The following is a 72,089-nucleotide window of genomic DNA, read 5'->3' on the forward strand; positions in this document are numbered from 1 at the left end:
GAAATGCTAATAAGTAAAAATTCTCACAGAGTCATGACTTTAAATGAGCTACAGCTTTATGAAATGCATCACAAAATCATGACATTTGCAATGGAATGGCACAAGCTTTTAGCTCTGCATTTAGTCCATTATGAAGCTGGTTTACTTTCCACATTTTATTTGAGACAGAGCAACTAAACAGAGCAGTTATGTTTTTTTAACGTGTATCTTTTGTTTCCCTTTACTAAACTAACATACCTTTCAATGTCGTTTTACCAACAACTTCCCAACCTTTTCCCAAAGAATTATACCCTATATATCCAAAGCAGCACCGAATTTGGGAATAAATTTTTTCAATCTTTTGGGAAAGAATGAAGAACTTCTTCTGAAATTATTAGCAAGAAATATTTGCTGGCTTCTAGTCCTTTATCTGGTGGCTTATCACAAAGCCTGGGAGTTTAATACAGAGTAAAAATACTGATTTATAATTTGAAAGATTACAAAGCTTTGAAAAGCTTCTGGCCATGTTTAAAATTTGGCTGAGGGATCAGCTGAAAATGCACTTTATTTAATGCGCATCACATAAATTTTAAATATTTCTGATTCTTTCCTAAAGAGAAGCTTGTCTCCAAGTGGTAGCTGGGGAAAAGATCACAACCTTCCGGCTCTCTCAAAAGCTTCTGATATTTTCTACTGCCCCTCTTGCTCCTTAAGTATTACATCTTCTCTGAAATGTGGTTATGTCCTCCAGAGCCTTTCCTCTGAAGGTTATTCACCATCTCTGCTGTCCTCCCTCACCCCCTCCAAGCATGTCTCATTAGATTGCATCACGCCTGGTATCTCTGATATCTGATTCCCAAGTACTGACTGCCAACTTCAAACACTATTCTGGCTCCCCACATTATTAATTGCTTTTGATCCTATAAAACAAACAAACAAACAAACAAACAAACCAACAAAAAAACCCCAAGCCAACCCACAAAACAAAACAGCAGTACATGTCATTTGTCTTCCAAGAAGGTCAAATCCTCTGGGATCCTGTTTTCCATCCATGCATATTGCTATGACAGCTCACTTCTCAGTGTACCTCAGGTCTCAGGTTGCAACACCAGATCCAAACACACTCGACCTAGAGGTTTTGTCTCTGCATCTGGGCTGTGCAAGGAAAGCCCAGCTTATCTCTGAGTGAATGGGCAACATCTCCAACTACTTGCAGCCACCCAACCTCAAAGCATGCTAACAGGCTAACATTACTCTGGTGCTGACCTCACATGTAATACCTTGGTCATCCATGTGCCAATCCTGCCCCTGCAGGCAGAAGAAACCTCTTGAACATTTGGCTCCTGCCCTTCCACTCTCAATTCTACCCTGAGTCCAAAACACTGCTCACCCAAAACAGCCATGCAGAGACCTGGGCTCCAAGCAGAAAAACACTTTGGGGAGGGACTAGGTAACTCTTCCCAAGTAAGACCAAAGGGTCTTATCTAGGGTGAGCAGCTAAATAATTTGGCTTTATAATGATCTTTGACAGTACAGACTACACTGAAAGTTTGGGTTTGCCTTGAAACAGTTCAGTCAACTGGTCTGAGACCAAAGTTCTTTGGCAAAAACCTGTGTTTAAGTATGAGGTGCCAGACTTGGTGCACTTACCTGGTAAAAACAGTGCACAAAGTCCATGTGCCATCAAACACATGATGACTGAGCTTGGATGTACACAGTGAAGTCACAGAGCTGCACAGATTCCTCTGTTGTGGATCCTGCTCTGGACAGTGCCCCAGAGAGCACAGTGCTGCGGTACAGACACTGCTCCATGCTCCACGCAGGACTCAATGCCCCCAGGCTGCCCCCACTCCTCATTTTCCCCTTCCCACCAAGATTTTAACAAAAGAGACAGCAGGCTGTAGTAGCTGCACAAAGCTCTGATTTTTCAGTCTTACACTTGAGGTTCCCGAGACCACATCTCGCCTCAAGCTAAGGAATTTTCAAGACAAGTAACAAAATGAAGCAATACTATTATAAGCAGCCTTTGGGTGGGTTACAAGTCATGCTGCTGATGACTGAGTAACTTTAATCACCTTCAGAGCCCTGCAACTTCCCTGAAATAACGCAAAATGTTATTCTGAAATTGAATTTGTATGCAGAAAGCAAGAAAAACAGACTTTCTAATTCACCAGGCTTACAACTATGATTAGGACTATAATGGTGGGTCAGAATGTTCTCATTACATCAGTGGGTCTATAATTAGACCCTAACTCTGTTTTTGAGGGAGTAAGAACACCTTTTTGCTTGCCAGTAGTGGTTATATGAATTTGAATGCAAGTGCCCCCTCTCTAGCTGTCAGCATTATGCCACCATTTCACCTACATTTGTTTGAGGCTTCTAAGAAAATAATAGTTAAAAGCATACTACTGAACTTTTTGACATCATCTGTACTACTATCCAGGAGAAGCAGATCCTCAGATGACATGGGGTCAAGTCCCCAGTAACTCCACTCATGTAAGCACATTGTCTGATGTATTTTGGCACAGTTCAACTGGTCCTAAATGAGCTCTACCAATTTACAGAAGGAACTGGCACAGACAACTCTGCTCTGCCCTGTATAGCATTAACACATCCTCCTAATTATTTATTGAAAGAACATTTTATTTTCCTGCTGCTGTCCTAAAACCAAGTCCCTCCAAGGTGGTCTCCATCCAGTGCCTGGCGCTGGATATTAAGCTGCTTTTGAATGCCTTGAAGTTCTGCGTGCCACCATCAGCTAACCTGACCAGGTCTGGCCAGCCAGCCAGAAGCTAAATGTGTTCAAAGCTCTGGAGATTATGATGGGCACAAATCTAGGCACAATTTGTGCCATTTAGTTCTCTCAATAAGCCAAAACACAGTTTTGACTACAAGAGACATCGGCACGTGCAGATGTCCAAGTAAATCATTATAACACACTCACTTGTGGTTGTAGCACTGGAGGGAATTTGACAAAGTCAAATGAAGCCCATCTTTCTTAGCACCATTTCGGCATCTGATTAAGTATAAAGGGAAGGTTTTAAAGAAAGTGCAGTGAGTTAAATTTATATTACTTGAGGTAATTACAGTAATTTTTAAAACTACTTTAATAGTGACTACTATGGAGAAACACTGTACTAAGCTTTGACACATGAGTTTCACTACAAGAAGGGAATGACACTGATTTCAAATATGACTACATTCAGCAAGCAAAGCAAGTACACACAATAGCAAGATCATAGATGAGGACCTATGCTACAACTTCTGCTGTAAGTATAATGTAACCCATTGTGGAAGCCCACTAAAGTCCTGTGGTTAAAAATATGATGTCTGAAGCAGCTTTGTCAATACCACTTCCTGTTAAAGAACCAGACTATCACAACTAAAAAAAAAGAGCCAGTATTTTCTGAAAAAATAACTTTTCCAAAATACATATATTCCTAAAGTAATAATTTTAATTATTGTAAAGATGCAAAGACAAGAATATTTACCCGTATTACTCTGTCTTCCATTTATCTCCCCTTATATCACTTTTCCCTGTAAAAGGGAAGAACTAGAAGAGAAATGAAGACAAGAATCCCCAAAGGAATCAAGAACCTTTGTGGCTTTTGAAGATAAAATAAAACTTTTCCACAGTGAAAGGAAGGTTTTTGGGAGGGAGTGAGAGAAGAAAAACTTTAGTGAAACAAATTTAAAAAAAACACCTCAAACTGACAAAACAGAAATTATTGCACCATTAGCTGCATTTCAAACCTCATATAATAAGGGCAGCCAGCCTGCAAATCTGGAAGAGAATTCGGCCCATGTTATTGGTGGATGATTTCAACACAGCCCCAAGGGAAATGCATTTAAGATCCATATGTTTGCTTGGCACCAAACCAAATTCCATTAAATAACACTGTATTCAGCTACACAACAAATTTACTTACCATACATTTCATATGAGAACTAATTTGTTTGATAGCAATATTGCTGATGTTTATATTGGTTTACTGTAATGAAAACAGTATTTTCCAAACTATGAACAAATGCATACCAGTAGTTTTACAGTGGCTTAACCAAAGTACTGGTAGTACTTCAAGAAGGGAATTTATACAATATGTACATTTCTCAGTGCTTCTCATGCCAAACATAGGAAGGGGTTTCCACTATTAAGATGGAACTTGCTTTTGTCACCAGCAGAGCTGATCTAAGTCCCTTTGTGAGCCATGCGGGGAGCATGAGGCCAGCAGGACTACGGGCAATTCCAGGTTTGACAGCTTGCTGGATCCAAAAATGACTTCCAAATATTGGAAAACCAAATATTCAGAGCTGGTGGAGTGGAGCATGACACAAGGTTCTCACTTCTCATGACATTACAGAACTTATGAAGGCAATCACTTAACCGCTGTTTCAACTGAATGTTAAACCCCTAACTGCAAATATGAAACCAAGGGCCTTTATATAAAATGTGAAATTCACATACCATCATCTATCTGGTCAACAAAGCTGCCAAATATTTTCATATACACAAAAACATTGACAACCGAGTTGTGCTATAAAAACACTAAAACATCTTGAGGATTTCACTCAGTAATTCCAGTGGTCTGGCATTAATCAGTTGGACATCTTCAGAAAAAATATATTTCCTCAGTGAGGAAAAAATCTAGTTCTTCCAATAAAGTCACCTTCAGTGCTTCACATGTTTATATTTTTGCTTAGAGAAGCATCATTACAAAAAAAAAAAAAAAAAACAACAACTGAGAAGGAGCCAAGGATAATTTAATGATGTACTTACTGAAACCTCTGCAAATTGTCGTTTTTGTCAGCTTTTGATATACAAAATCTGCCCTGGCACTTCCAAAATTAATATTCATTCTTTTCACCAGCACAGTTCTGACTTCTGGTTATGATTCATGCTAAATTATAAATACAAACAGAAGCAGAGGCCACATTGTTTCCAAAAAAACATATTAATATATTATTATAAATACTGTCAGCACTATTTGCCATCCAGTTCATTTCTCAGGAAATTATGTTAAATTAGCATGTAGCACTCCACGCCACCTCTGTACATGCTGGAGCTGGCCACATTACAAAAATCTGTATGGTTCCAAGTGTAAATCTGATGTGATGTGTCATGAAATGAAATGTTTCTCCACAGGCTGACTGCCTGAAAGGAGAGGGAACCTACTTCTAAACAAGCTTCCTCTCCCTTCCCAAACCAGTGGGGAAGGGAAGGGGGCAGTCAGACCTCTGTCTTACAGTAAACTGAAAGTCCTAACTGAAAAATACTCTGCTGCAAACCAAAGAAAAGTTTAATTCCATTTCTGAACCCCTGAGTTCCTCACTGACCATTTATTTAGCCAAGTTAGAGTGTAATCGGTTCAGTGGAAACAATGAAAAATATTAATTTCTCTGAGAAAAGCAGGCTCAAGGCTTAAGTCAAAATAGGTCTATGGGTAAACCTGACTTCAATTACCGGGTATTTGGAAAAATCCTAGTGATGAAAATGCCATAGTTCTTGCCCAGAAGGTCATCAGTCAGCCATTACTATTTCTGCATGCAAAAACAGAAGGGAAGCTCTGTTTTAAGAGTAGATGAAGTTAGTTGCCTAAATCATGCATTGCATTAACCTGTATGTTATTCCAACTTCCATTTCATAAAAAGGAAAACACAAAAGAGAGTCTCTCCTCTGATACATAAACATACCTTATGTGGACTAGAGATTAGCAATGGAAACTATGGAACAGGAGCATGGTTAGCACTCGACCATTCTTATTAGTCTGGAAGCATTAAATCACTGCCTTGGCAATTTTGGCACATTAGTGTGACTAAGATTCATAATCATTTTGACTACTCCTCACAACACCGTGGCTACATTGAGAACTTCACCCCAAATTGTCCAAATTCAAACTAAATAAACTCCATATTTGAAGCTAGGCTTTCTACATAGATCCATCAGTGGGAACCATAGGCTCTAAGGCAGCAGAGTTCACATTCACATGCTTGAATATCAGTATTTGGCTGGAATGTGCCCCAGAAAGCATTTTTTCTACTAAGATCAACTATGACAGCAGATAACGCTTGCAGTCTGATTCATTTCTGCATATTTTAAAAGTCAAGAAGCAGCAGAAGTCATATTTTTATAATTTTTTTACTGTATGCATGACATAAGATCTTGATGGCTTGCTTGATTCAAACTATGATTTGACATACTTGATGCCTATCACTGTACATTGTGGTGAAAAACACCTTTAACCAACCAAGAGAGCACAAGCAAGCAATTAATTCTTCTATGCTCTCATTAGGAGTTGCAGATTATTAGACTATTACTGCTTCATGTTGCATTTAATTTTACACAGTAACTACTTTTAAGAAGCAGGGTAAAATATTCACCAACCACAAAATACTGGCCCTTAGAAGTGGTTGAAGGTTCTAAGTACACTCTCTTGGTCTATTTTGACCATCTCCACTGTGTATTAAGACATAGGTTGGAAAGCCTTGTTGGCTTTGTTGTCTGGAATCATGACAAATGACAAATTCCTTGTCATTAGCAATTAATGGTTCAAGAGTAATGTTTAATACTTGTTGTGGTGTGTTTTATGTCTGTTCAGTTTTCCCCCCATTGTTCTCTCAGAAGGTCCTGCCCTGTTACCAGTTTGTGTCAATCCCCAAACCCCTCCCCAGTTGTCTTGGTTACTAAATGTATCTTTCTTGTTCCCCACCCCTGGCTGCCTGCCTGTCACTCAACACCCCTGCCTCTTTTTCTAGAAAGTTCGGGCCAGGGTGTCGGGTGATTGGGTTAGGGGCCAGGGTCCCTCCCACAACTGTGTTTGATTGGTTGTCCGATTATGCCAATCCTTAGTGTATCCTTCTCTGATTTGCTATCTTTTACCCCCCCCACCCTCTGTAAAACTCGGGGTTTTCTTGCCTCGGGGCTCTCAGCTCGTTCTCCACGTTTTCCCTACCAATAAAACCACCCTCCCTGAAGAAACTGAGAGTCGCCTCTTCATTTCATCCTGCGACTTCGGAGCTCACTACTGCGGCCACTCGTCCGTAAGCCTGTCATCGCTAGGCACCGGGCCCTGACTTCGTGTTGGGGAAGTGCCTTACTGGCTGGAGGTTGGCTGGACTCTCATCTAGCCTGGGCGTTTTACTTTCCACCGGCCACCGCTCCAAATACTCATTACACAACTTTTTTTAAGCACTTAATAAGGAGATACCAACTTCTTGCATTTTTAAAGGATCCTACATATTTACACAGTGAACCTACTGAAGATTTTAGGTGCCTCCTCACCAGAACAGTGCCTACAGCTCTCACATACATAACAGAAGAGTGGGATTTCTGTCCTTCAAGCTCACAAAACTTATCTTGATGACAGCAGGTTTGGTATGGTACTCAGGCTCAATGCCATGCCATGGGGAATATGAGGCCTTTCTGGATTGACGCCACTGGCTCTTCTAAATTATGATTTTTTTAATCTAACTGTTCAGTAAACACAGAACTCACCCAAGGCATGGCTGGGTGCTAAGTCCCAGTGCAGTGTGCTGAGAAATATTTGACCAGATGTGATATTGAAAATAGAACTGCTAGTTTCTCTTCTGAGTAGTGATATCAGGTTCACACAGTGGAAGAGGATTTGGAAAACAAACAGAAGTAGGAAACTGAATTGGTAATTATTATTTCCTTTCTCCAGAGCACCCTTAACCAGCTGCATTTAAAATGAAGGTTGAGTCAAAATGGAAAACTTAAGAAACAGATTTCTCTTCTATGATCTCCCAAAGAATCTTCACAGCTGTTCTAGAACATGTGTCAACTGCAAAGTAAACTCATATCCACTTTCCTCCATCTATGTCTTAACAGATTTTGTTCTAACATTGTCCACTAGGTTTCCATTTCCATGTTTTGCCATCTGGATCTTGTTATAAATACAAGTTACTTTCACCCACTTGGCTCACTTCATATGCAGAGCCTTTTTAAATGGCTTTAAAGATGATTTACTAAAAAAGCAGTGAAAGATCTAACATGAGAAGAGATTAACTTAAGTAGAGAATTTCTTGCTTTAATGTCAAAATTATGTTACCAATGACTTCTGGCTTCCCACATTGTTCAGCCAGTTTCTGCCTTATTCATATTTGTTCTTTGACTTTATATGTCTATGCAAGCACATTAATTACTCAGAAGGCATCCACATTCACAGCAATGATCTACTCACAAATTTTAAACATCTGAAATATAAATGTGAAGTATCAGAAAAGTAGAAAGAAGAAAAGGTCCAAACAATACTGCTTTGTTTCTGAAGCACTATGAAACACAGTAACTGAGCCCAAGAGTTAAAGACTTTATTAAATGAGTTTTCTTTTGCCTACTGAATTGTGTATTTCACCAAAACAGAACCAAGCTCCAAGAAAATAGTATCAATTTGAAAGGACTTAGTTACTCCAGTTACACTTTAAATGGTTTTAAAAGTTTCTGCTTTAAAGCCAAACTCTTATCCAAGTATGAAAGGAAAGAAAAAAGTACCTCAAAAAGACTTACAGTAAGAACATAAACCAGCATTGCCAACTAATTGCTCCTGCCTTCTTCCTGGAGCAGGACAGAACCACCCTCTTTCTAGTTTATGTTCTCGTACCTTCAGTAGGTCAAGTGGTACAGATCCTGGCATGGCTATTAAATTTTGCAGTATCTTCCTCAAAGTGCTGTTCAGGACTGTATCTTTAAACAGGACAAAAACAGAAAGGAAAAAAAAACCCACAAAAACAAACAAACAAACAAACAAACAAAACCCCACAACAAAAAACCCCCAAAAACAAACCAAAGGAAAGCACCTCAAATTGATTCCTCCCAAAAGTGAACGGCATCTTTTGCCTTAAGATTTTTGTATGATCAGGAGTGAAACATTATGGATGAACCAGAAATGTTGCATTCTTTATCATTCTCCTCATCTAAATCTAAATTCAGCTGGTAAGACATACCAGTTCAGGGTTCTGTATGCCCTGGCAGCTGGTACAGAAGTCTGTCCCAATAACAGGCAACCATTCAGGCAAAAGTGAAGTCTTTGATTCTTACCGTCTCTAAGAAGGACTTTAAACTCTATCCAGAAATTAACAGGCAGCTCCTGGAGCTGCAGTGCCATAAGCATTGCAGAGATGCCATTTTGGCAAATAAACCCCCACCCTATTTCCAGTATTAAATAAAAAAATAATTTTTAAAAGTGTAGTAAGAAAGGGCCAGGTTAAAAAAAAAGGGCCAATCAGTCAAAAAGCTGTCTGAATTACTTCTGAAACATGCTGTCAAACAGCTGGGCTAATTTTTGACTATTAAGGTTTTCATTTGACTAGAGATCTAACAGCAGGCCCACTGTCTTCAAGGACTAATATTGCCTCTGGATGCTTCTCAATACCAACCAATAACCCAAATTTTTCTGGGCTAAGCTTCAATCTGTTTGTCCAGTATGAGCTTGGCACCATCTGGAACACACAGCCACACCTTCTTCAGCTAAAGGGACAGGCGAGTCCCACTGTGCTCACTTCCCGCAGACTGAAGGAAATCTATTGAGTTCTCCAACATCCCAGAAGTGACCTCAAAACCTCTGAGATTTGAGACTCTGTTACAGCATATACCTGATGGATTTCTGTTATGTCACAATGCATCTCCTGATTGGTTGGTGTTTCACTCACAAGCCAAGAAGATGGAAGAAAATAGATGCAAACTGGGAACTTACTGTTTTCTAAAGGATGTCATGACATTTGTAATTCCTTCTCAACCTATAACAGGGGAACTAAGCCAAACCCTGTATCCACTGTATTTGCAATTATTCACATTGCAAAAGCAATCAAAAGAGCTGGGTTTGGCTTGGTAATGTTTTCTATTTTCTCCATGGTATTCCTTCAACTGTTTTATGCTATTCTCTGACCCTGTTAAAAGCCACCTTGCCAGAAACCTGCCACTTTACTATGTGAATGCACTTGTCACCAAAATTAATTGCCACCTTGTATTAGTGGTTCAAAGACCCTCTTGATAGGAGCTCAGGAAGAACAGAAAATGGGGCAAAAGTGATGCATTATCCCTAAAATGCCGCTACTTCACTTGTCAGGGATTGCAATTAGAGTTGGGCCAAGGCAATGTTAGCTCAGCTGCATCTGAACACACCTGTTTCAATTTAATTTGCAGTAATCAGGAAGCCTAGGGCACCAGGAAAAACTGCTGGTCACTCACTCTTTCAAATAGCTGAGTTTTCATGTGCCATTTAAAATGCTGTTTTTCAGAACAGACTGCTGACTTGCTAATGCTAGGAAAATGAAATACAGCAAAATATTTTTAGCAGCAGGAAGTTGTTACTTGCTACTGCCAATTACATGGCTTGTACTTGAACAGTGACATTTTTTTCCCCTTGCTTACTCTTCAAGATAGGTAAAAGCTGGCTGAGGTCTCAGGGCATGAGGATTTGAATAAAACTTAGTCCCTGGGAGCTGGCTGATATTTCTGGAGTCATAGTCAGTACTGGCAGCAATCTGCTGTGACAGAGCAAACAACAGTGTCCCAGATCCACTCCTCAAAAACGGGAAAATGAGAGGATTAAGCAAGAGACTTGGATCTATTGGCTTTGGCAAAAGGCTGAATAACTTGTCATGCTAAAAAAATTACTGAAATTGGGGAGTAGAAAATGGGGCAGAGGGGGGAGAATAAAAAAAGCATTACAATTACATAAGAATAGATATTTATACTCTGAGTTAATTTATCAAACTGACAGAGAGATGAATCATCCACCATTAAAATAAGGGGATACAAGTTTTCTTTATATCACAATCATTATTTACAACTTTTAAAGATTCACGGAGGAGTCAAGTATCCTCATCTTTTAATTTAAAATGTGGCCATGCAGGCCAAAAGAAAACTCTTGGCAAAAATAAGTTTCTACAGGAACAGGGCCCAAAGAATGATTTTTTCAAAAACAGGATAGATCTTAGCAATCATGATGGTACTTCTTTTTTATTTTTAAACCTACACTGCAAACCACAGAAGGCTCAATAAACTCACACAAACCTAGAGCTCTGTAACAAAACAATGAGAAAGGACAATAACAAGACCCTGTGGTATAGCTAGACACAGCTACATAGGACTTTTTAAAATATAACACAAATCTGATTTTTTTTCAGGGGACATACAACTCTGCTTTGAGGCAAGTTCATTCCCACATGCTGAGAATCCAATTGAAGCCAATGCAGTCTCTCTCACTAAACTAACTTGAATAGATGCATGCATTTCATGCATTTGTACAAGTAAAACTGTATTATTTTAGTAGTTGGCCTTTTTGTTGCTACAATGACATTAGAAACTACCATGCCGCTGCATATTTTTCCATCTTAGAACACTTTCCTGCCCAATCCTCCTCACCCAAAAAAAGAAAAAAAAAAAAAAAAAAGAAAAAAAGGAAAAAAAAATCCTGGGAGATTCACAGTACTGCTCCCTGAATATTGCTTTGACTATTTTGGAATGCTTTTAATATTATCAGTCAGTATTTTTTGTAGACTGGCATGTGCTTAAAAACTGGACAAGAAAACAGAAAAAGAAATCCATATAATAAAGTGAGGTTTAGTGGTCAGCCCCTTTTTTCACCTCTTAGGTGAACTTTATAGAATATAAAAGTGTTTGCCTGAAGCTATGCTTATATAAGGATATGGGACACCCACATATATGTCACACATGATTTTAAAACTATGAAAAATCAGAAAGTATGAGGCTGGATCTTCATTTATTCATTAGCCTTTGGTGCTTCAACAGGCAATTTCTTTACAATCCAGGATTTTAATTTTTCTATTTCAGTTCTGTTCAGCTCATGATTGAGGTTCGGAAAAGTGTGAAGTGATGTTGACACTCCCAGAGACTTTAACATCTTGTTGGTCTCTTCACCCCATGAGTAGAGAACTAGATCGTCAGCAGTTCCATGGCATTGAAATAATTCTGGAAGAGCACTTTCATTTCTTTTCAAAGCCTAGATGGAAAGGAGACACTGTCAGACATACTGCCAAAAATTTAAAAGGAATATTTACAATTACATGGTGACAATTACTGCACTTACTGATCTACATTTTAGGGGTCATACTGTACTATCTCTATAGAAGTAAATAAGGAAATACTGGAAAAAACTGCCCTTCAAGTTTCAATACAGTAACTCTTGACAAATGGTAGTGTTTACTTTAAGGTCTATATCCCCCTCCAAATAAGAGAAAGAGAAAAAACTCATGACAGCAAATGGAGCTCGTATTATAATGCATCACGCATTTTAAAAGAATACTTATGCTTACACAGTCTCTTTAACAATTAAGGACAACTAGTAAAGCATTTAATTTGTTAATCTCTTTCTAGACTTTAATATTGTACTGTCTGTGCAAAAAAGTGCAATAAAACATTATTTAAAGAGAGCTTAAAGCCTCACTTTCCTAATATTCTGCTTATCTATTTCCTGGAAATCATATAAGTTTAGAATGTGAATCAACTGCCTCAGACATATAAACATGTATATTGAATTTTAATCACCATGTTTTCCATGTAGCTAAACATGTTTTCTATAATATCTACTACACACTCACCTGGTAAACAGCAGAGTCTTTATTCAGAAAACTGGACAAGGCAAAGACTCCTGCCAGATCCTGATGAAACCTAAAGGCCAAATGCATTGCCATTCCACCTCCCATTGAAAAGCCTCCTAAAATGCACCAAAAGAAAAAAAGATTTTTCTATAAGCCTTTGTAACCCAATGTACAATTTATTATCTTCAGACTTGTTTCTTTTATACATAATACAAAAAAAACCACCCATCTTGAGTATCATAAAGGTTACAAAGATTTTAGAATTACAGAGTCACTTAGGTTGGAAAGGATCTCTAAGATCATAAAGCCCAACCTATGATTCAACACCACCTTGTCAAGTAGCCCATTGCGTCAAGTTCCACATTCAGTCATTTCTTGAGCACCTCCAGGGACAGTGCCTCCAGCACCTCCCTGGGCAGACCATCCCAAAAGTTTAACAACCTTTTTGTGAAGAAATTCCTTCTGACATCCAATCTGAACCTGATGTGGCATAGCTTGAGGTTTAAATCAAAGCACGATGCAATTAAGATAATGGATAGCTAAAGCAGTGCTGAAGATTAATTACTGAGAGAGGACAAAAAATGCCATCATGTCATTACTTCAGAAGCCATTTGCATATGGTCCCTATCAGGTAGCTGAACACTGTGGCCATGCATACTCTGACATAAACAAAGTAAAACTCTGTGAACAGGTAATTCTCACTGCTTTTTGTATTCAGGTTATTTCTCCCCTAGGCTAGCAGCATTCACACATGAAAGATCTCTATTTTACATAATCAATGAGCACTCACATTCAACTAGCATTGAGGATATTTTTGTTGTTATACCTTGGGATATATCATAAATAGGGAACAAATGCAATGTACACCCCTGAGCTCTAACAGGAGGTCTGAATTAATGGCCCTCTGTGGTCCATATGTCTCTTCAACTACACTAATTCCTTACCAAAGATAATTCTTCAGGGATGATTTTTATATGACAAATGCTTGTTCAGTAGGAAAGAAATCCAGACTACTACATTACTTCACAAGGACACAGTACACAGGCCATTATATTGACTGTATCCAGATAATGAATAAAGCGAAGCTTTCTTTATTTTCTTATGCACAATATGGTCAGTTATTTAATTTCCTTTTGATCATTCTGAAGAATGTTGTCATCTCCAAACCCCAAAAGAAGCACTTGTACTCTAAGAGACCATTTTGCATTTGCTTACAAATAAATACAGACAATGCTTGACCAACAAATAAAATGAAGTCCATTTAAAGCATTTCAGATTACAGGAAGAAAAGCTGCATTGAAAAGTCATTACTAGTTTGTAAATGATTTAATCTTAAAATTTTGTACCCAGTTAGTCACAATCTGGCACACTGTCTGCAATTACTCACCAACAGTCTTTGACAATGCAGTCACCTTCTGTTTAGAAGAATATTAGGTAATGGTTCTTTTATGTGGCTCATACTACTACAAGAAAATGCAATACAAAGAACTAGCTCTTTGAATTTGATTTGCATGGAAATACCTGAAGTTTATCACCTGATACCACAACAATCTCTGAATAAATGCCATATGCTAAATGCTTCAAAAACAACAATTTGAATAAGCATTTATAGATGCAGACTATTTTTTCAATTAAAAGAACCATTTCAGTATATGTGCATGTTTGACATAAGACATAAAAGACACTCTTAGTCAAGAACTTCTAAAAGAATTCAAATTTTGGATGAAGGAAAAATAAAAGGGAGGTATAGATATTACACAAAGCCAATGTATGAAATGACAGAGTGTAAACAAAACACAAAAGTACATGTATACAGATGATCTCACCATGAAGAATACATAAACTGTACAGCATTGTTAAGCAGATCGTGTCAGGAGTGTTAGATAAAATCAAAATGACACAGCAACATTTCATCCCTAGGTGGGCAGAACACTGCAAGGTCTTCACCAATCTACTTCTCTACTTGAGACCAATCTACCTTCAAGAAACACAAAGACTGTGCACAGAAGTTCAGAATTTGCCAGAAGGTCTTAAATTTAGAAGTATGCTCACTTTCAGTTTTCCCCTCATGCCTATTTTAATGAGAACTGTGATTAATGCTTCACAACAGCTAAACAGGGTTAGCTCAACAATGCTCAGGATGCCAGTTCAGGAAAGCACCTAACTCTTTGTGTTAACTTCCCTGACTCACAAAGGAGATTTATGTGTAGACTAATAGGGGAGCACACACAAAAGACTCAGTTATGTAAAACACTTCCAGTTGCAGAGAAAGTTCACTCAAGGATGCATTTATGACCTCAAACCTGCTTCAGTGTAGTGCTGATTTTTAGGTAGCACCCCTATGCAATAAGAAGAAAGCTGCTTGTGACTCACCTTGACAGCTGAGAAAGATCTGCTGAAATCAGACAATCACCACACTTCCAAATTAAAGAATTTGAATCAGAAGGAAACTCCCATGCAATACTTTACTAAAACTAAAACATTCTTTTCTGGAATATAATCTGTAACTAAATTCGGGTGATCTCAGGCACAGGATGATGCAACACAATGTGAACAGAAACAGAATTTCTCAAATGGGATTTATTCCCGATTGAATGAGACAGAAATCCTCACCACAGTTGCCATTTTTCAGTGATAAAATATTCCTTGTAAATGGCCTTAGGAGCCTTTTAAACAAAACTCCAATTCATTTTTGTAAAAGATCTTGATTTGTATTAATTTGCTTCCCATTTGTATTTGCCTAAAATGACAATGTGGTCCATGATGACACTTGAACGTTATACAGGGTTCAGGAAACCAAGTATTTACCTACTGTCAAACTTTAGCTTTATTTGTTTCTTTATACTTTGTCTAACAATGTCTGTGTTTGCATCTCAGAAAAGACAAACTTTATTATCCAACACAAAGATTTATTTTGTATTTCCTGTCCTGTATATATAAGAGAATGCTAAAAACTGCCTTCTCCCCTATGCATCACTTTAGTGGCTGCAATGAGCTATTCCTGAATTCAGGAAGTTCTTTAGGTGTTCAGTCTTCTTCACAGAAAAAACAGCTCTCTAGCACACACAGTTTTGACATTTCCAAGTGCATCCTGAATCATACAAACCTGACTGTAAAACGCCTTAGTCCATTTGTTATAATGATTATGGAAACATCACTTTTTCATGCTTTTCAGTAAAACTTTAACATGTGCTCAAAGCTGCTTGCCATACTAGAAACCACAGCCATGGGGAAAAAAAACAGTTATGAATTATATCTAGTGCACAAATTTTGAAGAGCAAAAGAACAGGAGAAGCTAAACCCCAGATTTTGATGACATTAGGATTTGGACTTGGGTGTAGGGGTGCAGTTTGGGGTGTTTGTTTTAAGCAATATTTCTTCACTAGTTTCTCTGTATTAGTAGTTTTTCATCTTTCCTGTATTTCTTCCCATTTGTCAGTACAGCTTTGGTAACAAAGTGGCAAGAAATGAATCCTCCAGCACACAGTGCCTGTGTCAGCACTGCACAAGACAAACACTCTTCTGTTATATAAGGCTACACCAGCACAGTCAGAAATTGTCTTAGCCTGTTCTGATATTATTACAATACATTACATACTCTTGCCTCCTTTTCATTCCATTCTCACAGCATTTTTCATCCTCAATTTCTCCTTTTTTAGTATTTCAAGTTAGAGTTGCTTTAATCAGTTTATTATCAAGAATTTCTCCCTAAAGTTACATTCCAGTTTACTTTCCCTCTCCCTAGGGACTAAGTAATTTACCATATATTAATGGTAACAGCACAACCTTGTTCTACATATCATCTGCAAAGAAGCTGACTTTCTGTTTTGACCTTCCATTTTCATCAATGAATGGAAGTATTATATACATTTAACAGTGTTCACAAATGAATATCAGCAAAGAGTACAAATGCCAGTGGAAAAGCAAACTCCCTTCTCCACAGAACTCCCTGAACACTGCTCCTGTGTTAAGTATTCAAACACTTTGTCTCAAGTGAATTTCCTCACAGCAGTGATTTTCTCCTTTTAATCTCTTCATGAAACTTCATCAAACCCAAACCTTGCACAGCAGCAGAACTGCAATGAATGATTTCCACCTTTGATAGCCTTGTTATTCTGGTTGTTACTTAGTCTTTACAAGAGCAACAAGCTTGAGAGTCTTTACAAGAACAAAGGAAACTTCCCTTGAGTGGCTCAGCCACTTGCTCTTGTTAGGAACGTGAATTAACTTGCTCCACAACTTTCTCACCAGTCAAAACACATTTTGAAATGCATATTTAAGTGGTATGACTTTTACCACTTTCTTGTAAAAACAAGTGTACTATTGTTTCTAACATATCAACTCGCAGTAAAGCCAGAACCAGTTACATTTTATTTTCAACTATTACAGGTAATAGAGGGGAACCCAACATGTGTACCTAAGGGGTCGTAATTTTTAGCACTGGAAGGAAAATAAAATCCATTAAAAGTCTTGAATCAATTTTTATTAAGATGTTACTCTGCCAATCTATGGCTTGCTTAATTTACCCAGTGTGTGTTGTCTTGGTTGTTTCTAGAGAGGACAGCAGTGTCCTGCTGCAACACTTACCTGTCATTTTTACAGTCAGCATAACTGCAAACATGGGAAAAAGGAAGAGAAAAACCTGTCCTTTATGCTCACAGTATTTGTGACTCTAAACTGAATCATAAGAAGGAAAGCAGAAAGTAGCTCTCTAAAGCAAAGAGTAGCAATGCACAGAAACAAGCTGCTGTTGTGCAGAGCTGTGAACCTTCTGTTAGCAGAGGGCTTTTAGAATTCAGAAAAGCAGTGATAAGGATTTGCCTAAATAGAGCTGAGCCTGCACTGGCACATGACAACGGAATAGCAAATGTTGTGAAGTCTCACTTTTCTATGACTGTTGGCACAACTGTGAAGAAAGTACAGGTTAATTTGTACCCCGGGGCATGTCTGTGAAACTCTCAAGCATTCTAAAAGCCCATCCACCCATCCATCCATCCATCCATCCATCCATCCATCCATCCATCCATCCATCCATCCATCCATCCATTAAATTTTGCACTGTATTCAGGTATTTATTAAAGATGAGTAAGGACATATCTTCAACAGAGTTCTTAGTTAGGTTTAAAAGATCAGAACTTGATTATATATAATTATTTTCTTACCGAAGTCATAATCTTATATGCAACAACACTATCATGATTGAATTATTTTTGAATGATTTTATTAGTTTACTTCTGTGAGTCTCATTTACTCCTAATCTTCACTATCATTTGCTAAACTGTCATTCACCATACTGGGAATGTGTCATCATTCAGAGTCTTTAGATACATTAATATTGACACCATCACATGTTGGGAAACAAAGTAACAAGTAATGGTCTAGTCTTGGTTAAAATGAGCATTGTACCTCCTACCAAAAGACTTACAAAGGAAACAAAGATTAATTTGTTAATGTCTCTTTTTACTTCCTGATGTGTGAGCAAGACTAGCAGAGATCCAAAAGAGACATATGGTCAGTTCAGATACAAAAAACCCCCCCAAAACTAAGAGGACCAAAATTTACCCCAAAGTATAAATGCAAGGCAAATTTACACTGATGCACTGAAAATTAATAAAATGTTGCAGGTATTATGGGGCTGATGGACTAATAGTACTGCTTTCAGCCCAGCATCTCAGGCACAATTTAGAGAAACCACAAAGCCATGTAATGGGAGGTACAGAAAGAGAAATCTCATTTGAATTGCAGAGAAATAGCAAAATAAACCCATAAATTTCCTCTGTAAGAACAAGGCAGTAAGTACCTCTGAATGGAAGACAATGTCCTCCTAATAAAGACAGAAGACACAAGATAGGATTAGTGACAGCAAAAGGCTCAGAAGCCAAAAGCATAAAGTGCCAAGATTGTGGGTGAAATAGATGGCCCAACACTTCAACAACTTATTGTTGGAAGTTTTTATCTCCACATATTTATAGAATCTGTTCTCTGGGGCGTCAAAGCCAAGATATTTCCCCCCCATCCCATTCTCACACACACTGAGAGAGAAGGAAATGCTAATATTTACAAGAAGCACAGAGCTTTCATGTTTCTTCCACCGTGGTTCAGTAGCTATGTAAGAAGTCTAGCAATAAACAAAAAGTGGTTGTGTGTCTTGTGTTATTGTTACAGCACAAGGGGTCAGGAATCATGCATGTGTTTTTTGGCATTTAGTCAAATTTACAGGACTGTTATGGAAAGTTTATTTTCACTGGCTGCTTACATGAGTGACTACAGGTGGCAGAGACCAACGTGCTTGGATCAGCACTTCTGCACTACACAAAAAGTGACCTGTGAAAGCAGGAAAGCAGTGCTAAATTAAGAACAAAAAAAGAGCAAAAGGACTGCCTTTCACCCAAGTGTAGTTGACTACAGTAAGCCCTATCAAAATGCTCAAAAAACAAGAGTGCCATTTCTTTCAAGAGCTTCTAACATATTCTCGAATAATATTGTTGAAATCTCAAACAGTTTTCACTGAAGTGGACTTATTTTACAGGGCACTGTCACTACGGAAGCAGTTAAAAAAACCCAAAACAAAGGAACAACCAGAAAAAAAACAAAAAACAAAAGCAAGACCACCTGAAAAACCAACTTAGCTTTAGATAGAAAAAGAAATTATTGTCCCACATTTTAAATTGTGGCTTGTTTGGCCAAGTTAGGAATGAATTCAGGCATTTATAAAGAAGAAATACATCCTGTTTTTAAAGAAAGGATAATATCAAAGCTCCAAGTGTCAAAATTTGACTAAATTTATAACACTCTTTTATCTCCAAAGTCAATACAAACCTACTTACAGGACTATTTACAAAAAGTGCTTTAGCCAGGAAGATCAGTAAGAGTAACTCAATAAGAATGTCTGGCTAAAAACTAAGTGCCATTAACAAATTCTGGGGATGATATAATTATTTTTTGGAATAATTATGTATTGCTGCTAGTCTCACTTCCTTCCTCCTCCAAGGTCAGGGGAAATAAAACTTAATCAGAAGTCTACTTTCTTCAAAAGACTTGTGTTAAAAGGAAAGCAACTAATGAAACCGTTAGGAGATAAGAATGGGTAGATAAGCCATGTCACAAAATTAATACGGATGTTTTAAAAATAAGATTTCCTTTAGATCCAGCAATCTAAGTAATTTATTTCTTTAGAAGTAGATTCATAGAGCAGCTGTTAAAAGCAAGGCTGCACCAGCATTTTCCTTGATAAGGAAGAGAGGAGTCGCACTGTACAACCTGGACTCCATCCTCAGCTTTAGAGTTCTGATCTGCAAGCAGTCACTTGAGAATTTCAGAGGTACCGAAGCAAACAATGCAGGCTACAATTTCTTTCAGAGAAAATGCTCATACTGTCCCACTATCTTGAGCTTTGTGGAAAGTCTGAATGGCTCAAGAAGGGGAATCATCCTCCAGAACACCAGGTGCTGGGTTTCTCATTTTCCATGTTTGAGAGCCCACTGCTGCTCCCCGTCTCTTCCCACTCGCTCACCTTTGCACAGTGCTCTCTCAGATCTTGCCTTCTTATCCCACACCTCTGAGCTGTCAGCCTCTGCTCACCTTCCTGCTTGCCTAACACCTCGCTCACCCTCATCCAACAATATCTGACACTCACCCTCAGCCTGTAATTTCTAGTCCTCTATTCCATATAAAACCATAACCTTCAATCTTGTTATGCTCCTCATACTCATTTTGTTTTCTTTCCAGTCATTAAAACTCCCACTTACTACAAAATGATCACTTAACCCAATTCTCCTTAACCCTTTAAGGAGCATTTAATTCCCTGTGAATACCTTCATATGACTGCTCTGCTCTTTGGTTTCTGTGACTCTACCCAAAAAGGCCCCCACTGTTCTTCACAGACTCCCAGGTTCTCCAGTTGCTTCTCTCAACTATTTTATCTCTGCTTTCCATAAAAAGATATGTACCATTATGGATCTCCAATATGACTCAACAACACTGAATGCACTATGAATTCATAGCAAAATTTCACCCTGTTTCACCCAGGCTTCCTCTGCTATAAATGCCTTATTTTTTCCCTTTACCTCACAAAGGCTGCCTCCTCCAACTCCATGGTACCAGCAGTGACAAATCCATCTGTTACCTTAGGCCTCATCTTATTGTACCAACCAATACAGATGGATATTCCTGACATTTTCCAAGAGAAATCTAAAAAGATCTGACAGAACTTAGTTATCTGACATTCTAAGCAAGTAACCAAATCTTCCCTTATCACCTGTACACCCATCTTCTAAACTCAGAAAAATTTCAGGCTGCACATTTCTCCTTTTTGAGTGGACATTACACTATGGTGCAGACATACTGACTTGGCCTCATATTTTCTTTTGATCAAAAAATCACAGAATGGTTTGGGTTGGAAGAAATTCTAAAGATCATTTGGTTCAAACCCCCTGCCATGGGCAGGAAGTCCTTCCATTAGACCAGGTTCCTCAGGGCCCCATCCAACCTGGCCTTCAACACTTCCAGGGATGGACATCCCCAGCTTCTCTGGGAAATATATTCCAGTGTGTTACCACCCTCAAAGTAACAAATTTCTTTTTAATACCTAATCTAAACCTACCTTCTTTCAGTCTAAAGCCATTTCATCCTGTCCTATCATTACATGGCCTTGTAAAAACTCCCTCCTCAGCTTTCATATGGGACCCTTTAGGTATTAGCAAGTGCTACAAAATCTCCCCAGAGCCTTCTATTCTTCAGGCTGAATACTATAAATCTATACTATAAATCAGAGGACCTTTACAAAAGTCCTAGTTTCCTGTGAGAAAGAATGCCAGAAGATGGGCAATTATTTGCACAAAGTCCTAGGACATTTAATGTCACCTTGATGCATAGGACCTTAGAGGATCTCTTAAGTTTCACTCTTCGCTGCATCACACACTGGTTAATCAAAAATAGCACAGAAAAGGCACAAAGTTCTTGTGGAAGAACACTTAATCTTGTACAGCCACAAGTGATACAACTTTCCACTACCAAGTTCCTTATGCATCTGCATGAGTCCCCTTCTGTACTTCGGACGAAGTAACTCAGGGCTTCCTTATTTTGCTTCTTGCATAAATATTGGACTGAACCACGAGGATGTAGGCTTGTAGTCTCTGTCAGGTGGGGAAGCAAAGCTCTCCAGAGTGACAAAACAAGTACAGTTATTTCTGATTTATATGTGAGGAATGCAAACACACAGAGACGGGGACTTCCAAAGAATCTACGGGATGAAACACTCAGTGCATGCCAACTTCCTTACTCTGCTTATGACTTGGAAAACAACATTCATACTTTGCAGTCTGGCTATTTCCAATTTTGAAGGCCACAGAGGAAAGGAAAACAGCCTAGTAGCACACTGGATCAGTACATAGAGCATCTCTCAGCTCACTCAACAGCAAAGCACCTGCACTTCTCCAGCTGCTTCCAAGCCAGCAGGTATAACAACACAGGAAAGACACATCATAAGGACTCTGCTGACAGCCATCCAAAACAATGCAGCCAGTGCAATGAGCCAGGAAGGGAAAGGAATCACAGGCCTTCACAGAGCAACATGGGGCTAGACCAGGAAAACACACCAGGCTGAATGGTAGTGGCTTGACCACACAAGATTTTGATGGCATGACTTAGCTGGACATAAGATCCCACTTTAAGAGTTTTTTCCTCAACCCGAAATAGTTTGTGGTCTAGAGATGGGACAAGGATCCATGGACTTGTGAATTCTCATTCCCTCTCTGCCACAGGCTATTTCATCACCCTCAACTCCTGTGCCTCAATATCTCACCATCTATTTCACTGAAGTACTGTGAAAGTCACTGGAAATTTGTGGACAGAGAAATAAAGATAGACACATATGAACTATTACAGCTAATACTTCATTTGTTATCAAGTGTCAACCTTTAGTGCTATGTAACATACACATTTTTCCTGCATGAATTAATTTATCCCAAAATTATTAGAGCAGTAAGGAAAAGTTCATGATTATTTATATGCTACAACTCCATTCTCCAAAATGCACGTCATTTTTGGAAAGTGTACTTTTCCATCCTTGAAAAGGGCTTAAAGGAAATAGTAAAACTATCTACTTCTCAAAGTAAATCACTGCCCACTCTATTTTAAATAATGATTACAAATGACTGCTGCAAATAAAAACAGTTTTACATTTTGAGGATACTGCTTACAGTTAGCCCCATTCTCCACCTGATATGGGTTTAAATACGGATTCAATATTGCTGAGGATAGGCTACTGAAAAGGCTGTTCAGCAGTTTCAAGCCATGATCATGACCCTTCAGGATAGAGCAAATTCAAAGCAGTTAATCTCTTAACCATTAAAAAACTATTAGAATACACACATTATAAATATATCTCTTACCTATGAGGATCCTGCTCTTGGCAATGCCATTCTTAACCTCATCATTGATCAGGTCTGTAAGGCCCCGGCACATGGAATCAATGCTTTCAATGTGTTCAGGACAGTCATTACAGATCTTATACCTGTCAAACCACACATTGGAAAAGGCTCCTTTCATGGGTGTATATGGCCTAGAGTGGTGGAACAAAAGAAAACAAAGATTAACCAAGCACAGGATCAAATGCCTTGTCATATGTATTAAATAAAAAAAAATCAGTGTATCTCCAGCAAAGGAGAGAATAAACCTCTTTGAGGTCTAACTCCATTTACATCCAGCCACATTGCATTTCCTTGCATTGAATTCATGGTCCTTCAAGAATGAAGCCAACATTTGGAAGCTATGTAAATGCAATTTTCAGCCAGTTCAGTATTAAGGTTGGTTAGGTCAGCTAAACATTTTAAATCTTAAACCTGTCAAGAAATTCTTAATCCTAAACAAAGTTAGGGTTGAAATCCATGCTGGAATACGATAAACTGAAGTAACTTCTAAAGAAGACAGCTTTGCAAGAGCTAACTTTATGTAATTCAATTGCCTAATTCTTGACAAAACTGACAGGGGATGGGTATTATGAACCTCTAGGTATTAAAAAAAACCTGCCAATTTTTCTTTCTGTCAAATAAATACAGCCATCCTCATCTTAATGGGGCAGGTATCTCATAAACATAACTGAAAGAAATGCCATGTGCTTACTGGACTGGTGCACAAGCAAGAGTTATGATACTCCTCACCATAATACTTTGTAGTCAGAATGTTATTTTAAGTGCTTCAACAGGCTGCCCAAATCCTAGATAATCAAGAAACCTTCAATTCAAATAAGCCTTTTCTTTGGTTTTAAATAAAGATGATTAATAGAGCCCTGAAATCCCAAGAAAGGTGATCTAATTGCCTTGCAATGGCTCTACAATATATTACAAAACATACTGCTATGAGATCGATCATCTCAAACAAAGCCCCTTGAAACCCTTATTTGCTATGTTCAACCAGGGCAAATTCTTCACTTTTACTTAAGCTTGGATCAGATTACAATCACTATCCACAAAACAGACAGTTTTTGATACATTTCTGGATGTGAACACACTGAAAATGCTAAAGTTGACTTCCGTGCTGTCTCTGGAATTTTTTCAATGCTAGGATTAAACAAAGCCACAACTAACCTAAAATGAGGAAGCCACTAATTCAGTTATCTTAATGAAGGAACAAATTCTGCCTTTATTAACACCAGGGAGGCCTCACATATGCAAACAGCTATTTCAAAACCAGTACTGCCACTAGGATGAGTGTTCAAGATAATACTATTTGGACTATTCAGTCATAAAAGTAAAAACGAGAGAACATGGGTTTTCTTCTGCCTGTTGTCATGAACACAAAAAAAAAAGCCATGACTTAAAAATTGATAAGAAAAATATACTGAAAGAGGCAACAAACAGCAACAGGTAGCTACAAACAGAAACACTACAGGTTCATCTTTTTCAGCAGAGCTTCAAGGTACCTAAAATGTACTGTTATTGAAAGTACCATACAGTATGTGGTCAAGTGCCTTAAGTAATCCCTCATTTCTTTAATTCAAAACAAACTGTATACTCAAGCACCAGAATTTTAAAAATTGAGCTATTCGTTTTCAAGGTAGCCCTTACCTATTAAAAAGCTAACTCCAAAATTAAAGGAAATTCAGTGGAAAAATCTTGTATACCCAGCAACTTAAAGCTGTGTTTAAAAAATAATATTAAAATTATTTGCTTTCTTGATTGTCTTTTCTTCAGAATTCTGTCTCCAGAAATGAATTTATCAACACCTAAGAAATAAGATTACAAATATCTAATTCACAAAAGTCACATTTCTAAGAGCAGACCTTCCAGTGAAATCTATCAAGAGCAGAATCAATGGAGTTTCTGGAAGTCACTTGGACAATGTGACATAAAACAGATGAAATGCCTGGGTAAACAGCATTTAATCCATTATTTTAGCTTCTCTCAAACACTTTTAGATCAATCCTGGTTAAAATGTTTAGTAGCAGAGTGCTTCATTTTCTAGTAAAATCAGGGTACCTAATATCTGTGTAAGAAAAGATATGAAAGGTTTTAGTATTACTACAGCATGTTGACCTGGATTTATTATTACAGCAGGTTAACCTCCAGGATTTTTATGGAACATAGATACATATATATACTGCATTACAGCAATTTACTTTTACATTCCATAAATATTAAAACATGTTTCCCCACAACTAAATTACAAGCTCATGACATTTAAAATAGATCAAAATTCATCATGAGATTGTAATACTTGATCAGATGTTGAAACTCAGGACTTCTACCTCCTGTTTTTGTTAATTCTTCATAAGATAGAGGAAAGACCAACATCTTTCAAGACCACAGAAAAAGACCCCCAAGCAAACAGACAAGTAGCTGTCAGCCCCAAAAACATCCTTGCGAGCACTCTTGATTTCTCAGAAATGCATTAAAAATAACCTTTACATAAAGCTGAGAAGTAAGATTCTTTTAGTGGTTCACCCAACTGGCACATCTGTTTTAGTCATTCACCTTTTTCTTTAAATAATTCCTTTATTAGCTGGCACACTACAACTCAGACATTACCATGGTAAACAAATATGTTTGGCATGGAACCATCTGTACAGCTCCAAGAATACAGCACCAAATTTTTTCATACAATTAAACCACAAAAAAAATAAAATTCCCTATGTTACAGTGACATGAGCAGCTGGACTGAAATATACAAAAGCAAAAAAAAAATAAAGAGTGCAGTGGAAACTCCATCCAACAAGACCAACGTGGTCAGTTAAGGACAATGTCAGACCAAATAATCAGCTTTAAGTTTGGAATTGTTTTTGCTTTCTAAGTTTAATTAAAACTCATACCATCAGTCCATCTGTGCCTCACTTTCTTTATTCTCTTTTAAAAATAATACTAGAAATAAAGCTCTGTCCCTAAAACTGTGGACTGTTGAAAGTGGAAATGAAAATACAGAGTCCCCCAAGCTGTGTGGACATTTTTTCTTATTTGGTTTTAAGGGCTGTGTGTGAGTATGTTTTGCTTGTTCTGAAGCACATACAAGATTCAAATCCATATAAGAAAATAAGAATCAAGAATCCGCTCTCTGTGTAGATCAAGCTTCCAAACTTGTATCCATTTTTAAGACACACTTGAACGAAAGTTCAATTTGTATGAATTTCTTTCTTAACATTTAAATGTTAGGAGCATGGTCAGCAAAGGAGACACGGCTAGTATCAAACATTGTTTAAGAAACTGCAGGATTAGAATGATTAGAGTATTAGGAGGATTAGAATCTTTAAAATGCTTCCCAACACCCCCAATAACTCTAAATCATATTTTCTGATTACTTTATAGCTCCTATTTGTAAGGGTGTTGTTGTAGATTAATACACCTCTTGCATGAGAGTGCAGTCTCAAGAAGATCCTACACAACACTTCAATGTCTAAAAAAGGAAAACATATCCTGTAATATCTTTGCAAGTACTTATCATCCTTTCCATCTCAGACAGAAGTAATTTTCACTGTTGACCTCACTGCAAAGTTTCAAAGCAATACATATCATTACAGATTTTACAAATTCAAGATAGATCAGCTTCTGCTAACCTGAGTTCTGTAGTAATAAAAAAAAACACGATGAAAAGTAGGTAGCAGCAACACCATTTATCTCCACCTTTCTGAAGCACAAATATATCCTCTAGACCTTCTTACTCATGTTTAGAATTGTGCCAGCTAGTCTGAAATTATCTTAACAGAAGTGGAGAGCAACCCAATGATGCTACACAAGGTTCAAATTCAGATCTCAAACCACGGCAAATTCCATCTCCAAAATGATGCTGTTAGCATAGTGATTCACATAAAACTACAGGTGGTTTCGTTCATTACCCAATAAATCACTGTCCCTATCCAACATTTTAAGTTAGAAGACAAGCCAGCAGTTCTAGCTGCTTTAAATGAGACAGCACATTGAAAAATGGCAAGTATTCTTCCCCCAACTCTTTCTCCTGATGCATGATTGTATCACTGCCTTCATGCTCAGCACTATGATCATTCTGCATTAGCAGACACATAAACCCAGACCTCTGGTGCTGGCTTACAGGCTTCCAGACAGAACTTCCCAAAATGCCAGACAGAACTGGAAATTTATAGTGAAGTTGGGCTTCAAGATTGAAATAAAGACTAAGAAAGATAAAAAATTACTGAAATCCTCGATTTTTCCTGCTTCCCAAACCCATCTCCTCTCAGTTAGGAGGTAGGGCCTCTAAAATTGCAATGTTATCTTTCAGAGGACCATGCATCCCTCTGAAAAATCTACAGGACACACTACCACAGTAGTTCCACATTGTTCTGCTGAGACTCCAGCTGGAGAACTACATCCAGTCTTGGAATCCTCAGAACAGGAAAGACACGGACCTGTTGGAGCAGGTCCAGAGGAGGGCCACAGAAATGATCAAATCACCTTTTCCCGCAAAGAAAGGCTGAGAGAGTTGGGTTTGTTCAGCCTGAAGGAGATAAAGCTCCAGGGAGATCTTATTGAAGCCTTCCAGTACTTAAAGGGACCTATAAGAAGATGAGAACACACCTTTTAGTGGGACCTGCTGCAACAGGCAAAGTGGGAATGACTTTCAATTTAAATTGGTTGGATTTAGACAAGATATAAGGAAGACTGGTTTTTACAACAAGGATGCTGAAACACCAACACAGGTTGAATAGAGGTGGCAGATATCCAACCCCTGGAAACATTTTAGGAAGGGCTGGATGGGATTTCAAGCCACATGATCTAGTTGAACATGTCCCTGCTTATTGTTAGGGGGCATTGAACTAGATGACCTTGAAAGTCCCTTCCAATTCAAAATATTGAGTGGTTCTAGAAGCAAGTCTTGACTCTCTTAAAGTGATGGCAGGTCTTTTGAATGAAAGCATATTACTCCCTAATCCCAAATTCTCTCATAGCATAATGTCACTGCTGAATTTCAGTATTACATTTCAACAGAAAATTTAGGTCCAAAATATGATTTTTAATTCCCACTGTCTGCTTGAAGCAGAAAGCAAATTTTAAAAGAAATGGGGAGGAAAGCAGAGAATCCAGCTAGTCAAATAAGAAGTATAAATCAGAAACTCTAGTCCAAGGTACATCTTGTGTTGAAACTGAGGGTCAGCATATCTTAAAAATGAAACTTTGTGGTAGGGTAACAGAGCAAATGATGTGTCCAAAATTCAAGCAGCTTTAACTTAGAACTATACTTTAAAAAAAAAAATTACCAAAAGGAAGGCAAGAGTCATCTCCATGAGGAGCAATCTTGGCTGTTCTCCAGAAAAGGCTGTGCCTGTTCACTCAACCACATGCAAATGCTTTTGATAGAGTTGTTCTGGATGCACATTGTCTGAAATGAGAGCTGACTGAGCCGGTACACAACGGTTACCTGAAGAAATACTATGCTGACAGCGTTTGTTACTTGAGACAAATCTTATTCATTCAAGACAAAGGGAGCTGCAATAGAGTCTGGCATAAAACTCAGTGGGAGAAATTAAGTTTGTTTCTGTTTCTTTGTTTTTGTGGGTTTGCTGGGTTGGTTTTGTTGTTTGGAGGATTTTTTTTTTTGGAGAGAATGGTGTAAATTCTGGGCATTGGTACTAATCAGAGAACAGCAATAATTTTATGGTTGAAAAAACCATAAAAGACCTTTAATACACATTGCCAGTTCCTCAGCAACCAATAGTGGCTGCCTTACAAATTCACTGAAACAAAGTGGCAAGAGGCTAACCAGGGTCCAATCTGCATCAGTTCTCCATTACAGGGTCTGAAAGGCGATCTGGGATTCAAAGTGGCATCTCTCACAAGCTGGTGGCAAACAACACTGAGGATGGATGAATGACACTAGCTAAGCACAGAAACCTTTGAAAAGACTGTAAAGCAAGAGCACAGAATGGCACATAACTTAGAAATCCACAACTGCTTGCAAGAAGGATGATATAAAAACGACTGTCTCCAATTCTTCTGTACTGGAAAAGGGTTGAGAGAAGAAAAACAAGATGAAGGATGCCTAAGAGCACAATGCAGTAAAAGGGATTACAAATCCAAGATTACTTCTATCGTGTTCTAATTTGTTTTTCCAAAGCATGAGTTCAGTTATCTCTGACAAGTGTTTAGTGCATCCCATGTGCTATTTAGCATCTGATGTGAGCATTAGATATATGCAGTTTGCCTCACCTAGTTCCAGACCAGAAATAAAAGGAAAATACAAAGCTTATGCAAGCATACTTCAAGCATTATTATGCAGAACACGTTGAATTTCTACTTAAAGGAGATGAAAGAACCACCCCATGATACCAACCCAAACCTTTCCCATTTCTCCCTTAAGCTCCCACCTTTAAAAAAGACTCCTTTGTGTTAAATTTATGAATGAGGTTAGGGCTTACAAAAGTCAAGGATTAATAACATTTGCTTGAGCCAAAAACAGTATGATAGGCACTGTGCACGCTCCCCTCCAATCCATCTCAAGTCCAAGCTGCAGTACCCCTGCTGCTTTTCCAATCCGAGGCCTCTCACAGGCAGAGGCTGCCAGAGGAGCTGAGTGGTGCCAAACTGTCTGGTGGTTTTGTGATAGAGCCAGATGGGGACTGTGGTGAGATGAAGCTCATTTCCACCCATAAGCTGAGCAAAGATGTGAATTTAGGAGAAAAGATGGGCCTTTTAGTCCTTACCAGCCACACAAGGATAATGAAAATTAGAATACATTGGGGTCCTCACACCCCAGAGAACAAGTTCTGCACAGAGACTTACATCCCACAGAAAGGTTTGTTGGGTGAATGTCAAAAAGATCCATAAAATAGCCAAAGTAGTTATTATAGTTTATAGTTGATTTTCTGATTTGCAAAAGAGAAGAACTGTCAGAATGGAATGCAAGACAATGCAAAGAATATTTGGCCTAGATTTTTTCAGGGAACTATAGAAGGCAAGGTATATGTATTAAAACAAGCAGAGCCTAAATGGTTTTAGATTTACCACGTTAGCTCCTGCAATGCCAATTTAAACTATCACTTTCTATTAAAAAAAAAAAAGTTTAAATTGGGTGGTATTCAGTTCTGATTTAGAAACTCAATAGAAACCTAATGTTTAAGTCACAATTGTAGCAGCTGAAACAGTATTTAAAGTTGTAGGCATCCTGACCCAAATAAAAAGGGAAAAAGGAAACCCTTTCCTTTAAAACTATTAGTATAGACGTGGCTTTAGGGGTTGCATCAGCTACTAGAGCTCCAATTTGAGCTTGGGTTTTTTTTTTTTAAAGATATATATTAGCATTACAATGGAGAGAAAATAGAATTCTGTTGTGTTTAACAAGTTTAATCTATGTGCAGAAGCGCTAATCTTGACAGAAAGCTAGACACAGTTAAAACAAGTTCTCTGCTAATTTTTAAGTATCTCAGTATATTACAGAAAAAAAAAACCAAAACCTAAACCTCCAAGCAATGTGTAAAACTTTTAATTTGTAAAGCAAAATTTGCATACCCCAGGTAAATGCACCTAATTTCCAAACATATTCCAAACTCAGGTGTCAGTACTCTCACTACATCACATCAAGTCTTGGAATCCACATATTTTTTCCATTTTTATCTAAGCATGCTTTTTACCATATGTGATTTATTTAGTATTTTTATAAGTTTTTCGTTTTTAACTGTAAATTTCACTATCCACATTCTGTTATTTTTGCTCAAGAAACAACCAAATATGAGACTCACTGCACTTTTCAATGTGATGGGGAATAAGTGAGACAAAATGCTGTAAACATTGCCTGTCCAGGGGGCATCAGGTGATTGCTCTCTGCACAAACCCTGAATATCAAACAAAAATTATTAAAGTAAATCTCTTTTAAAAAAAGAAGTGTGACTTTTTACAGATACCTATAGAGAAGAGTAAAAAACAGTTTTATAAAATCTAGTTCAGTTAAATTCCATTGCTTTTACCCATAATCTTCTTCACTGTTTGCCGAAATCAATGCTAGTGAAGCCAAAGGACATATTTCAGAATTCTTCCTGATTATATGCTGGACTGGTTTTTCAAAATAATTTTCAAATACATTGACTCTTGAATCAAAACATGTCTAAACCTCTGATGCTGTACAAATGAAAAATATGCATGTTTCAGCACCTGGGATAAAATCTAAACAAAACATAAGTATAACCCAAATCCATCCTCCACAAAAAAAAAAAAAAAAAATCAATGTTGCGTTGAAAAATGTGAATTCCACTGCTTTACAAAACTCTGTTGGAACAGACGTGAAGAATGTATATCTATGGATCTATTAATTTCCATCAAAAATGTGAAGAGGTATTCCTGACCTGCAGTTTATCCTGCCAAAGCCCCCAGCTTTGCAGTTATATCATCAGGCTTTTACTGGCATAGCTACTTTGACAGAGAACATTCACTGTGCATGTGCAAAGTAGTTATCCCAGAAAAGACAGGAGCTCAGAGTACGAAGCACATCCACATTAACAATATTTTGCCAGAAGAGCACATCAGCCAATCCTAGGAGGGTGTTGCCAAGCTTCAAGCTTTTCTTTGATTTCATCATCAGCACAAGAACCTGCAGGCAAGTTTTGCACTGACAGTGCAGTGGCAGGTTAGAGACCCACGGAGGCTCTCTCTCAGCAGCCTGACTTTCAGCCAGCACATTCCTCAGCCTCTGGGTGGGCAAAGAACCTGGTTTCAGAATCTTCTCAGCAGATCTGTATGTCCATAACCACCCAGCTATAGGTCTCATTAACAAGGATGCTGAATTCCACCCCTGCTACCAGAAACATTTTGAATTCTTATCAAAATATATACACATATAAATATACACACAAATAAAACCAAGATATGTACTCAAGTTTAATTACTTTAATGTCAGCCATTCAAGTTGGGAAGGTCTAGGCCTTGCTTTTACTTTCTGTGAAAGAAAGGAAGACAACTGTTACAAAACTGTTTCAAAAAAGCATAATGTGGTTTGTTCTTGAATACCAAAACAATATGAAATAGGTCCGTAAATGTTTCGTTATTTTGGTTTCAACCAATGACATGTACCATCACAAACTTCAGCCCTGCTGCAAACAGTGGCAAGCTGCTTTAGGAGCATCTGTTTTATTTTACTGTGTCAGCTAGGGCTGTTCATCAGCAACAAAGGGCTATACACAAGAGTGCTTTGCCAGTTAAAGACAGTGTGGGTATTTTATATTTGAATATACAACTTTTCTGTTTTGCTAAAAGCCATTTAATCAGCTCATGCATGACTCTACCTGCTCTAGAAAAGAACAAGAATAACCTCAACTTAAAAAAGAAGAGAGTGAAATAAACTGTTTATTCACATTTTTTAATAACAACAGAATCTTCCCATCTGTTTAGCAAAGTACTGAAATTCGAAGTCATAAGACAAAAACAAATTCCTTCATTTGAGTCAGGAGATGTTGCTGGTTAATCATTCATACATCATTTAGCTCTGTAGTTACCCAAAGAAACCAGAATAAATAAGAAAAGGACTGGACCTCAGAAGTGCAGTGGGATGGAAAAGTCAAGCACTGGCCCACCAGATGTGGTCTGAGGTGCTCTGGCTGCATATAGCAGAAGGGAAAAAAATAATTTTCCAGGGGAGCAGCTCCTCCTGCATTTCCCCAGTACCTGCTGTGCTGGGAGGGAAGCAGTGGAGCCACTCAGTGTGTGTGATGTGCCACTGATAACTCTAGCATCACTTCAGCCTGTCATCAGGCTGAAATTGGGATTCACTCCCTGCTAACCCAGAACACAGTGCTTCAAAAGCCTCCACTCATGGGCTTGATTTTTCTGTAACACAGCGAGTACATTCACTGCAATCTCTCAGTTGCTTTTCCTGCCCAAGTAGACCATAAAAAATACATGGTCAAGGAAAAGGGTTTTTTTTTTCATGTAATAGCAAGTGCCAGACAAAATCTGCTATTATACTTGTTTATACCCTCCAAGAACTTCTCCTGACTTTGAAACCTCTGTACCTCAAAAGCCTATGTAACAATTTCCTTTTCCATTCAGCATTCATCCACACTTATACACAAATTCAGAAAGAAACTCAACCCCGTTACCTTTCAAGGAAACATTTTCCTAATTTAGAGCCACAAACACCTTAAAAAAATTGTATTAAGAAAAATTAAACAATTATAAAATTTAGTATTATATATTTAATATATGTTACATACATAATATATGTAATTAATTATATATTCCGTATTTAATATTACCTTTGGATAGCTATGGGGGTAGGTATCCAACTTTTACCCTCTAGGTTTGACCATATAAATTTTAAAATTCCTGCAGGAAAAAAATTTTATCTATATATCCATCTACCACTGAATACACAGTGTCATTTAATAATAAGACTTGAGCTCACAGCAAATGTTGAACTCAATTCTCTTTGAAATAGTTGGGCCAGGATTCAAACAAGAAGTTATGTGCATTTTCAAATTCCCAGTCCTTTCTCCAGGAGCTGAGGATCTTTGACATCCTACTTGCCAAAAAGACTGACCACCTTCAGTACTGAAACCTGGCATTAAATACAAAACAATATTTTAATAGTTAATATGTGGGAGTTATTATAGGTAAGATTGTGATCTGGATCATGACTCTCTAATGCCACTACTACACACATTGCAGGATCATCTTCTACTTATATGAAGGAAATGGAAAGCTACTATGAGGACAATACCCAAATTTCAAATAGAGGCTGTGACTTCGGGGAATCCTTTAGAGTCTTAACCACTTAAAATCACAGTTCCTGGACAACAATGCATGATGGAGTTTCAGTTTTGTCAGAAAGCATATACATGAGAAAGAAGAAAGAATTGTTAAGACAATTTGTACTAATATCCAGAACTGCTATTATTTATAGCACTGCAACAGAGGAACTTAATCCTACAGTTACAATATATTAAATGGTACCTGGCAGGAGCTGTTGGGTAAATTACTTTTATATGTTGGAATGCCATGTCTTGATTCAAAATTTGTTTTATCCATGCTCTTGCTCCTTGGCCAGTATCACCTGTATCACACAGAAGAGTACAAGAATTGTTCAGTGCCTTTAGCAAGAAAATGATAGAATATCAAATATACTTCAGATTGACTTAATTTCAAATTATGAAGTTAATACACTAAAATGCTAAAACAGGACTTTCTAGAACAACTTCAGTTCCCTTTCCAATGGATTCAAAACTTCCTAGAAAAAGACTACTTAAGAGATGCCACAACATAAGTTTAATCAATACTTTACTACATTTAATGACTTAAGCATCTCCCAAGCAGATACAACGTCTTACTCTCTTACTTACAGTTGACCATATTTGCGCTTAAGTGGTAAACAAAAATCTTGATGAACATCTTAAAAAGTGAGGTAAAATAACTGTTGCTCCCCTTAGAAAAGTTAATTACTTTTACTAGAGAATTTTATGTAACCCACTTCAGAACCCAGTAAAAAAGATCTTCACATTTAATTATGCTAACATTGCACATAGGTTTTATGGGAAAAGACAATTTGTAAAGAGATAGGTTCAACTAAAATACCTAGGAGACTCTTAAAGAAACTTTAACCACACAGTTCTGTTTGAAAACTAGTTGAGATCCACTCCCAATCTGTTTTTTTTCCCAGTCTCACCAACACAGCCTATGGCCAAAACCCCTGTAGACTGAAGTACCACAAACAGGATGAATTCTTCTGTAGATAGCATTTGCTCCTTTTAAATAAATATACATATATACACCAGACAGTGTCTACAGCTTGTCTTTGCACCACTGCACTATATCTTCAGCCATAATTTCACTGCCACCCCTCCCAAGAGCAGGCACTAGTGTATACAACACTTCAAGCTTAAGCAAATCGGTCCATCAAGGAATATATTTTACAGTAGCAAGGATGTTCAACCTAAAAAATTGAGTGGCAGCTCAGCAAATTGGAATTTCACTACTGCCACTCATGCCATAGGACTTCAGTCTTGCTTGAAGTTGAGGTTCCCACATATTATCAACCAAAAATGCTAAAATTCTCTATTTTTTTAGCTCAAGTTTTTTGGTTTGACTTTAGAACTTGCCCCATTCTTTTCAATAAAATGGCCAAACCAAAAGAAAAAAAAAAATACCACTGTCCTTAGCCAGGCTTATTGGACATTACATGGGCTCATCTGAACAATGCCACATGAATATACCAATGCATTGTTAAAATTATTATAATTCCCCAAAGGAGAAAATCTGCTCTTAAGCATTCTAACAAAATTCAGATGGTTTTTATTTACAAACATAATTAATGTATCTTCAAAATTAAAACAGAAGGCAAGAAGGATTCAAACCCAGCAATTTTCTTCCTGTTAAGCACAATTACCATAACTAGAACTAACTGTTCTCTGACCTAAATACTCCACGTGACAAATAAAAAACAGGGCTGCAAAACTGACACAAATCTTACCGTGTGCTAAGTTAAACAGTAAAATCAAAGTTACTTCCTTAACTAGATGCTTCCCAAAACACCCCCACAAGCACTTTGCTTATGCAAGTACTGTGATCTGATGCCCAAAAGCACCTCTGATTCTTCTCGGACACTCTCGACACACAAGGGTTTCCTCAAGGCTCTTGTCACCTCACTTATGAACAACGTATCTTAAGGAGGCTTGAACTAACACTTTTTTCCCCTTTATACACTGCTTTTGTTTTGGTTTTTTTTTTCAGTTAGAAAGCCAAGGTCTAGGCCTTGCAAATACTTACACAGAATGAACCCTGAGGTAACTCAACCAACTATCTAAATGATTACAGAATTGGGACTTAGATCTTTACAAATTCCTTAATGATGTAGGATAAATCATTATTCTATTATTTATTCCCACCTCTTAAACGTCACAGAGATCTTCAAAAACCTCTATTGTTATTGAATACACTTTGTCCATGAGAAAAGAGAAAATTTAACTATGACCTTCTGTGTCAAGAACTGTCATGGTCCAAATGCTACTCAAATGTGAGCACTTGTATGCTCAGATAATGTATTTTGATTTTAGGAACAGAACTTGGAGGAGACAGAGGAGAAGAGGAGAATGTGACATCAAACAAAAGCCAACAAATCTCCTGAAATGCTAGTCTTTCAGGATCTTTTGAAATTTTAGCATTATATGTTCTGAACACTACAAAAAAAAGCAAATGATGGGTGATTCTGCTTTGAGACAGTTTACAAAGTGAAAAAGACTGATGGCAGCTCTATTATCTTCTTCTCCCTCCTTAAGTAAAACAATACTTTCTTTCCTTTCAAATATAGGCTGTATTTCCAAGTTTTCTTTCTATGCAAAGTTTAAATTTAACATGTAACATGTAGACTGGACATTAGGAAAAACTTATTCACCAAAAGGGCTTTCAAGCACTGGAACAGGCTGCCCAGGAAAGTCACTGAGTCACCATCCCTGGGGGTATTTAAAAGATGTGTAAATGTGGCACTTAAGGACATGGTTTAGTGGTGGACTGGGCAGTGTTTGGTTAATGGTTGGACTTGATGTTCTAAAAGGTCTTTTCCAGCCTATGATTCTGTGCTTGTTACAACTTGCAAAGTTGTAATCCTCAGCCTAAAAAGCTATTACATACTTGCTATGTCCAGTTGCCTTCCCTGCCAAGCTACAAATGGAACCTCTACCTAAATCTGATGTATAGTATACCAGGGTTGTTCTAATACTTTTCAATACCATTTTGCATTTGCATTCTGCACTTGTTATAGTTTGTCTAGAGCAAGCATTATGTACAAAATGGATTCACGCAATTTGACCACCACTTTCCATCACAAGTGCTGTACAAAGGTTTACAACTCGGGTTTACAGGCCAGCCCACAGCAACAGCCCTGTGATGACTTCTGTTTTAAATTCTATTCTGGAACTGATAGAAACCAAATAAAACCACCCCATTACAAACATTATGAACAAAATAATATATATTAAAAAAAAAGAAAATTGTAGAGTACTTTAACCACATGTGGAATCAACCTCTAACCATAATCTTCCCTTACTCCTCCAACATTACAGAAAATTATTTTCTCAAGCATTAAAGCATTAGCATTAACAAGAGAGCTGGACACATAAACTCTTTCACTTTCATTCTTTTACTCACAGAATTTTTAAAAAACAAAATTAAACTAGATTATAAAAAAGAAACTAATTTAGTAAGGACATAGATCTTTGTTAAACTAAACAGAAGCACCAGCTAAAAGCAAAAGTAAGCAAAAGACAGGGAAAGTGTTGAGCATGTTACCATATGTACATGGCCAGCTCAGTAGTATCGATTCTCAAGGCCTTGATCTAGTAAACCTAAGATTGCTGGTTTTCTTATTTTCTTTTTTTTCCCACGTCATGTGTACCTTGTTGTTATTTAGCTCACTAGAAACAACTTTTACGGAATTAAACCCAACAAAACACATGTTCCCCTCCTGCTCTCAGACCAGTCACTGGTGTAGGTAACTCCCCTCTGCAGAGCATGGCCATGAAGCCCGTCTGGACATGGACAGGGCCCTTCTGAACAATTACTGTTGATAAATGAACACTGGCTTTTAAACGGTGCCCCACGCCGATTCTAAACCAGCGAGAAACGCTTAAACTGCGAAAGTCATTCTCCGAATGCGGCTACTCTCTGAGAAGGGCAATTTAGGGAGTAACAGAACTCGAGGAAACGGTACGAAGTGTAATGTCGGGTATCAGGAAAATGTTCTTCACCCAGAGGGTGGCTGGGCACTGGAACCCGCTCCCCAGGGCAGTGGTCACAGCAGCAGGCAGCCCGACAGAGTCCAAGAACCCTTTGGACAGTGCTCTGAGGCACAGGGTGTGACTCTCGGGGTGTCCTGTGCAGGGCCATCAGTTGGCCTGTGATGATCCTGATGTGCCCCTTCCCGCTGAGCACGCTCCGTGATCTCCCGGAACGCGTCTGTGCTCACGGAACTCCGGGCACCAGCAGACAGCTTTGCCGCCCACCGCCTCGACCCTGCGGGCCCGAGGAGAGCAGAGCCGCGCGGACAGGGTCACCTCAAAGCCCTTCCCAGTCCTGGCGGCCGCCGCGGCCACCCCGCCCCGCCGCCCCCCTCCCGCAGCACCGAGGGGCCGACCCTGCCCGCTTCGCCCGCTTCACCCGCTCCCGGGAGCGCCCCGTCCCCAGGGGCAGCGGGAGAGAAGGGAGGGAAAGCAGGCACCTGAGCCGTGCAGGAAGATGAGGGAGGCGGTGTGCCTGCCCGCGGGGGACACCACGCTCCGCTGCAGCGCTGCGGGCGCCGCCATGCCCAGCGCTCTCCTCCTCCTCCTGCGGGCCAGCCCTGCCGGTTCCGGGCCTGCTGTCGCCCTGTCTCCGCCCCCCGCTCCTCTGCTGAGGCACCCCGGGCTCTCCTGGCACCGGGCTAGGAAATTTGTCACTCCAGGCACTGCGCTGGGTTAGCAAAGCTTGTTGACAGGCAGCGCGGCCTGGCTCCGAACGCCGTATTTAGCAGTGTCCTGTGACAGGGACCGATCCGCCCCTTTGGTGTCACACTTGAGAGAGAGAAAGCCCTGCGGGCGTGTGCCCCAGTGGACTCCCTGCCTTTATACGAATTAAGTTGCAGGACTCCTCTATTTCCTTTTTCGACATGAACCTTTGGCGTTTGTGGGGTTTCCTGGCACACGTGTGCGGGGAGGTGTCGGGCAGCAGCTCACCAGGAGCAGCCCTTCAAGGGCAAGGCCTGGCTGCAGGAGAGCCGAGGGAAGGAGGGTGGCACTGGGGGCTCCTTCGAGCCGCTGCAAAGACTGAAGAACCTTCAAGGAGCACCATGAAAAAGGTCCCCCCGACATTTGACAACTTGTCCGACCTTAATCCATGTCTAAGCACAACTATCCTGGCCTTCTCGCAAGTCTCTACTGAACTGCCATAAGTGTATAAGGAGTAGGAGCTTACTTTTGCACTTTTAGGTAACCTATACACGTTCAAGGTCATAATTATTTGTTTTTTCCCCCACTAGTGCTGTGCAGATTAGCCACTTGCTTGAGCACTTTGAGGTCTGCGACAGTGGGACAAGGATGGCCGGCCACAAATTGCTGGCCACAAACTGCGCTGCTGCCACTTCGCTGGCCAGGTGCAGTGCGACCCGGGGTGAGCGGCGAGTGCGCGGATTAGTTTTGCAGTTCATCACAACGCATTTTGGCAAGCCATAGGGGCGCACCTGCTAGTTCTTAAAAATGTAATGAAACCCTAGCCTCTTGAGGTAGCACGTTATTACCTATAGAATGGCCTGTGGGTTAAGTAGATGAAACATCAGTGTGTGTGTGTGTGTAGTATGAGGAGCATGCTGTGCTTGTATTTCTGTTCAAATTACTGTCCTTACTACTCTGTTCCTGTTTATTTAGGCCATGAAATCTTAGGACACTGGTTATTTTGCCCCTCCAGCAAAATGCAGCTATGCAGCTGTATTTTTAATATATCCGAAAGTGTTCTGCAGTGAGGCCAAGAAGAAAAGAGAAGGAAAAAAATCTGATAGTGGGGGAAATAAATAAATTGCATGATGGGAAGAAATGAAAGGTATATCTAAAATTTTCTATAGTGTCAGTTGTCGAGTTGATGAATACAAAATCTCAGCAGAGTAGTGCCAAAATGAACAAGTCAGTATTGATGGTGTTTAGTAGCTAAGCCACACCTTTCTTTTCCTTTGACTTCCAGTACACAAAACTGATTTTGGTATTTGAGCCATTAAGGCTCATTTATTTTATTAGCTTAGAAGGAAATTAAGTTGTTATTATTATAGGACAGAGTCACTCATTTAATTATGCTTATTTGCAATTTTTTAATTTGTCTTAACATCTTCCATGAGCAATGTCATTTTTTGGGGATTAGTATTTGTGAAGAGTTACTAAACAAAGGTACATCAGTGATGTGTAGCTTTGAAAACACTCTTCTGCACAGTTATGGGAACAAACCATGATCAAGTTTTTTTAAAGCTTATAAATTCATTCCCTGCCTCTGAGTTACAAGCTTGGAGGTACAAGATTTCTTTGTGCCAACAAATAAAGCTTGATGCCAGGAACAAAATAAAGAATAAAATATCACACTATACAAAAACAGTACTCAAGGTTTGGAGGATTTTGTGTATTGGTTTTTGTTTGTTGTTGTTGTTTGTTTGTTTTTTAAAGAGAAACAGTCCAGGCATAAGATTTATCCTTTTTTTTTCCTGTCAGAAAACAAAGAAAAAGCTAACCTAATCTTTCCCTGAATAGAGGGCTGGCTATTCAGGATTGGCTTCAGGGAAAAGACTAATATTTTTTTTTAAAAAGAACAAAGCAGAGGTCTTCATAGAAACTTGTGAGAGAGTAGACGCTCTGAACAAACATAAATGGAAAAGCGGTGTGTTACAATTTGAATGACAACAAATATACTGTAATAACTTGTTATTTATACCTGAGGAAAATGTTTTATTGGGTTTCTCTTGAAGTTTATAAATTATATTGAATATTAAAGATTTTAAATGACATTTAATGATTTATGAAATTTAATTAAATTTTTAAAAACCGCCTAAACCCACCCTTCATAAGGTAATGGGTCTAAATCAAGTTCTCAGTCTTGGCCAGTAGGTGATTCTATTGTTTCTGGGAGTTTTCTGTTGTTAGAGGAATCAGATCCCCCTTCTCTGCCCATTTTGCCTTCTACCTAAAGGAGTAGGAAGGAGGAAACATGCCTGGAGTAAAAACTAGAATAGGGTCATAACTCTTTTCCTGGACCAGAGCTGTAAAGCCAATGAAGCAGAGAGATATAGCCCGTAGAAATCATGGCTCCTAAGAACTAGTCTTACTAACTGAAAGGACTCTCCTGAATGAATTAATAGTATGTTAATAACTGTAGAAGATTATAGGCAATATGGAAATACCTTGCAAATTTTGTTAGACTAACATATGCTTAAGTTCTAATGCTTGTGGTGTTTTACAAGTCTTTCACTGCTGACATGTAACATCTCCAAAAGGAATTTATTACATTTCATATTGTTAATAAAATGTGATCCCACACCCTTAAAAAACATGTTCTGTTGCAATTGCTTCTCTTTTTATTTTTTTCTGGCCTTTATGAAATAAATGGGTTACATTGTGACTTAAATGTGAAATAAATATGGAAATGTAAATATGTGGCTTTATTTAAGTTTTCCAAGAAAGTAAATGTTAAGTGTGAGCTTTGTTTTGTTCCTTCGGATAGGCCCTTGCTCTCACTGCTCACTGATTAGGTTCTGTTCTCTCACACTGACTCTGCTCAGAAAAAAACAGAAGACTTTAATGTACTTGAAACCATTTTGATACTTTTTCTCATTTAAAATGGCTTTGCACTTTAGAATTTACTTTTGCTGAAAGCAGTATGTTGAAGAGTAATTTTTATGTTCAGCATGTGTACATATATAACATCCAGAAAAACTGCTACAGCTGTGTATGCAGAGCTAAGGCTCCTGCACTCAATGGTATTCAGAGTTACTGCTGGGTTTTTTTAGTAGGTGAGTTAATCCTAATAGATGCTTCACTGGTGGTTACAAAGAATTACATCTGATTTCTAATTGGTTGTATTGTTATATAATACTTATGATTATATTACTATGTTATTATTATATATCTAGGTGATTTTGACAGAAGCATGGATTGTGGTGTGGAAATAAAAGTATAAAATGTTTGAAGCTCTTCAAATCCCCCCTTTATTTTCTTTCTCAGTAGTGTGGGATTATCGTCTCCATATCAGGAGATGGCATAATTGAGTGAAGCTACTTGTATTCTTCATTATTGAGCATTAAAATTAAATGCTGAACTTGACTCTTTTGTACATTTCTTCCCTCTCCTACCCTTCTTCCAGGGCTCAAGGGTCTGTCCCCTATTTTTCAGAACTTCATGCCACTTACTGTGGTCTGTTTCTAGAAACAAGAAACTGTCCTCTAATTTGCAGGTGGTTTCATGTATTGGAACTCAGTGGCAGTGTTTTGACATAGAATTAATATTTTTATTTTTCTGCTTTCTATACATCTTGGCATAGTTTATTTTGAAAGTTTTTATCATGAGCTCTTTGCACAACTGCCACAGTAGAGGTAGGAAATGCCACAGAAATTCCTATTCAGGCACACAACCTAGTGGTCCATTTATCATGCAAAACTGGTCATACTCAAACCAAACCAAACAAAAATGTACTTCCATTCATACTTTTAAAATAGTTGAGTCTTTAGCAAATTATCAACTTTCAAAATACATCGATTTTGAAAAGATGTTTTCTGTCCAGTCAGGAGTATGTTTTGGGGCTGCATTCTCCTGTCTCTTAGAAAAAAAGACCCATGGCTGGGCTGCATCAATAATATTGTGCATCATAGGTAGGATTTAGTGTGGAGTTGGGTAAGGGTTTTCAGTCCATAAGAGAAAAGTAAGTATGAATACTGTCTGGCAGCATGAGATCTTGACCCAATGTTTCTAGTTACCAGAATAAGGTAAACAAGTAATAAATAAACAGATCACATTCTTCTTGGCCCAAGAGACGATCAGTATTTAGGATTTTGAGAGATAATTTTGCTAGCAGGAGCCAGATATTTACTGCATGCCATAATTTATTTTAAAATAAACAAGGGCTCTGTCCCAGGGACAACAGGGGGCTGTTCCCTTTTTCAAGAATCTGAGCCTGCACCTAGCCAACAAGCTGCCAAAACAAACCCAGGCTTGGCTATGTTTGTGATGCCTGTGTGTTTCTTCTGCTTGTTTTTTGCAGCAGGTTTGCTATTTCTGATTCATATGGAAGTCCACTCAGCTGCTACATCTTCAGGCACCTTTCAGGGAAGCTCCTTGGCCCATCTTGTTTAGCCCAGAGCCTGCTGGAGACTGGAGGTATGTTCCTTGACCCAACCTCCCCAAAGAATTTCACAGACATGCTCAAGGCTTACCAAAATCATATTAACAGTGTTCTCAGCAAATAGTGAAGCTACTTTCTATTAATGTGTGGACTAGTGGTGTCTGCCATTTATTTCATATGTTGTTGTGAACAGTTTTACATGGGTTTGAAAGTTGCTAGCAGAGCTGCTTTATGTATCAGACAGTATTTCAAACACTCTCCTCCTGGGTTGTGAACACACCTGAATGTGGGAGATCTTCTGCAGAAGACTGAAGTGCTGTGGAAGGATTTGGCTCCATGGGGAATGAAAGATCCTTCTTCAATTTAACCTGGTTATGTGGCAAGTTGGTTACACCTCATAATTTTGTTGTGTTTTGGTATTTCTCTCAAGGACCAGTGTTCTTGCATATATGTTACTGTAGATAAATCTCAGGTTCTTATTGCCTTAAAAGGACATAGGCACTCTAAGTGGAGAAAGAAGCTGTGAAAACATGAACCTTAAAATCCAGACATGCATGAAAATACTCCCAAGACTGCTATTTTAAAACTCTTAAAATTTGGATTCAATTTTTTGTTAGGATTTGCAAAACAGAAATTCTTGAAATTAATAGGAGTATTCTACTGAGGTTTCTGCTCTGCAGTTCATAAATGAATGTGCCCAGAGCACTGCTGCCCCATTTTACTTTCATGTATAGATGAATTGAGCATATTGAACATGCCACACTCTCAAATAACACAGCTAGGCTAGAAAGCTCTCTCAATTTCTCCATAGAAATGCAGTCTGTCCAACTGAAGCATCTTGTGCCAATGCGGAATGCTTTTGCCAGTATAAATTGGAAGTCTGAAAGACAGCTTTGCTCACATAAATATATTGGCAAGACTTAATACAATCACGAGAAAATCTACATTTGCTTTCTTAATGGTAAACTCTGGTTTTGGTTACCTTACTGTCAGTCTAGAGTAACTCTCTAGTTGATCCAAAGGTAAGTTGAATACAACAAAAGAGTCTTTTGGACTCACAGTCTTGTGATGCCACTGAACATGGAAATGGCAGAAGGTGCTTTTTTAATATGCAAGTAGAAAGTAATCGAGTTCACATTGGTTTTGGTTAATTTACCTTTTCTGGGCCTGAGCAGGTGAAATCTAGAAATTTATATCAATACTGGAAATATATAATACAGAACTCCCTGACAGAACTGTTTGTTGCTTTTTTCCTGCTTTCATACCAGTGGGACTTTATATGGCTTCCACATTTTGGCTGTTATTTGTAAAGATTGGGGTGTCGGTGTGAGCAATTTTTTGTGCCAATTTACATGATGCCATAAAGCAGCATTTTCCTTTTTTTCAACACTTGTTAGCTCAGCTCCTCAGCTGTGCAGCACCACACCCTGGGGTCAAACTTATAGAGGGATAATTCTGATTATCATGTTTACATTGGCCTAAGTTTGTAGCATTTCATTTGGGAAAATTGATATTTTGTTCACATTTCCAGTACAGTGTTGTGACTATTTGACAAGCTCAACCACCAAGACCTTTGAAAGAGTGGAAATCAGAGGGTGTCCTAAAGATACAGTTCCACTTTCAGACAGTGCATTATTGGAACCCCCATTTCTTTAAGTTGAATGTGCTCCATTTTAAATTACTTTTGTGTCACTGCATCAAGTTCTTCCAAAACAGTGTTCAGTTTGTTCGTACAAAAATATGTAAGTAAAACTAAGGTAGGATGAAAAGTGCAATATTGTACTTCAGGTTTTTGAGGTAATGTTTATGGTGCTTTGGAGTAAAACACTCTGGTGATTCTGTTTTGTCACAGACCAGAGGTTACAGAAGGGCATTTTTCCTATAGATGGTTTTATGCTTGAATATAAAAGCAGGGTGCAGAATAACTATGATATATAGATTTTTTTATATTTTATTTAATTTTGTAAAATTATATGTCCGAAAAGAGTAGTTCTGTAACCTCTGTTAACAAATTCTGTATGTACAGTTTTTTCTGTGTGCTGAGGATAAAATCTGTGGCTGGTCCTTACTCTTTTGTTTAGTTGGACTTCACGTATCTTTTTCTGAATCTGTAGCATTGTCCCTTTTCTGTAGTCAGTAGAGGCAGTGAATCTTTTCTGTGGTCTGTAAAGAATCCTGGTTTCAGCTATGGCCATGAGCTCAGCTATATCCACCTAAAGTATGGACATCTTAAGTTAGGTGAGATTAAACACATCCTAAGTTTCGGCTTTTGTTTTGTATTGTTGGATTCCGTGTCATGGGCATAGTATTATTAGCAGGCCTCTGAAAATTATGTCACTCAGAAATTTAATTGGGTCCCAGTTTGGATCTGCAAACACTCTTGGTTGGAGTGTGGTGGCTGAGTAGCCACAAAATAGTTAAGAGACAGTTATGTCGTATCTGAAATGTACCTACATTTTTCAAATCAGCGCCATCAAGCTAGCAATAACAAGATTTTGTTTTGTTTCCTGCAGCAGAGAACTATGGAATTGGAGTATGAAAAATATGAACAGGTCACTGTAGAAAGGTTATCCACGGGGTGTTGGATCTGCGCTAAGCACACGTAGCTGTAGGGCAGATTTTCCATTACATATCTGAATGAATTCTCACACGTGAAATCTGCAAAATCAGCCACCTCTGGATAATTCCGTTCTGAGTCGATTAACTGAGAGGATTATGTAGAAAATTAAAGAATTCTATATTCAGACAATGGGAAACATTGTAGGTTATGTTTGCATAACATTATCAGTGTTTTTAGAAACAATTGCAAAGAGACCTAAGCATGCATTATATGAAGAAATCTGGCACAAAGTGTTCTGTGTTATATGGGTGCAGATTGCTAAATGTTGTCTTGAAATGTGGACTGTATTAGATACCTGTGAGTTACAATAAAATTTGATATATTCATGACATTAGAACCACATTGGTTTATAAGAACTGACTCAGAAATAATCTCATTAAGAAGTTCCTTGTTTGGATTCCTGTGTTTTCCATTATGCAAAATTTAGCCAATATTTTCAAATTAATTGTGTACTCTTTCAGATTCAAAGGGAATTACTCAGTTGAATAAATCCTGCTGTAAGTAGGTCCTGTCCAAGTGAAAGCCAGTATTATGTGAGAGCAATTACTTTTCATTGTCCTTTGCCTAAACCGTGGGATGTTGGGAAGTTCTGAGTGTTTGAATATGCTAATTATTCTTCCCTTTGCTCTGTGGTAGATGCTGTTTTGCTATACAAATTGGCTCAGGAATCTGCATGTTTTTGTGATGTGCTAGTTGCCATCTGCTTTGGAGATATTCCCATGCATTTTTGTAGATGCAGCAGCTATAATGTTTGCAAATGTTGATCCTATGAAAATGCAATGTGATTGGGCTTGGACAGGTGCCTTAAACAGACTGCCCATCATATTTACTTTGCTGCCAGTCAGAGCAAGCAAACTCTTTGGTAAAATGTTGAAGTTCTTTGAACTTCCCAGATAGATAGTGATGAATTTGTGATTCCTATTCCAAGAGATTTTGATAGTCCTGGAAAAGTCCTGCTTGACTAAATCCACCATTAAGATGCAAATTTTCAAAGCTTACTATTTAGTTTGATTTGATTCTTCAGTTTCATAACTATTTTAACAAAAAAATTCAACTAAGATGCCTTTTTTTGATGGTAGAGGGAAAAAATACTTGTGAAAGAGTAGGATGGAACGTATAAATTGATTAATATTATTACTGTAAATCAAATGCAGAGCAGGCAGCTCTTTATACAGTGACTAGATTTGGTATAAACGGCACATCAAAGATTCTGTATCCATATATATATAAACAAGAACGTTTAATGTAGGAACAGATGCTTAGATATGGTGTGGACGCTGAGGCATAGATATTTTTATGTCACCAACACAGTTGAAAAATCACTGGGTTTAGATCCAGTAAGAACATTTTGCCTCTGCCAGTTCCAGAAAAATTGCAAACTCAGGGTTCATGCCACTGCTACAAACTACATAAACAATAATACACACTCATGCATGCCTTAATCTATTTAATGTCTTGGTTTTGCCTTAATGGTAAACAGAAGCAAAAACTTTTGACTGGAAGTCTTAACTACTCAATCATTAATGACTGCAGGTGACTGCTGGAAAATACCTGTAGAAATATAGGGTAGAATACAGGTGGTTGAAGGAGATTGAAATATAAGAGATCACAGTGAAACTGTGTTATCATCACAGACTGGAAAAAATTTGTAATATTGGATACAAAAAAATGTATTTCACAAGAGGAACATTTCTTGTGGTAACTGATATCACTATTAACAGAAATGGAATAATGGAATGGCAAACAGGAAAAAAAGATTGAATGAAAACTAACACAGCAGAGAGACAGGATCTGGTTCTCTGAAAGGTTAGATGCAATTATAAGTAATTCACTTAAATTATGGCACTGGAAGATTGACATAAATGAAAGGAGGATTTATGCATGGTCACTCCTTCAAAAATATGAGACTTGGAGTTTAATTTTTAGGTGACCTTATAAAAAGAGCATGCTTCTTATCACATAAATGCTCAGCTATCATTCATTAAAAAAAGGCGGTAGGAAAGGTTTTATCTGTGAAGATTCTCGTGAGGAGCAAGTGAATCTTTAAGGAGCCTCAGAACTGTAACAACATTTTGAACTTCAAATTGGCTGGTGTTGTGCCAGACAGGAAGTGAAGACTTAGGTGTGGTTGTTCTTTTTCTGAAAAAGAGATAGTGTTGACAATTATTAATAGAAAAAATTAAGTCTCAAGAGAGGATGGCCTAATGGCAGAGCTATTAGCTACATCCAAAAAGATGGTCTCACATCCTTGCTGAAATGTTCAAATTACATGAGAACACAGTGTGCTTTCCCAGATGGGTGAAAGAGAAACATAATCATCTCTGCCTTTAAAAATGATGACAGAAATAGCTAAGAAAATTATACCTCAATTATCTTGATCGATCTTGTAATAAACTCTGCACACAATCTAGGAAGAAGGTCAGGAAGAAAAAAAAAGCCCTTTTTTTTTAAAGAGGACCAAGATGAACTTGGGGTGAAATTTTTTCATGAGCATATCTATTTATTAGAGATACTGTGGAAGCAGATGTTGCTGCTATAATATTTTAAGCTAAGCAAAAGTTCAGTACAGGATCAAGTAAGAGATTTTTGTCATGGTATTGTATTATAATGAATAAAATCAGCATTTTGTGGTGAAGAGTCTTGCCCAAAATATTGCAGTAACATCTTGCACAAGCAAATCCCGATTTACAATTGCTCAAACGTTGGTTTGAATTTGTAAAGATTTCAATTTAGTTTTGGTTACTAATCATCATATGGCTTTTATATTACATGTTTTGCTATTCAAATACAAAGAATGAAAAAGTCCTGAGGCCCATAAGATGGTGCAAGCATTTACCTTGTGTAGGCAAGACTGTTGCAACTTAGATTCTGCTGTACATTGTACACATATTATGTACACATAACATGGTGACTGTAAGTGCAAATTTTCTTTGTGCTTAACTTAAAGAAACACTGTAGGTTTTGAACTCTTTGTAATCTTATCATAGGCGATTGTTGGTAATTGGCTGATGGGTAGAGAAGTGGTCTAGAGACCTTTGGTGTGAAGACAGTGCTCTTCTCATGAAACAAGTGAATTAGAAAACATTTCAGAAAAGTAAAAATAAGGAGCTTGAAGTACTGAAAGGATTTTACAAACCAGGCAGAAGCTGCAGATGAGAATGAAATTTCCTGTTATATATCTTTTAAATTGATATTATAGGCAGTGTGCTTGAGAAGATAGGATTTCACAGAAATGGAACATGGAAAAAAATACCTTTCACACATCATCACTTTTGCTTACTTTTGTTCTGTGAGATCATGTGTGAACTTAACTCTACTGACCGAATAAAGAAATTAAAGATTTAAATGTAATCTTTCTTTTTCAACAGAATGGACTGTGAGACATTTTTGCAGAAAAATACTGGAAACACTAATCTCTCAGACCCTGATTCAATTAGCTCAGAATGCTGAAATTAGATTGTGTTGTCCTCAAATGGGTAAGGGAGAGATACAGAGTAGGGATGTTGAGTACACACAATCATTGTGTGTTTTTCTTTGTATTTGAAACAATAAAGTCCTGTTGGATAGATTTTGGAGTGAAATTCTCTTCTACTCCTCTCTGTCCTGGTTACTGCCATTCCATATGGGAAATATTCAAAATACTAAATGGGACTGTTTGGCAAATGTTTTTTGCTGGTTCTTACTTTGTATGATCCTTTGTAGTTCTGAACTTCAAGTTTAGAAAGGCTTCAAAAATCTGGGCCACAATTAAATTATTATACTTTTGAATCAGCTGAAGTGTTCAATATTAGAACCTTTTTGATAAAAATGTGGGAGAATTGCTGTCTTAGATACCCTGATTTCCAAGTTTTGCCAGCATCTTTCCACCTTCTGATACATGAAGACAGGCATGTAGATTTACTAACACTTTCAATTTTACTATGTTTTATTAGAGGAAAAGCAAGAAAACTTTAGTAATGCTCAACTTTGAGTAATGCTCAAATTCTCTACTGCCTTCTCCTGTTAAAAAGATGGGGGAGGAAGGGGGAAAGAAATAATGGACACACATAATGGACTGTGAGTCAAAACTGTAGGTTTTGATCTACTTTATGGGGCATAAAAGTATAACTTATTTATATGGTTTTGTTTCATAGTGGCATAGAAAGCACCTATCGACATTTTTAATAATAAAGCAAAGCTTTTGGTTAATGAAGTCACACCCTAATATTTTAGCAGAACAGGAAAACTACAGTTTGCATGTCGCCACGTACCAGAACATTTGATAACACTACAAAGGGATCTGTTTTACCAAGCTGGTTCTGATCCATGAAATCTCTGACTGCAAATCATTTCCCCCTTTTAAAATTCCTAGTGATTATTTTTTCTCAATACTAGTGTTGTTATATTTGTTTCCTAAGGGTATCCAGGTGTTTTTGCTGGAATAATGCAATTTTGAGAGATTTCTTTTCTGCATGCCAAATTCACTGAATTAATCACTGTGGGCGAACGCGGCCCAGCACTGTCCAGCAGCAGTAATGAGATGCAGCTTCTCAGTGGATGGTTTCCAAGCTGGCAGAGGGCAGTGAGGAGTGACAGCCATCACCATCTTCTACTGGTTTGGCTGCTGGACATGGGGCCATAGCTGGAGCACCCTCAGGCAAAAACATGGCCCAAACCCCCACACCCACAGTGGGCGGTAATCAGCACTCTTCCAAGCAAAGCACTAATGAAACCCTGTTGCTTCTTGCCCTGAGACACAATCTGTTGAGAAAACATCTTCTGAAGACGGGGAAGAAAACTTGGGCTGAGGATTGTCCTCTGTGTAAACAGAGGGCTGTCATCCAGCGTGCTTGGGCAGTATCTGAACATGTGAGCACTGTGCTTCAGGGCAGAAATTAGGAGAACTGAGGAAGCCTAGAGCTGTGGAAGGAAAAAAAATGTAATAAACTCCCATATTAAATGATATTAAGGATTTAACACTCTTTTCAAAGTCTGTGTCAAAATGTATGTGTATTGGGCATGGGGTACATGAGCTTTTTCAGCTTGTCTTTAGAGAACCACACACTCAGAAAGTGTAAATCAATGTGGCTTCAATAAAGCAACTGAGAACCAGGCTCAGAGAAGGGGCTAAGTTTCAAAACTAGGGACAGAACCATTCCTTTCAGATTTTGGATTTGGGGTTCAGAGCTAACTTTAAGTAGAGCAAATCTGTTTTGAGAGGCCAGGCAGGTTTTTCAAACCAGGCAATATTCTTGACAACACTGGTCTTATTTCTGAAAGGTTATCCTCCTTCCTGAGTGGTCAGGCATAATATGTGCCATCTTCCCCAGTGGTAGCTCACAGTAAGAAATCAGGACTTGCTCCTGCAGACCTTGTAAGCATGGATGTACTTAATTCCACTGTAAGTATCTGGCTTTGGTTTCATATACTTTCTGTATCAGAAGGATGCATAAAGTAACAATAATTAATAATAGTGAACAGTTGCTTTTTCACAGTTGCTTTTAATACATATGCAGCCTGCTCATGGATGTGCTCAAGTGTTTTCATTTTCTGGTTATATTTATCTGATTTCTGCTTTTCAGTGGTTTATATTTTTATTTACAATAAAAAAATACTTAGAACATGGTTGCAATTTTTTATTGTCCCGTGCCACCATTTATTCCAGGTGTTTCATTATCTTAGTGAACTAGGTTTTTACTGGATTTTATTTGTGTTTATGTTTAGAATGCTTCTGCCACATTTCATGGCGGTTGGGCTTCTTGGATGGGAGGATATTTTTACCATATACATCATTATCACTTCCTTCATTGTTTTGTATATATCTATTTGGTCATCCTAAATATTTTTTATCTTCAAGGAAAATATACTTAACACACAATAGGTGTGGAGCCAGATGAGGAGAGAAAGCGTGAAGGAAAAATACTGGTTTATCCACTTCAGTGCAGGCTCTGTCTCCATCAAACAGCACAAGCATATATTGATGCAAAGGGAGGGCAACACCTTCAGAGCCCACTCCCTCTGTAAATCCTCTGCAGAAATGCTTTGCTTTGAATGTCCATATGACAGAAGAGAGTAATGTAAAATAAGGAAGTCTTCCAGCTCCAAAAATTCTAATCACTGACTGTCTATCTGCCATTTATCACTCTTCACAGCCTGTTATGTCATACTGATATTTAATATTTTCTTAATACTTTGGTTTATTTTTTTCCTTTCACAGACACAAGGTATAAACAAAGTAAGTAGGGAGTTACCTAAGTGTTCCTGAGCTGCCTTGGGTTTTCTCTAGAGTATGGGGTGTTAAATAATGTTGTAATGGCTTTATATAGAGTGCCCTGCTATTTGGCATCAAGTTGGGCTGAATCTTGTAAGTGATCAGAAAAGAGTGAGTCTGAGTGATTCACAGATACCAGAAAGGCATCTTTAGGATCACTGTGGCCAGGTGAAATTTGTAGGAGTTTCACATCTCTCTTTTACATGCATAGGAGCCTGAGCTAGCCCCATAATCACAATTGGGAGAAAAGGTGGAGAAATTGGTGTGCTTTGTCCTGCCTTTTGTGTCTTGTTGTCTGCCTGGTGCAGATGAATGTCTGCCCATAAAAGAGTAAAGAGTTGCATTTCAATTCATGTAGGACTGGGCTCTGAATCAGGAACAGTAATATAATTCTTGTTTTTTCCCTTCCTCCTCTTTATTATTAAACCATTTCCTTTGTCCCTCTTTCTCATTTTTGTGCATTTTTAGGAGACCACTGTAATATTTTCTTTTTTCTTTAATGTGAGTATGTCTAAAGAGCTCATTGTTGTTGAAATATTTATGTAGTTTAGCATTCAGTAATTCCATTTGCTCCTTTAATTTGATCCTTTAACTTACTTCTGCTTGTTTTTACACACAGTTCCTCCAAATCCTCTGCACCAGATTTGTTTATATTTTTTAAAAGCTTTCAGCTTTCTGCTTGTAAAACTCTTTGCATTTCATTCCTTACCTAACCACAATGGCCTATGTTGCACTTTTCCCTGTTTAGGTGTAAGTGGGAAGAATTTCAACCACACTCTTTCCAACAGTTCCCACTGTTCTCACTTTTCCTGTAGTAGCTTTCCCACAGGTAGTAGAATCCAAATCAAAAGTACCTTCCATTCTTTTTGAAGTCAGCTACTTTATTTCTCTTATGCTTTCTGGTAATATTTTGTGCCCACCCTTGACATTTCTTGGTCATCGTAAATGTTTGGAGAAAATGTTATATTGTGTGTATGTGTGTGAGTAAATATGCGCATGTATGCACACAGGCAACTATATTTAACCTTTTTTTTTCTTTCTTTCCTCACCTCAGCTACCAAACTTCTCATATCCCACTGATGTGTTTTAGGGTGGGTTTTTTTTAAACCACTGCACTATTGTTTTGTATAGCAAGAACTATTACTGGGAAGGAGAGACATCTGATACAAGGCATTTGTCCAATCCCTGGGGATATCTGACTAATTGAACAACTTGGTGTGAGTTCTGGCACAGGCCACCACCCCAGATGTTTTGGTGGTATGTAAGACAGTGAGAAAGGAGTGATGTTGAGCTAAGGAGGGAGAGACTATAAACAGAAAACATTGGATTTGTTTTTCCTAAACAGATGAGTGCAGAACTGAAGCTGCCTTTTAAAAGCAGAAGTCAGAGAGTTACAGAAGGCTGCCTGCTAGATAGACTGTCTCAAAACCTATTCACTGAGGTACCTGTCACTGTCACACTGCCACTATCCCACAGCTTCGTGTCCCAAATTTCTGGAACTCAAAGTCTGTGCAAGATAAACACATTTGGTGCTTAGTATTAACAAGAACTGTAAAAGCTTTAGCTGACCAACCCTTTCAAAATCCTTGGGCTTAATTGAGCTCTGTGTGGCTCCAGTTTTATACTGGCTTGGATCCAGCAGTTTCACTTACAAAGAGAGGATGAATCAGGCACTTGCAGTATTGTTTAATGAACTGATTGTTCAGAGAAAGGCCAACTGGAACAGGAGCACAAGGTGGCTCTAGTAAAGATTTTCTGCTCTTGTGCTCATTCTTCAAGGCTGTGCTTCCGCATCAAGGGCGTGTAGTGGACAGGATGTGCAGTTTGGTCAAAGCTAAAAGCTGTGGGCTGTGGGCTGTGGGCTAGCTCTTCAGCTGGTTTGAACTGGCACAGTTCCCATGAAACCAAGTTTTAATTCATGGACCAATTCCAGTTTTATACTTGTTGGGGGAAATCTGGCCACTGGTTGTAGTTCTCAAACTCATATAATATTTGTTTATTTTCTCCACCCAGACAGTGTCTCCAGTGTAGCTTTTTTTCCACATGACTGCTGTGCTGCACATTTCTGTTTGAAAATCAGCCTCCAACAATATTTCTCTGCAATGAGTTGTTCCTTGCTAATTTGCAGGTGGTGACCTGAGAACTAGTGGATTGCAAGTGCAGCACTTTGAAATACCCTTCGAAAACCTGAGCAGAACTGCAGCAAGTAAATATATCTGTAATAGTAAAGGGAAGGAAACACATTATAAAAAGGGGGATAGAAAGGTGCTAGGACCAAGTAAATAGGAGAACATGCCCCAGTGTATGAACTTGATGGAAGGGGTAGAGATAAGATTCACAGAATATGGATGGGTTCACCAGCTGTCATAAAACCAAATGATGCACAGTTTATTTTGGGACCCTTTTTGTGTGTGTGTGTGTGAGTGTGTGTGTGTGTGTGTGTGTGTGTGTGTGTGTGTGTGTGTGCTAAAACAAATAAACAAAATATAGCTGTGAAATAGTGTATGTCTAAGCATACCTGTACTACATTTTGTTTCTTATGCAACCTTTATTGCTAAGTATTAGATGTGTTGTTCTGCAGCTGGATAAGGACTAGATGTTTCTGAGCAAGAGACATTTTGAAAGAGCTGCATTGTGAAATGTACAGTAATAACGGCAGCATCCAGTGTTCTCTCACAATATTATCAGATTATCAGCAGGTGTTTAAAAACCCAATGATTTGTTTCTTTATTTGGAGTTCTGGGGTTTATTTTTCTTTTTTTTTTTTTTTAAAGGCAATGTGGCAGTACTACTTCTTTTATAAGAGAAATAACATCAACAGAAAGCTAAACAGCATGTGTCTGTAGAACATCTGCTCTGAGAAGCCACTTGAAAAATAACCACTCAGTAGCATGATAAGAAAACATCTGTGAAGCACTGGGAGGAATATTAGCAATGGGAGGAGGCAAGGAAGGAGAAGTGAGGTTGGACCTAGATCAGGCACAGACATTTACCAACTGGCAGCGCCTCTGTTACTTCTTGCCTGACTTCATCTATATGTAATGTTATAATTTTGTTAGAAGCAGGGAGGGATGTGGCAAGGGCAAAAGGGAACAGAGTGGCCATCATCTTACCAGGTGTGAGGCTGAAGCCTCAGCTTCCCCCCTCATCCAGCAGAGGTGTTGGGATGAGAAGGAGGGAGCTCAGCCCTGGTCAGGCTCCAGGCAGGCAGCGCAGCATTTTGTGTAACCAGAACCCAGTGATGTGTGTGTGTATAGCCCAGTCCTCATTTGCCTTTGTTGTGCTGTACGTGTTGGATAAATCATATACCATTTTATTAGAAAAACACTGTTCCTATTAATATTGTATATAAACAAGCCGTCTGCCTTCACAAATCTGTTTGAAGATTTTTTTTTCTTAGCACTGGCAATTAGGTTTCAAAGCATTTATGGAACACTTTTTTGATGAATACTGGGAGGATAACACATAGCAGTATCTTAACCATTAAGTAGACATTTGGCTTTAATTGATGCACAGATTATGCTTCCTTTTTAAAGTGAGATAGTTAGTGTTTGTTCAATTACACCAACGCAGCTCCTCTGCAATTCTAACAAAGAACACATACTACTGAGACATTTCCCACAACATAGCATGGCCTCAAAACCCCATTGGTTCACTATAGAATAACAGTCAGGAATTCCTGGAAATTAAAAAACAAAAACCACATGGACGGTAGGAGAAAATTAAATTAGTGACCCTAGGTAGAAGCAAGTAAGATTTTCAAGCGTCCACTCTGTTTTCAATCTTATTTATTCCTTTTCTGGTATTAATCAACCTCTTAGATTTCCCTTTGGATCTGGCTTTTTCCATTACAAATCTAAGGATACTGTGGAATGCCAACTTCAATATAACATAGGTTGTATATTATTCTTCTAATAACACATGCAGAGGTTGATAGGTATGGGTAAAGAGCTGAGTATAGATAGATGGGAATGTATGTCTATATTTAAAGCGTGGGTCAGATGCTGTGCACAGAGAGTAGATCAGATACTGGCAAACTGATGGATCAGTTCATTATGAGATGCTCTGCCTACAGGAAGAAAAAAACAAATCCAGACCACTTTTTATGGACAGTTACAGATCCTACTTCATGAAGTAAATAATGAAATAGAAGAAAGGAGAAACTGTGATGAAGAGCCAGGCATTTGAGCCAGGTTGTTTTGTCACCCTGAACAAATAGATTTGCTCATTTTCCAAAAAAAGTGGAGCAAATATCTCAGCTTATTCAAGGTGCTCTAATGCTAACTGGTCAGGAATTCCCCCAGGAAAGCATTAATCATGCCTTAATGAGTATAGTATTTGAACACCTCCTTATTTCAGTGGACTTAACCATGGACCAGCCTAACAAGGCACAGTTCTGTGAACCACAACCTGAGGCCTGGTTGTAAGCTGGCTATAGCCAGGGCAGATACTTATAATTTATTAAAAATCAGTCCTCTTTCAGTTATCTCCAGCTGAGAGAGTAAATCATAATACAATAAAGCAAGATTCTTTGAAGAAAAAAATCTTGTCTTTCCATGGAAAGCAAGTTTGATTCTTTGTTGTTTACATAGGTTCAAGTTAAGAATATTCTTCCCAAATTTTCTGTCTCTGACATGCACAACAAACAAAGCACATGTTTTAAGACTCAGTTTGCAACCTAATCTTCCCAGGCAGACATTCTGTTCCTGGGAACTACTGATTTGTTTGGCCATGTAATAGGATGGAGACTGCCAGCAAAGAGGAGAACAAGCCTTCACCTAAACTGAAGATGTAAACTCCCGTCATCTTCTAGGTAAAGAGATGTTCCATCTTCAGGTGTTTTCCTTTTCTGCCTCCAGATGCTTCCATCTCTCTTATCTGCTGGTGATTCGGGAATATGGCATTTTGGTGATGGTATTTTGGTGTTTTGGATGGTGTTTTGGAGTGTTTATCTGTTCTAAAGGTACAACATGTCTAGAATATTGTGCCTCTGCAGTTTTAAAGCAATGCCAGTTTAACTTAAGTTTCAAATTGACAAAATTGACCCCTTACAAAGCTCTGTTTCAACTCATATCTTGCTTCATACCTTTTTGTCAAATCAGTCTCTTGTGCAAGTTAAATAAAATTTAGGAGTGTCCAAACAGCCATCCATGCCAGTTTAAATAAGCTTTAAAAAGTATATAAAGCTCAGCTGAGTAAGATTTTGTTCAGAGTTGGGAACACAAATAGTAAAATATAATAAGGATTGCATGACCTTATCCCTACTTTCATAATTTTTGTGCTTCTTTCCATTCATTCTTCTAAAATGTTGTGTGTACTGGAGTATGTACAGCTCCTGACACATTAATGAACAGATGTTCATTCAGCTTTTTGGTATGACCAGAATGTATATATATTTTTGGTAATAAAGGGAGGAAAAGAAAATTTGACCTTAACTGTTAGAAAAGAGTTATTTGAAACTATCCCAAAGTTTACTAAGCTTTTTGAAATCTAAATACCACTACTTGGTGAAGTTTGATTTTCTCCAGACTTGTTGCCTTGTCCTGCATTGATGACAAAAATTGTCTTCATCACCTGCAGCATTCCCTATTCTTCACAGGGATACAGAGGGAAGAAAGAAAGTCTCTAATGCTAATAAACATGCAAGCCATTTATTTCAATAGTTAGTAATTGCTGTATAACGATTTACAAAAATTGCACATCCTCTGTTTAACTAAGGTTTTGCCTGTGATCATCATAATCAGTTCTGCCTGTTTGAAGAAATGCATGCTTGCACAGCTTGAAACATTTAAAACCTTTCAAGTCAGACTTTGGCACCTCTGATGGTATGTACTGTGCTTATGACAGTTAATCATGTGAACTGAACTTTTTTTCTCTTCCCTTTAAACTTGGTAGATTTAAGATTATCTTTTTTTCCCCTCATATTATTTCTTCAAAGTTAGGTTTCCAGCACATGAAACTCCTTGACCTGGAAAATAAACACAGCACTACATATAGCACTGTGGGATAGCAAAAGAAATCTGACCTAACTAACAAAAGAGACACATCAAACAATGAGGGGCTGATTTTCCATGGTGCTTTTAGCAACAGTTTTAGAGTACCTAAACTCAGGGATGTATCTGCAATTGTCTTCAACATCCAGTACGCTCCATACAGGAGTTTTAAAAATCTAGTCCTTGAATCTTGAGTGACCTACCTTTAATTTCCTCAAAGTAATAAAGGTTGACATATTTTACAGACTTCAGTGGAAACAGCTGATGTTTATTCTCTCTGAGAAAATCAGACCCTGCAGACCAGAATCTGCTGGTGAACTGTGACCAGGCTCCTCTCACAATAATGAAGATGTCTAATTTTATACCTGTGGACTCTTCCACTGCTGCACTACCTACCTTCTCTGTGATTTTTATTTTACTAATATTCAAGTACAATTTTTTTCCCTATGATCTGTGTTGTAGGCTCCTTTCTCCTGACCCTCTTGATTTCTTCTCTTACTTTCATGCTCCAGGCTATGGTGTCTCTCCATGGCATTCACTCCAATTTGTTGATGTCTTTCTTGAATGGAGTAAGGGACAAAAAGAGTACTCCAAATGCACCCTCAAGAAAGCCAGGTGCATAATTACCAAAATTATATTTATTTTGTGCTATGATACTTAAAAAATTCCTCCGTGTTTCGTAGAGGGGATATTCAGATGATGCTCTCAAGCCACTCTAGACATCCCCACTGGATGCAGGGGAACATAGCAGGGATGGACATTTTAGCATGACTGGTAAATACTGTGTCTTGTATTTAAGTTGGAGATGATCCATGGAAACAGGTATCCTGAAGTAACAGAACTGCCTTGTAATCAATGTTACATTTGTGAGCAGTATTGCTCTGATCAGTCCTTTGGCCATCCTATGTCAGACCCTCTGTTGTCATTATGTTTTCAAATATCAGTCAGGATCTATCTGGACCAGATATGAACTGGGAGGTGACCTCAAAGAGGAAGTTTGCATGAACTCTGAATAATGTGATCCAGGTCAGTTCTGCTCAATTACATAAAATAACTATTTCAGTGATGGAGTAGCCATTACTGATATTAAGATATTAGAAAGATAATAGACCATAATGCTTTCACATTAAAGAAGGCTGAAGAGTACAACAGGAGCTAAAGAACTCTTGTAACTTTGGAAGTACTTGAATAAAATTTGCATGACTGCTCATGGCAGTTTCAAGGCATAGGTTATGGAATAATTCAAATTCTTTGGAACAGATAAGTTATGCAAGAGATAATCAGGGCTTTTATTTCTTAAAGGACTGCAGGGCGATATTCTCTCCTTAGACTGTGTCAGAGTGTACTTTTCTGATTGACAGTATAAATTCTCACATATTTGCATCATCAATATACCTTATTTTTTCAGAGACAAAGAATTGATATAATGGAATACAGAAGTCACTGCTTTTCCCCTAAAAAAAGGCAGTTGCCTCAAGAAAGGTGTATCCCTCTATCTAGACATCAGGCTCCAGTATGAAGCTGGAATAGGAGGGGATGGTATACATTGCCCCTCTTTAACTGTAGACATTCAGTGATTTCTTAAAATCAGATTCTCATCATGCTTCTCTTATCTTTGCTGCACCATTCTCTTCATGCTATTATGGCAACTTGTCTTGGATTTTTCTCCCTCCTTTGAATAGTGCCTTGTATGGGGTTGGGCTTTGATGGGCACTTCCAGTTGCCACATCAATGCAAATTCTATTGTGAACACAGACAAGTGTTGCTAATACATGATTACATTTTGTTCTTCTATTATTTCTAGAGAGTCCCATATTGTTGTTATTAGATTTCTAAAGTCTATACCTCTTGGGTGTATTCTCATGGCTGCAGATCTTCACAGCATGGACTCTTTCTTCTGCAGGCTGTTCTCTCTCAGGTCAGGGATCCTCCAAGGCTCTCCCTGACTGGCTATCCCACCCCCTTTTATCCCGGTCATCTTCATCGGTTACAGCTGCAGCCCAATTAAGGACATCGCAGCTGCAGCCCATCGAGGGCAACCGGGACCTCTGGGGCAAAGCTTCTATACAGATATTCAAATACAATACATATCCTCTACTATATTTCCCCCTTTGTTTTTACTTAAGTTAACAGTTATACAGATGTTTAAATACAATACATTTTCTCATGACTCACAGGTCATGCACAACACCCACATTCTCCCATGACTCACAGGCCATGTATAACCCACATAGCTCCTTGCTCAAAGGCCATACTCTTTCACAAATCCCTGACCCAAAGGCTATGTTCTGTCGCAGCTCTCGGCTGCCTTATGTTCTGTTAACTATCACGCCGGGGTCACCACTTGTCGTTCTTCTATTATTTCAAGAGTCCCATATTGTTGTTATTAGATTTCTAAAGTCTATACCTCTTGGGTGTATTCTCATGGCTGCAGATCTTCACAGCATGGACTCCTTCTTCTGCATGTTGTTCTCTCTCTCTCAGGTCAGGGCTCCTCCAAGGCTCTCCCTGACTGGCTATCCCACCCCCTTTTATCCCGGTCATCTTCATCGGTTACAGCTGCAGCCCAGTTAAGGACATTGCAGCTGCAGCCCATCAAGGGCAACTGGGACCTCTGGGGCAAAGCCTCTATACACATATTCAAATACAATACATATCCTCTACTATAACATTTTATGTTTGTGAAGTATTTCAGTGTTTCAGCAGAGAAGCAAGCTAGAAATGCTGAATGTTAAAGCATAGGGATTGGGGCTCTTGAGAAAATGATTGCTTCTAACACCATCAGATGTATTTTGCCATTCTGTTTGTATTGGGTGTTTCTGATGACAGAAAAGAATTCAATTCAAATTTCATTTCAAAACAGCATCAAAAGGTAACATTAAGTACTGGATAACTGCTTATTAAAATCTGTTCTTTGTCTCCTGCAGACATTATATCTGTAATAGAGAGATGGAATATGGGTTGTACAAATTTGAGTGAGATGCTTGAAGTAAAAGCAACTCAAACAAGTTGATGTGTTGATGTGAAAGAATGGCATACTACAACAGAATGTTCTTATGACCAAAATAATGGCAGCACATGAACTGCAATCCGGTTTCGTTTAGCTCTTTCTGATGGTGAACTGTTTTTCTAGGTGATCAGAACAATGTTTTTTTGAACCAAGACTGAGTGTTTGCACGAGCAGTTCTCCAGCAGAGTTTTCATTAAGCGACATTTTCTTTACGTTCTCTTTGGAAAAATGAAGGGGAACAGGAAGGTTGTGCAACTGCTTTGCAATGAGATGTCATCCTGGACAAAAATTTGGAAGAGAAACATGAGTGTGCTTTCAGAAGGGTCCTACAGAACAATGTCTTGTTTCCGAGTCTGTACACTCACATAGTGACTAAGTACTGTGGCATATCAAGGATATTTGTGATTTTCTAAAGGTAAATTAAAATGATTTAGGGGGATTTATAAGGAACTGGATAAATGAAGATATTTTTCATCTTGTCCTCTACCAACCTTGTAATTTTACCTCATTTAGCTTTCCATTTTGTTAAACACTTCACACAATGTTTCCAATTAAAGTCTTCTTAGAAGATTTATTGTTTCTTGAGAGGAGCTGGAGAACAGCAGCGTGTCCTTTATCATACCTTTACAGTGTTGGGTGAAACCCAGCCTTGCTTATTGAATTCCACATTATCACATATACTTGGACACAAACAGATTACTTTCATTCAGGAAAGATTAATGATAGACATAACTTGCTGATTTAATAATCTCTGGGTCCTAAAAGGATATATTTAAGGGACCAAAGTTCCCTCTTTAAATTTGCTTACAGTTTAAGTTTTTGACGTGTATTAAGTAACTTTGAGAAGGTTTGCCTGAAAATTTACTAAAGAAGCTGAACTCATATGTAGTCAACATTTCTTCATCACACAGACATGCACTATTCATAATGGGACATTTGACTCACACTTAGCAACCTAATTATTTTCTTGCAAGGATGTATGTTAAACCAGGCCCAGGGTCTGAAGATGTTTGCTGCCTATGCACATCAAAACAAGGCCTCCTTTTTTTCTGTGATCCTCATTAGCCTACATTTTGAAAGGATGTCTTCATTTACAATGCTTTTCAAACCTGTGAACAAAAGGAAGTTCTTTTTTTAATTCTTTCCTCTAAGTAAATAGTAGGCTATCCCAGTGCTAGCTAGCAATAGCTGTGGGAGATGAGCTGGTGTCTGCTGTGAAAAATGGATAGTCTACACTGATGAAAGAAATCCCATTTATTCCAGGAGGCTAAGGTATGCCCTGAGGTGGAACACCTAATTCTGCTTTATTTATTTCTCCCAGTGTCCCAGAGGGATCACAACTGGAATCTTGCTTAGTATCTAAGATTTTTTAGATAACCAGTTTGAGATTCCAATAATATCAAACTCATCCCAGCCCAGAATATACTGTCCAAATGCAGAGGACCATAAACCACCTCTTCCTCTTAAGCAGCTTTTTACTAGTAGCTACAGCTCAGTAATTGGCCAGGCTATCTGTTTAGTTTTCAGTCTTCTCCAAGTAATCTTCTGGGTGATGAGATTTTTCCAGTGAGTGATGCATAATACTTCTGCGTACAAAGATCTATAAAGGTGGTTTACACCTGAAATATATTTCAGCTGGGAAATATCCTTAAACCATCTGCTTTTGCCTAAATGTGGTTTTAATCCTCAGTTTGGATTTACAGCAATGATAGTTGGCCATTGTCAGGATTTTCGTGGTTAATGCAACTTCAGAAATAAAGAAAACACTAAGGCAAATCTGAAAGGGGAAAGTCTCAGACCAAGCATGTTATCATGTTATTGGTAAACAAAATGGAATAGTATTTGTGTATTAATTGGATTCCTCCTTTTCAAGGTCTGTCCCATCTCACTTCCACAGTTCACATACAGTTTAAATTCAGTGACAGCTGGTAACATATGCAGCAACTGGTGACTCTCTAATAAGTATTGGATGGATATAAATCTGAGTGATCCCTCTGGAAGGTGATCTGGCACTCTGGATCTTTGAGGATGAAGGATTCTGTTCTGTTACCTGTATGTAAATGACATCATCTTCAAGCTACACAAAATACCAAAGTACCCCTTCCCCTCATGACTCCTCAGTCCTTAGCAATCATCTGGGCATGTAGGCAGGTCCTGATCCTGTTTGCCTTTGGCACTTGCCCATCACAGTTAACCCAGGGGCTCCTCAGGTGTATGGACTCCCTGCAGTTGTATCACCTGCAGATGTGAAGGCTTTGCCATGGTTTTGGGACATCAGCTTTTCCACTGTCTGCTTTTCCTGTCAGACATTTATCTTTCAAGCTTCAAAGTGCCCATCCTGAATCTTGTCTCTTTTCCTTGCTCTGTATTATAATTCTCAGAAGGCTGTCCTTCTGAGAAGGATTTCTGAGGAAAGCTTTTGGATAGCTGAGACTTGACTCAGTCCCCACTGGTTACTCAGATTACTTTCCAGCAGTAGAGGCACTTTGCTGCATCTTCTCTTCTCTGATACACCAAGAAAAAACACCACATATTGTCCCACGGCTTTCAGGCAAGAGGATAAGGTAATACTGTTGGAAGTATTGTAGATAATGATTATGTCATAGTTCATTTTTTTTTCTAAGATTAAATCTTAGAAATCGGAGAGAGGTCCTGTAGAATACAGCACTGTTGACTGTTGTTTCTGCAAATGCCTTTTGTCATCTTTATTTGCTAATGTGTATGTTATATGTGATGTGTTGGCCTGAGTCAGCCATCTGGATGCTCATGCAGGAATTTTTGCAATTGGTCCCTTACTTTTCAGACTGTGTCTTCCCTAGGTTTTGGGTAAAGACATCATATTTCTTGTGAGCATTAATGTATGCCAGGGCACATACCTAACGGAAGAAAAATCTAGTGTTAAATAAGGGACAAAGCTGAAATTACAGAGCAGGACCTTGCAATTTCACAGAGGACATCTGAGGAAGAGAGGTTTTACCGAGAGATTTCTATGAGGAAAACCCATATTTACTCAAGAATTGTTACTATACATGTGGAAGTGAAAAGTGTCTCTTCACCTTTGATTCAACTTTTCATTTCTTGCTTTGTAGTTAGCTTATAACTTCACTGTTTGAAGTAATAAGTTTGAAATTAAGGTGCCTTATTTCATGCTTCTACTGCATAAATAACACTGAAACAAGGAGAAGAAGACAATACTTAATTGGGACATCTAATTAACTTGGACAAGGAGATTAGAGCTTCTGTCTGATTGCTTCTGTCATGCACTTGTCTTTTCTTTTCTGAATGGTTGCATTTTATCCTTTTGTTTTTTTCAACAGTGATCTTTCCTACCTTTTTCTGACGGGGCTTTGACAAAAGACTAATTTTCTGTATATTTTCATATATAGAAATCTGCATTTAGAGGTTTGGAGATCCTTAAAGAAAAGGCAGTTCTGAAGTGAAGTGTTATCAAATAATGTTTTCTGCCTCCCCATGGTGTCATCTAACATCAGAAATATATTACTTGTTCCTATCACCAAAATGCTGTTGTGGAAAGACTAATAACAGAAATTAAAAAACAAAACAGTTGAAAGTGAACTGCATTCCCTACCCAATCTGACAGCACTTTTTGAATTTTATCATCTCTTTGAAAAGGTATCAAAATCAGCAGATGAAAATTAAAAGCAGTTTTGGCAGAGCAGCATTAATGTATCCTAGAAGTTCTGCAATTTTCTTGGAAAATTAAGGAGATTTAAAGCTGAGATTCAGCCACCTAACTTTTGACCCATGACTAATGCCTAGAGAGAAGCCTAGTCACTCTGAGCTTCATTTCCAAGCAGTCAGAAGAGATGTAGCATGGATTTGGCTGAAGGGAGGAGAGTGTAGTTTCCCCTCAGATATGCTTCAGTGTTTTGTAAAGGGCCAGCTGGGATATTTGGAACTGAACCCGTTAGCGCTACCGTAATAGGAGTTTAGCCAGAGGGAATGCTGCATCTTCAGGCCCTTCTAGGTTATAATCTCCTGCTTCATAACACTGGTTTTTCAGAAAAATAGCCTGGAATGTTGTCTAAAACACAGAACTGAATCCCAGTAGTGGTCTCCATCACATTTGTATTTGTGTGTCTCTTCTTGAAATATCTCTAACCTCATCTCCATTGTCATAGGTTCTGGATTGTGTTTATGAATATATGTCTGGAATAGAACTTCTAAAAGTACTTTGTGCAAAAGCTGCTTGGAGGTCTCTCTTCCAAGGATCAAATTCAGAGGATTTCCAAACTGTGACCACAGATTGTGTCAATTTTCTGTAAGAAAGACAGTACTTCATTATTGCCACAGGGGGTACTGTTGGCTTAATTTTGTACTTGAGTCACTGCTGCTGAAATTATTAAGTTAATGATTTATGCTCCTATGATACAACAATCTCTAGTGTTTAAATTGGTTACTATGTTTTGTTTACTGTTTATAACTACCACAGTTTTTTTAAATGCCACTAAAACTACTTGCCAGCTTGTACGGTTTATTTTTCCCTGCGGGTTTTTACAAACCACTTATTGATATAGTGGGGGGAAAAAAACTATAGTGATTTATGCTTGAAAAAAAATCCCAAGAGCTATGAATTAACCACTGTTCTGCTATATAGAAAAAAATAACACTCTAGCAACATTGAACAATGGATGTCAAAACCTACTTATTCTAGCACTTGCTTCTGGTTTTATCATAGTGGAAAATTTGAGTGCTTTTTTCTTTCTTTTTCTTTGAGTACTATGACTGCATCAGTTTGGGACTATGAGCTCACTAGTTTTTCCCCAGGGTTCCTCCTCATCATGCCATGTTAAGTACTTCATTCATTTAAACAGACTAATGTTTGCAAAAATGGAAAAAATGTCCCAGAATTCACTGCTTGACAGAAGGTTAGCTCATTTAGCTCCCAGTACACACAGAAAATTTGAGAGGCTGATTTACAGCTCCAAGGAAATCATCTGATAATGAAGCTTAGGTAGATTCTGGGCCTCTACTGCTTTAAGAAAAAGAAACATGTTTCTATTTTTCACTGGAGTAAGCACACAGCAGTGAGGTCAGAGCTGAACTGTGTAGGGCAGGACAAAGAGGTTCTACCAGAGCATTACAGCAGTTGCCTGACAGTGGGCACTTTCCTTCACCCCACTGGGTGAAATTGTGGTCACAGTAAAGCACAGAAAAATACACCTGCTATCACATCTTAGACCTCCTTTCTGGCAACTCTAGTGCCCATTTTGGATTTTTCTCCTTTTCATGTGCCTCCTGAGCCACTGCTTCCACATGCTTAGCCAGCTACTTCCTGGTGGGTTTGTAATGAAAACTAGGGGTACAAGCTAAATGGGTTTATGGCAATATGTAAAACACACAGGAGAGCCCTTACAGATAGCTGGAATCCCAAATTCCACTGACCTGCTCCATGTCCATAGATACATAGACTGTGGATCAACATCTGAACAGCTTTTCATTCAGCAAAGAGGTGATGCTGCTGTTCCACCCCTCAGCCTTCAGTGCTTCAGCCACTGGCCTAGCTCCTAGCAACTTCAGGCTGTCCAGACAGACCTAAATGGATGGAGTTGATTAAGTGATGCTGTCAGAGACATCCCAGCAGCACTAACAGACCCCCTCTTTATGCCCCAACACATGAGCTGGGATTTCCCCACTGCTGGGAACTCTGGAATCTAATATGTACCCTTAGACTGACCTAAAATGCTCAAATACAAGACAGAGTGATGAGCCTAAAAGTTTCAAGTAGAAGAGAGATGTTGACAAATGTAGAAAATCAGGCACAAGTACTTTTAAGACAAAAAGGAACAGGATTCCACTTCTATACTACAATATAATGTAAACCCAAGTACTTACAGCTAATAAAGGCAAAACAAGGCTCTAATATTTCTGTTCCAGTTTCCCAGCAGAGGAGTGGCACAGATCCTGTGCACAAGAGATCGGTGCATTTGGGGTCCATCTGACTAACTACACGAAGCAGTGCATCCACCTGGTGATCTGCACACACATTTGCCTGGGGCTGCTGTACATCTGGCAGCCAGAGAGCTACCTTTTCTCTGGGCTCACTTACCCAGGCAAATGAGAAAAATTATCTTTTACTACCCAGAGAACATTTCCAGGCAGAAGGAGAAGGATATATTCTAGGAAACCCAAAACATTTAGTACCCCCAGATAGTGACACAACCTGTTAAGTGTGGACTTTCACAAATTCATGTGATAGTTTCATTAACTGGTTGCATGTAAGCAATGTGAAGTCCTGAAATCCACAACAGAAAAGCCTCAAGTCCTACCATAAATGAATGTAGGCTTAAGTTAAGTTTTGGGTATGTTTTCACATGCCTGTCGTGATCTTTCTGTGGATCCAATCCATCCTTCTCAACAAGCACTGAAGAGAGAACAAAGGCATTTCATGTGGTGTGCGAGAATTTCTCTGATATAAGAAAATTTTAGACACGTGAGAGATAAGAGCATCGATTCACAGAGGAGGACAGGAAAGTTCAGCTGTCCAGAACACAGCTCTGGGTAACTACACTCAATCCTGTAAACCGTTCCTAGTATGGACTGGGAGAAAGCACAGATGTGAGTAATTCCTCTGGAGATTCCTTTGAAATGCCAATATCAATTTTACCTACAGCATACTTCAGCAGTGAGTGGTGGGTGTCCAGGGTGCCTGGACTGTGGGAGATGCTGTCTATTCATCCTACACACATACACAGAACATTCTGTTCTGTGGGAGCAGAAGTCCATGAGTGCTGCTGTCCAGGCTCTTGTTAGGGAATACATCTGCCAGAGAAACTGGCAAAGGAAAATGCATACAGTCCTCTTGCTTCATTACGTATCTTTTTAACCTAACTGAGCATCTAGTCAGAGATGAGCTGCACTTTTAGTTTACTTTCAGAGACATTCCTTGTGAATTTTTCCAGAGCTGGAATGCTGTATATGTGATATTTCCTTTAATAAAGCATCCAGGAGTTGTTTTTCAAGGAGGTGGATGGGAGTCCACCGTGCAAGGGAGGCCACGTGTAGAAGGTCTGAGAACCTGCTGGCAGAATTACCCTGCGACTTTTCTTTATAGGACTTGAAGGGGTTTTTTCCCTTCGCAGTTTATAAAATAACACTAATCTGTGTGTTTATGTGTGGCCTGTGAAAGGTGTGTGAAAGGTCTGCTTAGCCTTTTGCACAAAAAGACTCATCTCCTCTGATTTAGGTGACTCAAAAGGTTCACAATTTTCTCTAGGTGAAAATTAACTCATATAGGAAAGTCTATGGCAAGGAAAACATGAAAAAAAATCTTTTCTGGCATCAGGGAAATTTATTCATTAATACATTGGGGTACTAAGACTCTGGGAAAGTAAAGGAAGGTGATAAATCCAAACTGTGAGCTATCTGGAACCACCTCTCCCACGCACAACACCTGACACACACCTCTAGAAGGCTTTTAGAGGACTAAATGAAAGATCTCAAATAGACCAAGTAAGAAAGGAGACTCATTTTAATTATTTTCCCTTGAGGTTCTAGGGTGAAATATTGATATAAAAATGTAAGTGATTATTCCTCTCTGTGATGCAAAAGCTTAAGGGGGGAACTCCTGCATTTCAGGAGTAAAAAAAATACTAAACACAACAGAGTTCCATCTCCATTACTCTGCCAGGAAGATGGTACTTCCTAAAGCACTGAGAGCATCAAAACAACAGGGACAAAAGAAGCTTCAAGTTCCTCAGGTGAAATTGTGCTCCTAAAACAAATGGGAAAAGTCAGTTTTCAGAAATTAATTGCAATTTTTCAATGTTTCATGAGTTTTAATGCATCACTGCTGATCAGTCAGAAGAGAACGGTATAAAAGAGCCTCCAGTGAGGTATGAGGTGTTTGGCTGTTTTTACCAAGCAATAAAATTGTGTAGTAATATGGCAATAAAAAATTGTAAATTTTTAAAATAAAAATGCAAAACTCACTTTTTAAAAAATTCTGGATTTAAAATCTGCCCTATTAGGTAAATGAATGTATAATTATGCTTTTCAGTGTAAAATTATGCTTTTTAAATGTTTAACAATGTTCTTTACAGTTTTTGCTGTATCAGGAAATATGAATATTAAGTTTGAAAATATGATCTTAACAGCTTTTATTTTAATAAAATAATAACATTCTGGTATGGTAATTTCAGAACTTCCAGTTAACTCAGAAAACACTTTTTACACTGATTCTTCTCTGTGGTGACCAGTGACAAGACCCGAGAGAATGGCTTGGAGCTCAGCCAGGGGACGTTTATGTTGGAGATCAGGAAAAGGTTCCTCTCACAGAGGGTGGTTGGGCACTGGAACGGGCTCCCCAGGGAAGTGGGCATGGCACCAGCCTGACAGAGTTCAAGCAGCATTTGGAAAATGCTCTCAGGCTCATGGTATGATCCTTGGGCCTGTCCTGTGCAGGGCCAAGAGTTAATGTGGTAATCCTTGAGAGTCCCTTCCAACTCAGTTCTGTGATTCTCTGCTTCTGTGCACCCTATGTTCATGAAATTTGTATTAAGAAATTGTCTTAGAAGACTATATTGACTTGTAAGTTTCTTCCTTTCCTTCTTTTCTTCCTCCTGGGAGGAAAAATCCCAGTCAGAATGTAATTCGTTCAGCACTTTGTATTTTCACTAAAGTTGGTGGGAACTTAATTTCTGTCTAGAATTAAACTGTTTTAAACAACATCTGTTCAGCCCTTGTGGTTTAATTCTGGAGCTATGATCATTATTCGAGCTGAGAGCAAAGGAAAATGCTTTCTTTTCACTTTTATTTACTGCCTTAAAATGCCTTTGTCACTTACCAAGTGAGAGATTTTTCCTCCCCCACTCTGTCTCCACTCCCTATCTGCTCTCCCAGCCCGAGGCTCCTCTTATTTTTTTCCTTACCACCCTCAGTCACTGTGTCATCTCTAAAGCTAGTTTTGAAGTAAAACCCTGACAGTCCACAAGCTCATTCAGATGTGTGACACACTGAGTCTTTGAGCATATGATTTGCTACCTCCCCCTATATTGAACTCTTCACTCTAACTCATGCCTTCTGTTTCCTGCCCAGAAACCAGTTTTAAGGCTTACAATACTTGTACATTCCTCTCTCTTTCTCTCTCTCTCTCTCTCTCTCTCTCTCTGTGTTTTAAAGGATTTCTGAGAACTTCATTACACCAGCCATCATACAGGGTTGTGCAAGAGGGAGGGAACCACAGAAAGTCATCCTCCCTCCTTGCTTGGCTTTTCTGCTATGCCTTAGGGAAACCTCTGTGCTGGGGGCAGAAAATGCTCTTTTACTGGGGCTTAAATCAGAAGGAAAAAGTGTTTATTTCAGTGGACCTCAAGCTGTGCCCCAATACTTACGCAGTAAAACAAATCATCTTCCATCAGAGAGCAGAATGGATTGAAGAGGTGGATGGGTCCTTGTCCCTTCCTCTTGCATATTTTCCTAGTAACTGGCGGGGGCGGGGGAGGGAAGGGAAGGGACTAAGAAAAGCAGGAGATGGAAGGCAGAAGTCCCTTCACTCACTTTCCAGACAGGGATGACAAAAACTTTGTGCTGAAGCACAGAAAGTGGAGTTCATTTTAACCTCCCTAATGAGAAATGAAAAGTAAACAAGTGCTTCAAGAACAGCATGACAACTATCAGTAAACAGTTAAAACTTGTACAGAGGAAACCAGGTTGCATCAAGTTACCAAATGTTTTCTATAATATTATATTCCTCTCCTGTGGACAATTAAGAAGACTGTTCTGCATTGGAGGACTAGTGTTGACAGCACAGAGCAATGGACATTTCAATGAAAAAGCTGCTGTTTTCTTCCTCCTGAGATCCAATAAAGATTTTATACATTGGGGTTTGCCTTATTTCACTTCCATTATGATTTTAAATACAGAATGGTGTTATTTATTTATCATACACCATCTGTTTGCATGAATACATAAGTATAAACAGGTACTTTCATTTTCTATGGAAGCTGTGTCAATCTTTTCTAATGACCTCTTACACTGATTTTAAACAATCTACCAAGCGACTTTTAAAAATGGGTTCAAGCTATAGTTACATGACTTTGCACCAATGTTTAAGTTTGTGTTTGATAATCTATCATAGACAAGCAAATTGATCCTCATTTGCTAAAGGAATACTCAGTGCCTTACTAGATTGTAAAATCACTAAGTCAAACTTTTCTGGCTTGTCCCCCACTAAAATCTCTATTAACTACAGAATATCTGCCCTTCTCTTGGCCTTCCATATTCTGCACATCTTCAGAGCCTGACTTCTGTCCTTGGTGGCTGTCATTTGCATGATGTCACCTTCAGGCCTGGGTAACCAGGTTCTCACAAGGAATCTGGCTGCTAGTTCCTGAGCTCTGTATCTGTTGTTGTCATCATGGTCAGGGAAATACAGTTTTTAGTACTGAAGTTCTTTGTTGTCAAGTCTGCCCTCCCTGGCTTTCCCCTCCAGGTCAGCCAGAGGAGAGGAAGCAGAAATGTGGTTGTTTTCCCACCTTGCTTAGAGAACCCTGGTTGATCACATACTTTGGATGCTGGACCTCGAAAGAATTGTCCAAATGGACCATATAGACTTCTGAAAAGGCAGCTGTAATTAGTTTAGTATTACAGCAAATCCATGGCTCCTTCCCGAGGGTGAGCTGGTGAGCTGTGAGCTGGTCCTCCCTGGGAAGGGCCCATCACAGGGGTGTCTGGTCCTGGGCACCAATAGGGAATATGTGGCATACACACAAAACAACAGATCCAAATTAGGCTTGTCAGTTGTCCTACTCGGTCAAGGCAGTAAGACAATAAAATAATTGCTAAAAAATCCATCACCAAAAATTTCCTCATCACCAAAAATTTCCCTTTGCTGAAAAAGGCTTCAGAAAAATTGCAGGCAAAGATATTCCCTGAAAACAAGTGGATGGAATGTGAACCATTGTGGACAATGGTTCCATCCTGATATAGGTAACCCTCTAGGAATAATGCCACAGAACTATTAAGCAAAAATATTCTCAACTTTTCCAGAGTCCTGATGGTCCTCCAATAGAGTATAATTTTCAATTTTTTTTTTTTTTAATCTAGTTACCTAATGCTGTCTTACACTTTTCAAAAGTGCTATATAACTAACCCAAGAAATACTTATACAAAAAAGAGTTCTGGAAGTCTGATTTACCAGACTGAGATTAAGCTGCTACCATGAAGCCAAAGCTGGACATTTGTATCATCTATGAATTAGGCTGATCAGTCAAAACAGCCAGAAGCCAAAGGTAAATCTGATCATTAATTATTACTCATTTGCGGTCCAAGAAAATAGAAGGTCCCTACATCATTGAAGTTTCTGGTTGGGATCAAATTAAATTCTCCAGTGTTTTGAACACAGTACTTTTGGAAAACTTGCAGACTTTCCTTGTACACC

General features: G+C 38.5%; 1 protein-coding gene across 1 annotated transcript; it reads right to left on the bottom strand.

Annotated features, from left to right (window-relative positions):
- Window positions 1-8,283: 8,283 nt before the first annotated feature.
- Window positions 8,284-38,397, bottom strand: LYPLAL1 (lysophospholipase like 1). The gene is made up of 5 exons (XM_036380946.2): window positions 38,191-38,397; window positions 33,936-34,035; window positions 22,947-23,116; window positions 12,556-12,671; window positions 8,284-11,957 (listed from the first exon to the last, which is right to left on the bottom strand). Exons 1-5 carry the CDS (start codon window positions 38,273-38,275, stop codon window positions 11,718-11,720), a joined length of 711 nt encoding a protein of 236 aa, XP_036236839.1. The 5' UTR covers window positions 38,276-38,397; the 3' UTR covers window positions 8,284-11,717.
- Between the last annotated feature and the right edge of the window lie 33,692 nt (window positions 38,398-72,089).

The sequence above is a fragment of the Molothrus ater genome, chromosome 3 (genome assembly GCF_012460135.2).
Source record: "Molothrus ater isolate BHLD 08-10-18 breed brown headed cowbird chromosome 3, BPBGC_Mater_1.1, whole genome shotgun sequence".
Taxonomy (NCBI): Eukaryota; Metazoa; Chordata; class Aves; order Passeriformes; family Icteridae; genus Molothrus; species Molothrus ater.

Excerpts from the sequence above, each read along its gene's own strand:
- LYPLAL1 (XM_036380946.2), bottom strand. The coding sequence starts at position 38,275 with ATGGCGGCGCCCGCAGCGCTGCAGCGGAGCGTGGTGTCCCCCGCGGGC. Across the intron at positions 12,672-22,946 it reads CAAGAGCAGGATCCTCATAG|GAGGCTTTTCAATGGGAGGT; the intron begins GTAAGAGATATA and ends GGTGCATTTTAG. Across the intron at positions 11,958-12,555 it reads AAGACTCTGCTGTTTACCAG|GCTTTGAAAAGAAATGAAAG; the intron begins GTGAGTGTGTAG and ends CTTTCCATCTAG.